We start from the raw sequence: 72,089 nt of genomic DNA, 5'->3' as shown, positions 1-72,089 counted from the left end.
ACTACATTTCAAATGTAATTTGTATAATTATTTATATATAATACATACACCACATTTCACATGCAATCCTAAATACTATCTATAAAGGCAAAATCGTGGGTTTTTTTCTTCCACCCTTTCTTTTTATTTCCAGTCGTGTCCCACAGCCCAGGGCTTTTCTGTTCCCATCTTTTGGATAAATTCTCTCCGTGTCCTGCTCATTTTTGGACTGCTCTTCCCACGGCACCGACTTTATTGGTGTCATTTTTGGCATTTCCTTGGACGGCTTACCCATGTGCTCGTGATTGAGTTTGTGTTCTTTCTATTTATGAGTCCAATAATCGGTTTGGGGCTCACAATCGGTTGTTACAATCTCGAACGAGGAGGGCCTAAGGCATTCGGTAAAGGCTATGGTATTTTTCGTGATTGAGTTTGTGTTCTTTCTTTCAAAGATTAATTTACTCTACTACTTTGAATTGAAAGTGATGTTTTGTCATAAACCTTGTGCAGGAGAATATGGAGAGCAAGCCAATTTAGTTGTTCGCTTCCTTGGACGGCTTACCCATGTGCGTCCGTCCAAAAACAATGCAACGTGTTTCCTGCCTTCATTTCTCTTACGCTAAATACTCTTCATGGTCATTTCTATGGCTATGATCAGTTTAGATACATCAACAGCTGTTTGAAATACATGCGTCGTGTCATTCATCAATTCAGTGATGTATATACTCTTCATGGTCATGGGCATGGCCATGATCATTATATATACATGGACAGCTGTTTGAAAATACAGCCCATACACACTTCATGGCCATGGCATGACTATGATCATTTTACCTACATGGACAGCTGTTTGAAATACAGACGTCATGTCATGCATCAATTCAGTCATGTACGTGTTATGAAAAATACACAATTTCCTAAAATCCTAAAATATACCTACGTTAAGATAACAAAATGCCATCATCCCAATAGGGTTTGTTATTGTGAGCTATGGTTTTCATGGTTGTGATGATCTTAGCAACCTCCAATTGAAATGGCTCTGATCAACTTAAATAATTCTAATATATAATAAATTTTATTGCTTAATCATGAAAATTTGGCAAGTGTGCTACACCCTTTTGAGTAAAGTTTGACGAGTAGATTAAATTTTTTTAAATGTAAAAATATAAAAGAAACACATTTTTAAATGGCTATGAAAACCTATTTACATTTCTGCTCAAGTAAAGTTTTAATTTTTTTAAGCAAATTCAATAGGTTTTAATAAGCACGCCGTCCACATTATTCGGGTGATCGAAAACATTCATCTATTAGACCTTGTTTATGTGATCAAAACCATTCATTTCTTGGACCTGCTCTTAGATAGGGTGCGGCCAGAATGTCTACTTCATAGGATGGTCCTAACCCTCCGATTGTTGGATTTTAAAAACCTCCACTGACATTACTGAAGGATGTTTAGAATACAAGTGTGGAACACTTAAAATATATATAAAAAAGTATTCGGGTGATAAGAACAATTCATTTGTTGGGACTAGACTTAGATAGGGGTTCATTTGTTGGGACTTGACTTAGATAGGGTGTGCAGAATGTCTTATTCGTAAGATATATGATCCTAACCTTCCGATTGATGGGCGTTTAAAATGGAAGATGCAAGTGTGAGAAACACTTAAAATTTATTAAAAAAATTATTCGGATGATCAGAACCATTCATTTGTTTGGCCTTTCATGGAACTGTATGGTTTTAATTTAGCTGAAGTGCTCCTGAAGAGCTCATGTTCAATTACTAATAGATTAAGACATGCACCAAAAACTTTAATCATACGTGCATTTTTACTAGTTCATATAAATATAATTAGGTAACACGTACTGATATATTATATTACTAATGCACTTAGGATTTTGGTTTCGATATTCGTTTCAGTTTCGGTATAGTTCCAGTGGGGATGGAAACAAAAACATTTCGGTCGTTTCTTGTCGGTTTCGGTGGAAATATAAAACCATGTTTATGCGCAGATTTGCTAATTTTTTTTTCTTTCTGTTTCAAATATTTGCACCATGCTTGAATTGATTTGTCTTTATGGGGTGCTTCAGTAGTTATAGAACCATCATCTTGCACTTTATTGGATTAGATTAACGTCTATTGATGTTTAAATTCAGAAGTTATATATTTCAATAAATGTTCTAATTGTGAATGTCTGATGCGTTTGCTTAAATTGTTTGTAATCGTACGCATACTGCTCCAATTGAACTGAACCCCTTTAACACTCCTAAAAGTTCAATGGATCTGATTGTGAATCCTAGGTGTTCATTAAACGGTTAAAACACAGATTGCAATTTCTAAGTTCTATGAATTTTGTGATTTTTTTTTAAGATGGGGGGGGGGGGGGGGGGGGGGCAAGTATGCCCTAACTTGAGCCTAGGATATACTTTAGTAATGATTGCCTTTCTTCTCCAGCACCATAAAAACAAAATGTTCTCAATGCACCATGTCTTCTCATTCTCAATGGGTCGATTGCACATATTACAAAAAAATGGGAATCAATACAAGTATAATATAGATTGAAAAAAAAATCATAAGCATGTTCTGCCCATGGTTTTAAATTTCGACTGAAATCCGAAATTTTGGGTTTCGGTGGAGATCGAAACCGAAATCATAAATAGTCGAAACTGTGATTTATTTCGACCGAAATTTCGAAATTTCAGTTCAAATTTCGTTTACTCCGAAATTTCGGCCGAAATTTTAGGGATTTCACCCAAAAATCTTGAAGTCAGTTAATTACTTAATATTTTCCCAAAATTTCGGCCGAAATTACCGAAATTTTGGCTGAAATTTCAAGTGCCATGAGAGATAGTACTAGACTAATAGATAAGTCTTTAGGATTTAGAAAATATGATGTAGGTACATACATTTATAATCTTAATTCCACTCCTTTATAATTCCAATCTTATTTTTGTTTCTAATTCTACTCATATTCTAAACAATGGTTCCATCATCGGTTTCTACCTGGACATTGGCTCCCCATGAAAGTGGAAGTACTTCGTGGAAGTTTACGAGAGTCCATGGAGATCTTGTAAAAATACAAGGATGCTTAAGGAAGTCCATGCAAACAATGGAAACTTGAGATGGAATGTCGAGAAATGCTAGAATAAGCCCAAATGCACACTTAGAAACCATGTGTTGTGCAGAGGGAGAGATGGTAGACCATCTTTTCATTCACGAGAGCTTCATGAGGAAGATATGGTTCTTCTTTCTTGATTTATTTGGAATCGATCATATGGTGGAGACTCGAGTCCCCATTGCTGGTTTGGAAGGAGAGATATAGAAGTATCTTCAAGAGACCCAGCAAAGGAGACCGTAGTATTAGAAAAAGATTGTATCTTGTGTGATGACTATGAGAAATCATTCTTCTGAAGTTCGGAGGCTATTTGATTGTTAGAGTATGCAGCGGCCACAAGATCGATAACAAAAGCAGAAAGTAAAAGAATAATTAAAGCCACAGACAAGAACACAGAGATTTTACGTGGTTCGGCAATATGCCTACTCCACGGGGCAGCAATGGAGACTTCTTCTTCACTAATCAGAGAGAAAATTACAGAGTACACACTCACCCTCTCAAATAGAAAACAACTCAAGAACAACCCTTTACAAGAGAAGAACCCGCCCCTTTGAAGAGAAAACTGTTCTACCTCTCTCACACAAGGATTTCTCACTATTTGCTCTCTCACAAAGTATTTAGCCAATAGCTTATTTTTAGAGTTATTGTATACGTGGGTTTTCAAACCTAGAAAAACTAGGCTTCACATCCTACGTGTGGCCCGCTCTCACTATTTTACAAACCGTAATAGATAGGCACAAAGGAAGAGAGTCGATGGAGAGTTGTTTCCGTTTAGGAAACTAACTCCTCAACAAAAGCCGTTCTCAACATTCTCCCACTTGAAGCCTAGTTTCTTCTAGAGTGTAAAAAACGCTCCCACTGAATCGCTGCCCAACGTCACCATTCATCAAGTGACAACAAGCGCGAGAGAAGTTCTGCACCACACAAACTTCTCTCTAATGACGGACTTCGTCAATATATCAGCAACATTGTCATTGGTGTGAATCTTTTGCATTGAGACATTTCCATCTTCCACAACGTCACGAACAAAGTGATATTGAACATCAATGTGCTTGGTAAGAGCGTGATAAACAGGATTTCTTGCCAAATGCAATGCGCTCTGACTGTCACAATGAATTGTCACCTTCTTTAACTTGACCTTAAGATCTTCAAGTAACCTCTTCAGCCATATAGCTTCTTTACATGCATGCGTAGCTGCCATATATTCAGCTTCTGTCGTAGACAAAGCAACTATAGACTGCAACCTTGACATCCAACCAACCGCGCCATTGGCTAAAGAAAACACGTAACCCGTGGTCGACCTTCTTCTATCAATGTCCCCTGCATAATCAGCATCTACATAACCAACCAAATCCAAACTTTGGCCACTATAGTAAATAGAAGCCTCAGAAGTACCCTTCAAGTAGCGAAGGATCCTCTTCACAGCAGTCCAATGATCTCTCCCCAGATTTGCCATATACTTACTAATTGCTCCCACTACTTGCACAATGTCTGGTCTGGTGCAAACCATGGCAAACATAAGACTCCCTACTGCAGACGCATTTGGTACTCGAGACATTTCTTCCTTCTCCGCTTCGGTGCCAGGACACTGCTTAGAAGATAATCTGCAACCAATAGGAATTGGAGTACTCACTGGTTTGACGTTCTGCATATTAAAGTGGCACAGAACCCTTTCAACATAACTCTTCTGAGTTATCCAGAGTTCCCTATTCTTTCTGTCTCTAAGTACTGTCATACCAAGTATCTGATTTACTGCCCCCAAGTCCTTCGTATCAAACTCCCTGGCCAACTGAGCTTTCAAAGTCACAACATTAGCTTTATTGGTTCCTGCAACTAACATGTCATCGATATAAAGTAACAAGATAATGAAACCACCATTATCCAACATACGAATATCAGCACAATGGTCAGCTTCACATATAACAAATCCGAAGCTCAAAATAAAGGAGTCAAATCGCTTGTACCAACACCTCGGCACCTGTTTTAAACCGTGTAGCGATTTGGTCAGCCGGATTCTTTTTACTTTCTTCAACAAAGCCTTCGGGTTGAGTCATATAAATTTCTTCATTAAGATTTTAATGCAAAAATGTTGTTTTAACATCTAACTGCTCTAATTCCAAATCAAGCACTGCCGCCATCCTCAAAACAATACGAATAGTAGTGAAACGAACAACTGGAGAAAAGATTTTGTTGAAGTCAATACCTGATTTATGAGCATACCCTTTCGCTACTAATCTGGCTTTGTATCTCTCGATGTTCCCATCAGCATCTTTCTTTAACTTGTACACCCATCTGCAACCTATAGCCTTCCTCCCCTTTGGAAGTTTAACTAACTCCCAAGTCTGGTTTTTATGTAGAGCCTCAATTTCCTCTTACATAGATATTCTCCACTAATCTGCATTTACAGACTCACAAGCTTCTTTAAAATACGAAGGTTCATGCTCCTCTGTAATGCAAGCATAAGCGGTAACATAATCATGTAGCCCTGTAGGAGCTTTGCGGTCTCTTGCAGAACGACCTTGGTCACCTTGAGTTTCAAGTTCTGGTACATCAACATCAACATGCTCATTATCACTATCCTCCTCCTCATCTTCCTCAATGTATGGTACATTTGGAAGATTGAGAAGATTTTCTAAAGACTCCATATCAAACATCTCTGTTATACGCGAGTTTGGCTGCACTTTCTGCAATGAATCTTCTCTGAAGACAACATCTCGGCTAACAATAATCTTGTACGCAGTAGGATCCCACAACCTGTACCCCTTTGTTCCTGATGCATAGCCAAGAAAAATACACTTTCTGGACCTTACGTCCAGTTTAGTTCTCTGGTCTTTAGGAATCTACACATAAGTATCACAACCAAAAGTACGTAGGAAAGAGTAATTAACAGGTGTTTCAGACCATACCTCTTCAAGAATTTTGCAATCACGTGCAGTGCTTGGAGAACGGTTCACCAAATAGCAGGCTGTGCAAACAGCCTCTGCCCAAAAACCATTGCTCTAGCCCAGCTGAACTCAACATATTCCTACCATGATCCATGAGTGTACGGTTCATGCGCTCTGCCACCCCATTTTGCTGTGGAGTACCTGGAACTGTAAACTGTCTGTCTATGTCGTGCTCACCACAAAAGTCCTTCGATTCATTATACTCAGTCACATTATCAGTTCTCAGACACTTAATTTTCTTCCCCTATTGGTTCTCAACCAAAGCCTTGAACTTTTTGAAACAAGAGGAAGTATCACTCTTCCTTTTGAGCATATACACCCACACCTTTCTAGAGAAATCATCAATAAATGAAACAAAATAATTTGCACCTCCAATGGATGCCACAGGAGACTCCCACGTATCAGAATGAATCAAATCCAACACATCTTTAGATTTATATGTAGAAGTGGAAAAACTAGCTCTATGGTGCTTACCAAACAAACAATCCTCACAAAAATCGAAACTTATAGATTTTAAACGAAAAAGTAAATTACGATCAGGGAGTACCTTTAGTCCACGCTCACTCATGTGACCCAATCGCCGGTGCCATGTCATAACAGACTCAGTCACGGCATTTGCAACAATAGCATCACCAACCACGGTATCCCCAATCAAACGGTACAAGCTTCCCTGTAGCTCTCCCTTTGCAACAATGAGTGCCCCCTTCACAATCTTCAATCGACCATTTTCTCCAGAAAATTTGTAACCATCTTTGTCAAATTTTCCCAATGAAAGCAATTTTTTTCGCAGAATCCTGACATCTCCAACTCCCACTATTTTACATGTGTTATTATCACCCATGTAAACAGTTCCTCCATCACACGACCAGAAAGTATAAAACCACTCCCTGCATGGTGTCATATGGAATGAAGCGCCAGAATCCAAAATCCACTCAGCAGAACTAATTTCTGGTGGAAAAACAGACAACACTTCACCATCTTCTGAAGCACTTTCCTTGGCTAAATTTTCATGGGAATTCTTTGAATTAGACTCATAATCATGCGAATCAGATTTGGGCTTATCTTGATTCCCTTTGCGAGATTTACAATTCTTTTGCAGATGACCCTTCTTCTGGCAATTCCAATACCGTAAATTTTTCCGCCGTTTCGATTTGGATCTTGAATTATGTTTTGTATCACCACCTCGCTCCATGGATCTTCCACTTACCATCATTGCATCACCCGAAGAGTCCGCTCCAGATTTTCTGCGACTCTCTTCGGATAGCAATGTAGAAACTACAATCTCCATCTTGAGGTTTTTCATATTACCGAAATTCATAATCAAGCTATCCCACGAACTTGGCAAAGTACATAACAAGAGACTAGCTCTCTCTTCCTCATCAATTTTAACATCAACAACAGTCAATCTACTAATGAGGGTGTTAAATTCATTAAGGTGTTCTTGCAATGAAGACCCATCTTTCATCCTTAGGTTGTATAATTGTCTATGAAGGAAAATCCTATTTGACATAGATTTCCCTTCGTACAGATTCTTCAATTTGTCCCATAAACCTTTTGCAGTGGTTTCATCTGACACATTGAACAATACCGAATCATCAAGTGCAAGAAGTAAATCGGCCAGTGCTAATTTATTTTTCTTTTGAAAAACTGCATCAGTCATATCAGTAGGCTTTTTTTCAATACTCTCAATCGCGACCGCACAACCCTCTTTGACCAAAACCGCGTTCATCTTCAATTTTCACAACGCGTAATTTGATCCGTTGAATTTCGGCACTTCAAATCTCGTCGAACTTGAACTAGCCATCTCAACCTGAGCAACCACGATCAACAATCAATCTTGTGTGAAGATCTGACAACCTGTATAGCTTTGATACCAGTTCTTAGAGTACGCAGCGGCCACAAGATCGATAACAAAAGCAGATAGTAAGAGAATAATTAAAGCCACAGACAATAACACACAGATTTTACGTGGTTCGGCAATATGCCTACTCCACGGTGCAGCAACGGAGACTTCTTCTTCACTAATCAAAGAGAAAATTATAGAGTACACACTCACCCTCTCAAATAGAAAACAACTCAAGAACAACCCTTTACAAGAGACGAACCCACCCCTTTGAAGAGAAAACTGTTCTACCTCTCTCTCACACAAGGATTTCTCACTATTTGCTCTCTCACAAAGTATTTAGCCAATAGCTTATTTTTAGAGTTATTGTGTACGTGGGTTTTCAAACCTAGATAAACTAAGCTTCACATCCTACGTGTGGCCCACTCTCACAGTTTTACAAACCGTAATAGATAGGCACAAAGTAAGAGAGTCGGTGGAGAGTTGTTTCCGTTTAGGAAACTAACTCCTCAACATTAGCCGTTCTCAACATCGATGTCTTCCATCTATTGAATGTGATTCACTTAAGTGCAATATGCTCCAATCACCAGCAGCTAGGAGGCTGCCTCCTAGCCCTATATTAGTTAAGCTGAATTTTTATGGTTCTAGCTTAGTCCAAGCTTTGCTGGTAGTGGTGGACTTATTCAAAATGATGAGAGCATTATCAGATGGGCCTGTTTGGTTCTGATAGGTATGACGGATTCTAAAGATGTAGATGTCCTAGCTTTCTTGAGAGGGAGTTGGCTTGTGGATTCCTCGCTCCTTAATTCCCTAGTGGTGTAAGGGCACTCGCTCACTTCATATAATGGGTGAATGTAGGGTCGAGGTATCATTGGATATTTTTTTATGCCGGAGGAGATTGTTGATATCACCTACTAAAACCCACCCAAACTTAACCTCGATTCAAGAAATCATAAAAAATTCCCTATAGATAGAAAATGTAAATACCCGAATTACCCTCCCTCTAAAACCCACCCAATCGGTGTAGCATACAAGGAATTGAATGCTCCATTGCTTGGCATTCATACTGGCCATGGCAAGCACAAGGATGCACATCCTGACTCTTGTCCACTATTTGTATTTATGCAGTTTTGATGCTTTACATGTGAACTCTGGAGCAATTTGCATGTATAAAATCAGGTATGCACATCCCGACTCATGTCCACTCTTTATATTTATGCACTTCTTTCAATGGATAGGTAATTTCTTGTAATTTTTATTTTTTGGAATGATAGAAAAATATTATATGAAATGAATCCTATAGAAAATTAGCCGACCCTGACTAGTTTGGGACAAAGGCTTTGTTGAGTCGAGTTGAGATACAGAAATATTATCAGAGAAGAGAACATCTTTTGATTAGTGTCAGTTCATGTGTTATAGCATAAAACATTTTCTCCGATTGATTCAGACACTTATAGTACTTGATCATGGTTTAGACCATTTCATATTTTCTTTGTTGAATACAACCTGATTCTGTTGCATGCCACTAATTCAGCGTCTCGAGAATGTTGACCCTAAGACTATGAAGTATAAAGAGAAGCTGAATCCCTGTGTGATTTCATTCTATATCAAGTTCAGGAAATAGTTATAGTGAAGTGTTATTTGCATATTATATGGCTTTGTTCCATCAAAACATCATTCTGTTATGGTTTATATATTTTTTCAGGCATATTTAGCTAATGGAGTTCCTCAGAATCACATGAAAATTGCATCCTTTAGGACCTTTGGTCAAAAGGTAATCAATTTGTTAATTTTACGTTCACGTATATTTTCCTAGTTTTATTATTGATTAAGTGCAGTTCCTCTAATTTTTCATTTCAAAATGCTCTTCAGCAGGCTGTATACAACGTGGGTGGATATTTCATAAATGCTTTTGTAATACAAAGCTAAATTTTAGGATGTTGTTTCCATCGTCCTGCTACGGTATGGTTCTTATATTAGATCCACTTTTGGAAAAAATATTATATTTGGGGCCCTTTTTTAGCACTTCTGATTAGCTGTCGATGGGCAGTTCAATTCATCACTTACTATCTTGTAAATATACTAGTAGTTGATGTTTTCTTTTGGATATGAAGTGCTTTTCTTTCCTTCAGGTTGTGCATGTACACACATTCATGCACTTCCTAAGATAATTATCATATTACCAGTATATCAGAACTCCAAAAGTGAGAAATTTCATTTTAACTCTTAAATATTTCGGATACAACATAGTGTTATTGGCTTATTCTACAACATTTTATAATATTCCCAGTGATGCTTTTTTTTTCCTAGGGTATCCGCCTGCGTAGATGCTTACCAAAGGGATCTTTGACAACTTTTTAATGAGAAAAGCTCTAAGATCATGCCAGACCATATCGAGCATTAACCATTGTCCTTCTCAAATGATATGGCGGGATTGGCACCATTAGACAATCTAGCTTCACTTATATAACATTCTACTACTTCTGCATTGATGTTTTAATTTGACCCGTCGGCGGTAAATGACCAGTGTATCTGTTTCCTTCTAGCTTGCAGTCATCAAGGAATTGAGCTACTGGAAGGACCATGTGGATGCCATTGATGGTGAGAAGCATGTGTTCAAATACTGTGGTTGATGGTGCTCTTGAAAGAAAGTGAAGACTACTTCATTTGAGCTCAAATTGAAGCTTGCCCTGGTGGGGGGAGTTTATGCAAGTTCAGTGGGGAGTATGAAACTTTTGAGAGAATCCTACCAACTGAAACTACCGAGATAATGGGGAGTATTGGTTGGGATGTCGAAGGCAATTGAAGACTAACTTGTTTCAAAACCTAATTTGTATGCCTAGCTTTGGCTTCTTGTAAGAATGATGCTGCTGTATTTTTCATATATTACGCTAGTGATAGATTTTAGTAAGGCATGTCTTGATGATCTTCTATGTATTAATTTCCTTGTCTTTGTAACGTGTTCAATGTTCAAATAAGAACTTAGTTTTGCGTGTTTATTTTGATTGGAAAAAGTGAGATTTATTGCAAAAGAACATATTTTATATTCATAATATCCTAACAAAAAGTATATAAAATATGCTATGATACAATTCCTCATTAAACATTAAAAACTAAAATCAGTGGTTTTGGAATCCAAGGTTGCATCCAAAGTTCACGATGAAAAAAGATTCCGAAGTTTCAAAATTAGGGGTGCAACCCGGGTCGGGTTGGAAGGATTCCGAAGTTTCAAAATTAGGGGTGCAACTCCAGTCGGGTTGGGTCAGGTGGAGGCCAACCCGTACCCGACCCTAGGAACCATTTACGCAACCTGACCCCGACCTGACCTGAGTTCCAAGATGATGAGGTTCAACCTGACCTGAGTTCAACCCGACTCAAACCAAGTTTTTAAGCTTACTAAAAAAACAAATGATAAAAAATGTCCGGTTTCAGTCGGGTCAGGTTGCCCAAGCCCTCAACCCAAACCCAACTCAAACTCATCCTGGGCTGGGAAAACTCAACCTGAACCCGACCTGAAGGATACCCAACCCGGCCCAACTTTTTTCAGGTTGAAGCCGACCCAAGTTGCACCCGTATTTAAGATGCATTAGTCATTATAATTCTCAACTAAATTTAGTAAATGATAATTAAAGAAATTCAACATTAAATACCAAAATGTAGTTTAAAACGGAGTTTTGCTAACTATGCTTTCACTCCATATCAGCCATCTTCCCCCCAAGTCATTTTCCTCATGCCACTAAACTGCAGCAATCTAACGTCTGGAGTTCTGTCTTTTAGGCTAAAAGCACTACTTTCCAATGGATTCCACTATGAAGTACAGCAACTGAACAGTGAGAATTGGAGAAGTAGAAAAAACATATCCTAATCCTTATCGTCCACATTGAGTCGGTCGCCAAAATTTGACTATTTCTCATTATATTAAGAATTACAGGAAACATGATCCGCATATCGTGTGATTCGAATCAAATACTCCGATTAGTCAAATACTCAAATTTTCCTGCCTCACTCACCTTGTAGAAGGAAAGGATTAGTCGAATTTAGTTGGATTTATAGTGGTTAACCTTATGCCACAAATGGCCCCATATGTGTATGTTGGTATAAGCCAAACAAGCTCATCTCTTATAACATTTTTCAAATAAGATTTATAAACTATGTGATTGGGAAACCCACAATATTAAGAATTGGAGAAAACCTACCCTAGCTACAAAAAACTATCCTTATCTTCCACGCCTAATTCCCATATGGTGTGATAGGAATCCCAATATTTTAAGCATTAAGAAAACCTATCTTCCACAAATCCTCATATAGTGCGAAGGGATTCCCAGTATATTTAAAATTAGAAAAAATCTGTCCTAAGTCCTAACCTAGAAAACCTAAATTTTCATATGCTGGGCAACAATTTTTGGGTCCTACAAGAAGGCAAAGTGGTGATGCATGTAAAATCAAGATCATGAATCTTGTACAACATTAGCCCATCCTAAACGGACAACTCATGGTTAAGATAAAGGATTACAAAAATTAATAGTTTAGCTGTACTTAGCTGAACCTCAAGGGGCCGTTTGCGGATTTTAGAATCTTGGATTTCCTCAAAATTGTCGATTTGATTGAGAGAAGAAAGTGACCAACCGTCATTTTCTGATTCCTCGCCCTTATTTCCGATAGCAAGAGAACAGGAGATCGTCCCATGTTTCCAGGATTTAGAAATCTCAGGATGGGGGAGAGATTTCTAAAACTTAGATTTCTTATGTAAAATCCAAGAAACGATGTCAGTACAGCATACAGGCTTGATCGTGAACCCTCTTTGACCCTGTTTTCAAACTAAAACCTGGATTCTAAAATCCGCATATCCAAACGGCCCCCAAATGAAGCTTGATGGATAAAGAGACTTGGATTATCCAATAAAGGTGTTCTCAACTGGCATTTGGTTAGACTAATAGATGGATCCACACATAACAAGCACGAAATTGAGAACAAGGAAAACAAAAGAGAAGGACACGTTTGGCTACCACGAATTTATTTTCATGATAAATTAGCTTCTTCATGTGGTGAGGGAGGCTGGGAATGGGACTCGGCGAGGAGAGGGCAAGAAAAGCCTGAAAAATCAGGAAACAAAAATCTCCACTCCAAATGTAATGGACTAACCACTCTCACAACACTTTGAGGCACTATTTTATCATGAAAAAACAAAATCCTGGCTGCTAGATAGCTAAAATCATTACACTCGAAACAGAAAAAAAAAACGAAAAGATAGAAAGACTTGCGATTGAATTAAGAAGCAGCCAAAATGACGATAATAAAATAGTAGAAATTGTGTTTGTTATAAATCTCTCGAATGAATTGGGAGACCTTGTTTTTTACAAGAATATTTGTTACAAGAGATTTTCTAGGGACTTTAGCAGAAGGGCATTTCGCGGCTGGCTGTTGCATGAGAGAGCAGCCACACAGGCTCAATTTTCACGAGATTTTGTCTTATTTGGTGTGTCGTCAGCAGGCCAACTAATCCGTCTAATTTAAACTACTAATCTACTAAACAACTTCATTTAATTCATGTAAGGTTCTGTTTTCATGTAAGAGCCAGTCACAAAATGCCCTTATGTGAAAGTCCCTAATAGATAGACATAATTTAAGAAGTTTCAACAACTCTTTGAAATTCAATAATCAAACAAAAGCTAAATCATCCCTCTCTCTCCATTACTTCATTGCAAGAAGTTGAGCTGATACCTCTTGCCTCTATAGTGCTTGCTTCATTATTTGTTGTTGCAACAGCAGGTCCTGAAGCTCCTGCTATTTTCTCTACCTGCACTATAGATAGAAACATCTTGGGGTTGTCTTCTTTTCAAGAGGAGAAGGTATGGTAGAAATAGGACAAATGTTTGTATCCCATCTTATAGATGCCATCTTTGGCAATTTGAAGGAATCGGCATTACAAGACATTAAATCAATATGGGGTTTTGGGGAGGAGCTGGACAAGTTAGAGAGCACAGTGACAATTATTGAAGGCGTGGTTGAAGATGCTGAGGAAAAGCAAGTTAGTTCTAAGGCTGTTCGAAAATGGCTTGGAAAGCTCAAGAATATCGCTTACGATGCTGATGACTTATTGGACGATGTTGGGACTTGCGTTGATGTGCCAAGTTCAAACAAGCAAGAGACAGAAGGTAGTCCACTCCATCTCCTCCTTTTTCAGTTCTAATAATCCAGTTCTATACAAACGTGGCATAGCACGTAAGATAAGGGAGATTAGAGAGAGGTTTGATGTGATAGCAAATGAAGGACGATACCTCAATCTGGAAAAGAGAGATGGAGGGAGGCCTCTCCAAAGAGAAACTAGCTCTTTGGTAAATGAATCTGATGTTATTGGTAGACAAGTCGAGAAAGAGAAAATAATACAATTGTTGGGATCAGATGATGATGAATTGTCTGTTCTTCCAATAGTTGGCATGGGTGGGCTTGGGAAGACTACTCTTGCTCAATTCGTCTACAACAATGAGAGGGTAAAGACGCATTTTGGGCTAGAGCCTGGGCTTGTGTGTCTGAAGATTTTAATGTATTGAGAATAACAAAGGCACTTGTTGAATCTGCAAGTGGAAGCAAGTGTGATCTCTCATACCTGGATGCCGCGCAACATCACCTCGAAGAGAAACTCAACGGTCAGAAATTTTTAATTGTTCTCGATGACGTGTGGGGTGAAAATCAAATTCATAGCTGGGACAGTCTACGAGCTCCTTTTGGAGTTGGAGCAAAAGGAAGTAAAATTATTGTAACTACACGAGATGAAGGGGTTGCAAGAATGATGGGCGCAATTCCTTTGCAACAGTTAAAGGGTTTATCAAATAATGATTGTTGGGAATTGTTTACTCGGAGTGCAGGAATTTCAAATGCCCATGCCAAATTGGAGGAAATTGGTAGGCAAATCATGAAGAAATGCAAACGCCTGCCTTTGGCAGTAAAGACATTGGGGGGGATTTTGTCTTCTAAAAGGAATGTGAGCGAGTGGGAAAGAATTTTGACAAGCGAAATATGGTAGGATGATGAAAATAAAATTTTGCCAGCTTTGAGATTGAGCTATCACCACCTACCAACTAATCAAAAGCAGTGTTTTGCCTATTGTGCCATATTTCCTAAAGATTGTTGGCTTCGGAAGGATGTGCTGGTCCGGCAATGGATGGCTGCGGGCTTCATTCAACCCAAAGATATAGGTGGGGAGATATTTGATGATTTATTGCTAAAGTCTTTCTTTCAATATTATACTCAATTGTCTGGGACTTCATTTTACGTGATGAATGATCTCATGCATGATCTAGCAGAATCTATCTCAGGTGATGAATATTTTAGAATGGAAGATGGTACGTCACGAACCATCCCTGAAATGGCGCGTCATTTTTCAAGGATTGGCGACAAAGAAGGTTCAATGTCTTTGGAGGCCTTGAACAAATTTAAGAGATTGCGCACTTTACTATTGATAGATCTAGCTTCCATTGACAAGCTGATTCTTAATGATGCAGTCATGGAGTTGAGATGCTTGTGTATATTGGATTTGAGTTGGTCAAAAATCTACAAGTTGCCAGATTCGATTGGCCATTTGAAACATCTACGCTACCTTGACCTCTCTCTCACGAAGATAGATGGGCTCCTGAATCAGTAAGTAGTCTGTGTAATTTGCAAGCCCTAAGTCTGAAACAATGCCAGGATCTTGAAGGCTTACCCGATTCGATTGGCCATTTAAAATATCTACGCTACCTTGACCTCTCTGGCACGAAGATAGATAGGCTACCTGAATCAATAACCAGTCTTTGTAATCTCCAAATGCTATATTTGAAATTTTGCTTTAATCTTAATGGGTTACCCAAAGGTATCACGAATCTAGTTAATCTACGACATATTGATGTAGATTCGAGCCCGAGTGGTTGGCAGTTGATGCATTCGATTTGTTTTCCAGGAATTGGAAAATTAACTTCTCTCCAAACATTGCCGGCATTCAAAGTGTGCAAAGAGAGTGGATGTCAGATTGGAGAGTTGAAGAACATGAGGAACATCAAAGGAGGAATTCGCATTTCGGGTCTCAAGAATGTGCAAAACATAGAGGCGGCAAAAGAAGCCAATTTAAAAGATAAAAAATACCTTGATGAGTTAGTGATGGAATGGAATCGATATGATAATTCAGAAGATGGAATGGTTAATGACGAGACGGTCTTGGAAGGCCTCCAACCCCATGCAAACCTCAAAAAATTACTCATAAATTTGTATGGTGGTGTCAGCTTCCCAAGTTGGATAGGGCATCTCTTTAATTTAACAAGCATTGCCTTTGAGTATTGTAGAAAATGCAAACGCCTCTTGCCTCCTGATAGCCATCTTCCCTATCTTCGTGAGCTTACCTTAAAGAATTGCCCCAAGCTCGAGGCATTTCCCGAAGCCAACCTTCTTCCTGCCCTCACAATGCTGCGTATAAGTGAATGTGAAAAATTGAGGGCCCTCCCGATGCTCCCATCTCTTTTTCAATTAGAACTAGAGTGGTGTGGTGAGAAGCTATTATGCTCGTCAGTGCCTAACCTCACCTCTCTTTCCATATTGACTATTAGAGGATTTGAAAGCCTAAGATCACTACCACATGGGTTGTTGAAACCCCTAACCACTCTTCAGAGGTTACAAATAAGCCAGTGTGATGATTTGAAGTGTTGGTCCACGGAAGACTGGTTGCAAGATCTACCCTCTCTCCAACATTTGGAGATCTATAGCTGTCGCAACCTAGAGTCCTTGGCAAATGGAGAAGGGGCCAAATGGAGAGGGGGGCTTCCCATCACACTCAAAACACTAGAAATCTCTTTCTGTTCTAATCTCAAGTTCATGCCCACTCAACTGGAAAATCTCACCTGTCTCAAAGAATTGAGAATCTCAAACTGCGATCAACTCTATTCCCTGTTTCCTGATGATGAGAATAATGATTATGGCCTCCCCACCACACTTGAAAAGTTGGAGATTTTATATTGTCATAAACTGGAGGAACAATGTAGAGAAGGCGGCCAAGATTGGCCCAAGATACAACACGTCCCCCACATTGTCATCCGTTAATCGTCATCCAGGCATAGGTACGATCTCACTCTCTATTTAAATATTCTACACCATTACATTGGTATTATTAAAATCTGTTGAGTTGGGTGTCTTGAATTAAACCCGGTTGGGTCCAAAATATTGGCCCGTTTATAAGGGCCGTTAAAAGCAAGTTTGGGCCTGCGTTATAAAAGGGGGTTTTTACTTTTTTGGGCTATTTTCGAGTCTTGTCTTTCAAAGAGGGTTTTAGAGCTCAAAAGAAGTGGAAAAGGGTATGCTAGGGTTTCTTGGGCTATTTTGGTGCGAGACACTGATCATCCCTTGTAATCTCTTAATCTTCTAGTGGGTTTTTCTTTCGACTCTGCCATGGAGTAGGCTTTGCCGAACTACATAAATCTTTGTGTCTTTGTGTGATTGCTTGTGTTTGTTCTTTCATTTTGCTTTGCCATTGAAATCACAAATTGCTATTTGAGGTTTTTCACAACAAAATATCCATAATTTTAAGAAAAATTAAAAGAATTGTACCAAGAAAGATCCTTCCGTATGAATATGTTGAAGCATTGATAGAGGCATCTGAGAAAAAAGATGTGGTTTTGATTTCAGGATTAGAATCAGTGCGAGAAGTGAGTGTATGGAATTCGCAAGTGGAAGAAGCTTCTATAATGCATATGAGATTAGAATCAGCCACAGGATTACATCTACGGTCAAGATTTAAGAGATTTAAAACCCACTACAAAAGATTTTCCTTCCTCATGCTTCTCAGGGCTGGGTATTATGCAAATCAAGGTTGAAGGGCGGGGCTGAATCAAAACAACAGTCATTTATCCCTAGGGAATGTGGTGAAGAAACTCTGTTTTGCGGCTAAGCTATTACTTCTTTTTCTAGATATTATCAGGGTGATAGTGGGTGCATTCATTCCTAAGAGATGTTTAGGTGGCCAAAGCATGTATCAATGAAATAGAGTTTCATTTGTATTGTGAAAACTTGATAACATTCAAATGGAATTGTGGCATTAAATCATGTAAATATTATTATATGAACCTGAACCTTCCATGAGCTGTGAACTCATGGTCTATATTTCCCATTGCTCATTGGTTACCACAACTTCCACGGACATTTCAATTGATATAGATGATATGGTGGAGGCTTGGGTCCTCATGGCTGGTTTGGAAGGAGAGAAATAGAAGTGTCTACAAGGGAAACAACAAAGGGAGCGTAGTATCTAGCAAATGATTTTATCTTCTGTGGTGACCGAGCTTTGCTGGTAGTGGTGGACTTATTCATAATGATGAGAGCATTATCAGATGGGCCTGTTCGGTTCTGATAGGTATGACGGATTCTAAAGATGCAGATGTCCTAGCTCTCTTGAGAAGGAGTTGGGTTATGGATTCCTCCCTCCTTAATTCCCTAGTAGTGTAAGGGCACTTGCTCACTTCATATATTGGGTGAATTTAGAGTCAGGGTATCATTGGATATTTTTTGATGCTATGGAGGAGATTGTGGATATGGTGGAGGGGAATGCGATGTCCTTTGCACACATCCTCTGTTCAGCTAATAATGATGCAGATCATGCGGCTCGAACTGAGGTTGAGATGCCATTGAGGAGATTGTTTGTGTCACCCACTAAAACCCACCCAGTAGGAACTAGGAAGCATGTTAATTAATGCAGCAGAATGCACCACATGAATATCTATGGATGAAAAACTAGGGTCATTGTTCCTTCAAACACTGACCTCGCACTATATAGCAATTGACATAATTAATCTAGATGAACCAGTAGTTTACACACTGCCTTCTGCTTGATCTTGATGGAATATCCTAAACCACTATTCAGTCTCCTGATTAAAAAAAAAAAGAACCAAGCAAACAATCTGGAAGGAGTGAAGTAATCACCTTTAAATATGCCCATGTTTTATTATTATTATTTAGTTGTTTATCAATTCCAACTTTGCCTCAAATCTACAGCTGCAATTGTATTCCCGTTCAAAATATAAAAGCTGCATTCTCCTCTGGGGAACCCATCACAGAATGAAAATTAACATATAAAAACAGGGAAAACCTGCATCAGACTCTGGGCAAAATCTCAGTTTTAATGTAAAGCCCCCCATCCCTAAACCCAAACCATAATTGGGATAATCTCATTCTTGAACAGTGCCATTTGATGCTGCACTGTCCATGGGTTCGGCTTCAGCGGACTCGTCTCTCACATCGCCTTTCTTACCTGCAATGGGGGTCAAATGCACCGATGAGATCTACAGGATAATCTTACCAGTAAATACAATAAAAGTTTTTATGGCAGGCAAACAGAAAGTAAAGGGTGCACACCTTTTTTCTTCTTTCCCCGCCTTTCTTCTTCGTCTTTGTGCCCAGAGCTAACCAAGCCTTGATTTCAGGGTCATCATCGATCGCCTTTGTAGGCTGCAACTCCTGCAAAGCATAGGATGTGATCCTGTCTGATCCGTTCGGCATTCACCAAACTGTGAACTTTATATGAGCAACAAGGTCTCCTGTAATCACCAGACTACAAGTTAATTAAAACCCGCCCACTTCCAAAACAAAATTCAAATGGCTAAATGTCACTCCACGTGGTTTACAACACCAGCACATACTAGATGCCACTTTGTAGACATATTCAACTGATGATACACATAAATTTCCAGACATTCACGCATATAACACGGAAAGCTACATCCCTCTTTGGATTGCAGGAATTTTTGGGAAAATTTTGAAAATGAAAAATATTTCAAAATTTTGTCACTTTTTTTTAATGGTAAATTTTGTCACCTTTTTTACATGTAAAAAAAACGATAACTTTTTCTTTGAATGATAAAGAAGTTTATTAGTTTGGAGAAGGGAGAAAATACAGAATGAGATCCTCACGGAGGCAGAAAATTGAAGAGGTCAAGAGACTCGCGTTGAACTCCTAATAAAAAACGATAACTTGAACCAAACCTATTCAATTTTTTTTAGAGGAACCTTCAATTTATGATAATATCCCTCTAAATTAACTATAATCACATCATTTCCCTATAAATCATGAAAAGAAGAAAAAAATTCCATCAGAAATGTTTTTCTTGCAATCCAAACAGGGCCTAAAATACAATTTTCATTTAACGGAGCATAAAAAACATTGTTTAACAGACCAATAAACAAATAAAGCATCGGACTCGAAGTGAACTGAACACTTACCGGGCTTTTCATGCAGAACTGGATATGGTTGCTAGAGATCGTGATTCATACATTCAACTAGTCCCAGCTGGGCACGCTTCTCTTCCAGCGCCCTGTTAAAAAACACACAAGATTATTATTGTCGAGAAATTTTCAAGAATTATTAAGACACTTAAATATTTACTCAAATAAAAATGGTAAGGAGCTGACAAACCTTGCGGTAAATGGCATAATCGGAAATTTCTGACTTATTTCACTGAAGATGAACCTTGATGACATCATTTTCAAGTGATAATTTTTGTCGACGGCTCTTCTATAGATGGTTGTCTGCCTCTCATCCAACAGCTTAGGCTGCATTTTAAAGCATGTAGCAGTTGAAATTCCACAGCAATAGACTCCAACATGGAATTTGACAGTTTCAATTGAGGAAATATCGGTTAAGGAATTTGTCCTCACCTTGCCTTCGCCTGTGCTGGTAACTATATCAATGGCATAGACTTCATTCTCCTCGAATTCTACATCATCAACTTTGGTCTCGGGGTTGGTTACGCTCAGTATGACCTTGTTCCCATCAATAACAAACTGTTTAAGCTGATGGCTGTGGACACCTTCAACAATTTTTCAATCGTAGGCAGCAGCAACTTTTTGAATAGCTTCTGTTACATATAGGGTTTGTGAGTAAATGTAACTAATTATAAAACTTAAAAAAAAATAACACAGGAAGAGAGTATGATGTATTCTTTTTTTGAAATTATAATAGATATCTAACAGATGCTCAGAGCCACAGACTCTGGAATCAAATCAAGATAAAACACCAGCCAAGACACAAACAAGTACAAAAGACTAAGTTATGAAATGAAGTGGTGTTTCCAACATAAATATTTGAGTTATGTTTCTACCACAAATCAAATGGATATATCTAACAGATGCTAAGAAAGGAATGAGAAATGTAATTTATTAAAGTAACTTGGCGCTTAACAATCCAAAGCACATATTGCTAGGATACGTCTTTTTTAAAGTTTTACGACAGAGATCTATTTTTCTATGCACTCATCATATTACGCAATCATCGTTGATTTTTCAGCACTCATTCTTTGGACCGTTCTGTGACGAAAACAATGGGTTCTTCACTTTTTTAAACATAGTTTAAGGCAATAAATGACTTCAATGTGAGAAGCATTCAAGAACACTACCAAAAGGGCTACCAGTAACATTGAACTTAGGTCTACAGCAAGAATGGGGCATCGGTCGAAAGTAACTTTCATTTGGAACTTAACTAAATATGGACAGGCAAAGCCCTGGACTTCAATTTTTGAAGTAATATAGAAGGAGTCCCAACATTCATCTCTGATGTAAACAAACTTCAATCAGAAAATTTAACACCGGTCTTCAATAAATAAACCAGTGAAGCCCTGACCTTCAATTTTTTAAACAAATCAATCAAAATCTTTCACTAGCAAATTAACCAAAAATGTAATCCTCGAACTACACAGATTTCTTCCCATGTCTACAGTTTATCTAGTCTCAAGCAAAGACAAAAATGCATAGAACTAGTTCTAAACAAAGTGACACATAATGCTGAGCTCGTTGGCTAAGTTTGTAGACTAACTCTACAACTATTACTTTGTGCTCAAGTGCCAATCAGTAGGCAATAATAGCTTTCTTGATACCATTAAAAAAAAGCTTTCACAAATAGCAACTTAATACCTTCCATAATGAAGAAGAAATACAAGCACAAAACATTTAAAAGAGTAAAACAACTATAGAGAAGTCTCTGTCATAAAAAAAATTATGGCAAATCGGGTAGAGGGGGTCGGGTTTCCAAAGACCCTACCCTACCAGAGAAACTACACCGGGTCGGTTGAGTTTTTTTATGGGAAAACCAAAGATTCATAAAACTGACCCTACCTGGGATAGTTTCTCCTGTGGTTAGGTTGAGTCGGTTTTTTCACCAACACTCATTTTACCTTGAAAATACCTAACATGAATGATGTGCCATTAAGCAATAGCGTAAGCAAAGATTCAAATAACAGCTTCGGATTTGGAAATGCTTCTCTTGTGAAGAGATATTTGATAGGGGTGTCAAAGGATCCACTTCGGGTTGGATCCACCCATGTTACAGTCACGATCCATTCAAATTCCTTATCGGTCTGGTCGGAGTCGGATTGTTCTTCAGATCCTACCTTCCACGTCATGATCACGATCCATTTTAATTCGGACCGTCCATCGGAGTGTCCTATTATGTTCCTCTAAGCTAAGTAAACAATTAATTTTTTTAAAAGGAGATAGAATGGCAGTCCACTATTAGTGTCTCTATCCATTTTCTTCAACTAAATTAAAAATTTATCTATGTTTAATCTATGTGTGTAATAATGCTTGCAAACAATAAAACTAATCAAAATTACATACACAAATATAATGTATAACTATTATCAAAGAATATAATGCATAAAGAACAAAACCCCTCTCTCTTTTCCTTCGTGAAAGTATGAAATGAAACGACTGAAATGAGTGAAATCCCATTCCCATCCGATTCATTAAGTGATAAGAGAGATTTTGAGCAAAATACCCTTCATAGAATGGTTAGCATTAACAAAATTTGGAGGGTATTTTTGTAAACCATTTCGGATCGTGACTATCCAATGGGCATCTGTGGTGTGCCCATACACAATTCAAAAAATTTTGGATCCCAGATTTGATGATCCGAAATATGCCCATGGATCCTATTCATATGTTTAGATCCCGTTCATTAATGTTCGGATTCGGACGATTCATCGGACAGTCTGGATCCATTGACGCCCCTAATATTTGATACAACTAGGGCCCGTTTGGATGCTGGGAAGATTTTGATTTGGATTTCTCACATTTGCATTGCTTTTTGTGTTGTGATTTGGGTCCAGATCAAATCCTTGAATTTCCAAATTAGTTAATAAGAGTGAAAAAAAATCAAATTTCCAAATATACTGTGGAAATAAGTAATTGGAAATCCACAGATCTGGCAGTTTCCTTCACCCTCTTTGCTCCTCAACCACTTCCCGGCAATAGGAAGTTCCCCCTTTCCTCTCTGTCTTCCCAACATGAGTTGGCAGATCTATTCATTCTGTATTCAAAACTCAATTCCAAATCCAAATACAGAATATGAGGCAACCAAACAGGCCCCTAACGGTTTTCACTTTGTGGGATTTGAATGAATGAAGGAGATTAAAGGAGGAAATTGAGGGGCGTCAAACGCCAGGTGAGTTGTGTAATAAGAGAGGAGTATTAGGGCTTTATCTTTTATGTTTCAACGAAGAACTGGGAAAAAAAATTTATGTTACAAGGCTCCGGTCGTTTTTTGCGTTTGTATTCTTTAAACCCAACCTGACTCAAGTTTGGGTCGGTTCTTTTTTCTTTTTTTTTTGAAGAGGTAACGAATTATATTGCAAAATCAAGAGCAATACAGAGGGACAGGGCGTCCCCAGGAGAAGCGAAGGCCATTAGTAGTTCTCCGCCTATGAGTCAGCACCGGATGGATTGTGGAGACTAAATCCCTGACCTCATCAATCTTAGACACAAGCCGCCATGGACCACAGCTCTTCGTCATAGCCCAATCCACAGTATCGGAGGAGTCCCCTTTGACAATGAGTGGCCCAAACCCATGATCAACATATTTCTGTGGCCCAAAAGGGAGGGCTGACACCTCCGCCTCATTCACATCACAGGCACCAATAGGCCCAGAGAAGGTCATGCGAGTAACACCATTATGGTCTCGAATCACACCACCAATACCCGCCCTACCCGGATTGCCCCTTGAGCTCCCATCGAAGTTGAATTTAAACGAGCCCTCCGGTGGGGGATTCCAAGTAGGAGATAACCGGGTAACGGACCTTTTTTCCGCAAATACTGCAAGCCAATTCCGGAGGAGGTCCCCAGGTAAATACGGAATACTGCCTTTGGTCATACACCATTTTATGATAGTTAGCTTAATGTCTAAGATGATATTGAACCAGACGTGAGGGGGAGTATTAAAGTATAAAAGATTAAATAAAACCTTCTCCAACAACTTAAGCTTTTGGAGTAACCGGTAAGTTTCACATACCAGTTACTCCAAAAGCTTAAGCTGTTGGAGAAGGCGTTATTTATTCTTTTATACTTTAACACTCCCCCTCACGTGTGGCCCCTCTATCTTTGGGTTGGCCTACATGTGGCACATGTGGCCTCACTTTTGGGTTTGGCCATTGCATGTGGATTTTGCTATCAAGGAGATTTGAACCCAAGCGTTTGCTCTGATACCAAGTGAAACTACCTGTTACTCCAAAAGCTTAACCCAACCCAAGACCCATGATTTCTAAACCCGACCCAGGATATTTATGGGTCGGGTCAATGCGGGTCAGGTAAATCCCGACCCATGTTGCAACCTTAATAAAAACTAACCTTTATATCTTACTGTGACATAAGGAACTTTTAAATTAATTGCAATATGTGAAAGGTCAATAGAGCAAGAGATAAGAATTCAGGGAAACCTGGTAAATGAAAAAGTGTTGATCCATTTATGATCAAGAGTTGAAGCTTATAGGACAGGGAACAGTCACCCATGGTCATTTTCAGCCATCATTGCATCAAAAAGAAAGAAACAGATGTAAATTACAAGATGGTTAACTTAAGTAATCTACTTACACTCAAATCCACTAAGATGTCATCCTTCATTACAAGCATAGTGACAAAAACCGTTTTAAGAATTTCTTGACTGGAAATTCTTAAGAAAGTGGAAATATAAAGAAAGTGCCAATAAACCCATTTTATTTAAATGCTGAGGAAGTATCATTTTATGAAAACATCATTTTGAGAATCTCAAAGATATGTCATGGTGGGGACAAGCAACTCAATGCGTAAATGTTGGTTGCTGAGAAACAGACTAGTCGTCCATCAATAGAGTAGCCTACAGTATAGGGTGAACATTCTTTTTTGAATGGTATAGGGTGAACATTCTATAGTTGCCTAGCGTACTTCATGCTGAAATTAAGCATAATTTCTCTTGCAATAGTAGTAAAACGCCTATACGAGCAATGGCAAAAGATTTCTTAAATGCACCATATGAATTTATCCTTTCTATGGCCGCGAAGTAAGATAAGACTGTTAGCTCATCAGCACAAACCCAGAGTGAACATCAGTGGGAGCAGGTACCCTGAATTGACATTAGGAACATAAAACTAATCTCACCATCGAGAGAGCTCAAGGATTCGAACTTTAAAGTATAGTTTCAAAACTCCCTTGTGTGCACGTCGATTTCTTATGCTGCATCCGTGTTTTGCCCTATAAAGTCAATAAAAACTCCTTTGATTCACGAATTATGACCGAGTCAACTGAGTACCCAGCCGCGTCAACCGATTACTCGACCGCATTGTGCTGAGTTGACTAGGATTTTGTTCAACGGCATTCGGCGCCGCATCCACGTTTTTAAAACACTGCTTTAAAGAACATACATTTTAAGATAGTTTGCAGCTGACAAACTTCGACATTTTATTACTTGAACAAAACACAAAAGAAAAACTTGGGCATTTTTAGGGCTATTTGAGGCTCCACTCGCTACAGTACGAGATTAGCAACCCGTACGAAAGATTGAAGAACTAGTACAGATCTAAGAATCACAAAACTTTAAACAAAAAATAATAATTAGTAAGGTGATCTCTTCTAGCGACATATTTTACCTACCAAAAACTTTAAACCAACAATGTATTTTCATGCTAAAGTTATATTGGGTTTGGAGGAATGAGCAAGCAAAGGAGTGAGGCCTCCCATACAACATCTCAAATTTTAATGAAACCTTACCAATCCACCAAATTTTTGTCACGGTGGTTAACCTTTAACCATGCTTAGACCTAGAGTTAATTGTTGAGTGTTTTCTGTTATCGCTGCGAAGGGGAGAGAATAAAAAGTTTTTGTTCTATTACTTTTTCCAGTGTCAGCTCCAAAGAAGGAAAAGTCTTTGCTTTCAATCGATGATGAAAACAAAGAAAAAGCCGCAACAGCAATACCATCCGCCAACTCTCTGTTTTCACATGTGTACCCTTGTGCATGTCTTTTGTTTAAAATTAAATCATTTTCAGGGAAGGACAAACAAAACAGGGTGGAAATGCTGGAACAGAGCCATAAAAAAGAAACTAATTATATAGGCCCGATCTTCTTATTTGTCCCCATTTGTTCTCTAATCAGGGAGCCTGAGATCAAGCAAATAGGACTTGAAGAGAGAAGAAAAGAACGTAGCCAGGGAGAGCTGCTGAATAAAAAACTGTTTTTAAAAAGCATTCTAGGTTGTGGAGTGTTTGAGCAGCTGAATAAAAAACGTACGACCACAGCGTTTTTGAGTTATGGCCTGCTACTTAAACCTTCACCCCTCGCTCTTATTAAATCTCGTCAAACCCGTTTAAGCTCTAGTCTGTGAAATTGACAAGAAGAGCCTCCCTCCCCTTTGCATCAAGGTATCCCCCTCTCTCCGTGTCCTCTTTTCTTCTTTTCTGTCATTTTTCTGCTATTACAGACACCCTCTCATCCCCTTTCGTTTCTCTGTTTCACTTCTCTTTCCCCACCTTTCCCATCTCAGCTTACGGCTATAAGCCTTATACAACCCTACTCTTTCTCATATTTCCTCTTGTTCTCTTCTCATATCTTCTTGGCTGAGGTCAGATCTTACTATTTGTTACATTTACTTACCCAAACTTTTCCCAGATCTTACTATTTTCACCTTCCCGTACACTCCACACCCTAGCCACCCTTAGATATTGTTTGAGCTATATGTTGTTTTGTTTCATAGAGCTATTTTTTGCAATACATTACTTGAGACTTGTTTTACTTCCATTAGCTAGCTGTTTTGATTATAGATTTGATGTATCATGTATGAAATCTGCATGGGGTGAGTTACTATTTGATGAATGAATTTCCATGATTATGATTTCCTACGAAATTCTAGCTATAATTGAATCTTAAGAGATGTTTAATTTGATTTTGGGAATACATGTTTCTGTTTTGTTGAATTAGGAAATTCTTATTGCTCCTAAATTCCTAAAAGTTCTATTGCGAACACTAGATTTGCACTAGTGATCCCTTGGCTATTCACCATTTCTTTCTTAGTTTTATTCTATCCAGACACCTATCATACCCAAACACCTGTAGAGGCCGAATGCATTGTGTTCGATACGATGTGAAACTAATACTCGTATCAGATACATCATGGACACTTCTGTTGGTCAAATAACTATCAACTTTCAAATAGATATCAGTCTCTTCAAATTAAGTATCATGTTTTTTTTTTTTTTTTTTGGTTAGTGTCACATATTTGTACAGTAGCTATAATTTCTATCATGTGGATCTTACAGATAATCCGATTATGTGGATCCTACAGATCATCCATACCCAACAGCCCCCCAACATAACATACACACACAAAAATAAAATCTAGTTATGTTTTTTGGTGTTTTATTTACAGATAGCTCATGGCATTGATACCCTTATCCCTTTCCCAAGAAAGGGTCTACATGACCCTTAGGAATTTCTTTTAATTGAAGTGACTTCTTTTATTTTAAATGTTATAGGTTGGACATAAAAGGGATTAGTTTATTTTACAATATGGGTTTAAGTGAAGGGTAGTTTAATAATTTAATCTCGTTATGGAGACGAACCATGGAAGCTAGGCTATTGAGTTTTATTTTGTTTAAGATGAGATGATAGTTTACTACTTTTGCTTCAATCCGTTTAAGCAAAGGGTAGGTTAGTAAGTTAATCTCATCATGGAGACGAGGGGTTTAAATTGGGGAGAGGAGACGATCGGTTTAAATTGGGGAGAAGACCCATGGAAGCTAGGCTTTTGAGCTTTATTTTCCTTAAGAGAATAAAACCCAGGAAGTCGGTTACTACTTTTGCTTCCACCTCCGAGACATGGACTTGGGTGGAGCTCCTACTAGATTTCGACTATTTTTTCCTTCAAATGATTTTCTCTCGTCACTCTATTCTTGGATTGCCTCTTACTATTTTTGTTTGGATTAATATCGCTTAATGTCATATTCTTCCCAGGATCTTTGCTTTGAGTAATTTTAGAATTGTTTCCATGATATGGAAGTCCTGTATTAGATTATTTAAAATACTTTTTTAATGATATTAGATTATTTAAAATGAAATTGTTTGGATTAGTTCCAACATTCATCTTGTACTAATATAGTATGTGAAACCCTTCTCGGGACTGCATCAATGATGCATTGATGGTGACTTCAATTTCATTTGCTTTTTTTGTCAATTGTTACTTCACTTGTTCCTGGACCTTCCTTTTAAAGGTTCTCATTTCATTTAGTTCAACCACCAGCCTTATCCCATTCTATGCCGATTGAACAAGTTTTTGGTTGGTGTTGAGTGGTCATCTTAGTACCCTTGATCATTGTAGACTGCCCATGAGCCTACTTCCAAATTCTGACATCGCCCTGTTGTGTTGGACTTCGCAGTGGGCTCATGGGGCCTATTGTCTTTTGAGCTAGCTTGGCTCAAGGAGCTAAAGGTGGCTGAAAGGTTGAGAGTGGCAGATGTTTGCGGACGTTAATAGGACCCTGCCATTTGTGGAAGGCAAAAAAGGGCGGAAACATGGACACACAATGTCTGTCCATTTTCCGCTCCACCTTTGATTGGGTTAGGATGATCCTATAGGGCTGATTTTTGGTACACACCTTATCCATGGAAGAGCCTTCCAAATGAACGCTTTGGATCCCCCAAAAAATGTGGGCCCACATGTGTTTTTGAGCTCGAGCTTAGGAACACTTTCCTCATATATATATATATATATATATATGAGGAAATGGTTTGTGAGTAGCTGCTGAGATAAGCTTATCTGAGTAGAGCTCAACAACCATAAGGGGGGCACATTTTTGGTGGGATCCGAAGCATTCATTTGGAAGGCCCATCCATGGATAGGGTGTGTACCAAAAATCAGATCAATATGATCATCCTAACCCAATCAAAGGTGGAGGGGAAAATGGACAGACACTGTGTCCATGTTTCTGCCCATTTTTCCCTCCACAAATGGCAGGGTTAGGATGATCCTATAGGGCTGATTTTTGGTACACACCCTATCCATGGAAGGGCCTTCCAAATGAATGCTTTGGAAACCCCCCCCCCCCCCCAAAAAAAAAAAAAAAAAAAATGTGGCCTCCCCTATGGTTTGTGAGCTCTGCTCAAATAAGCTTATCTGACCAGCTGCTCACAAACCATTTCCTCATTATATATATATATATATATATATATATATATATATATATATATATATATATATATATATATATATAACTGTTAAATGTAATATACCCTTAGATGGGTATAATTGTCCAAAGATATATAATATATATAGTGGTTCGTATGGGAGAGATTGCTTAACGCAACTCTCAACCATACGACCTATTCTCCCCTCCATCCTCCATCGTCTCTCTCCCTCTCTCTCTTTCTCTCTCTATTCTCCCTTTCATTTATCTCTCACACCATCATGTAGCTCTCTAACATGGTATCAGAGCCGATGGTGTGAGAGATCTCCTTCTTGCCTCTTTTTTTTTCTTTTTTTTTGGGTTTTTGATTTCAGCCCTAACCGTTTAGGGTTTCCAACCCAAACTTTGCACAAATCTCCCATACCCCATCCTCTTGATTTTCGCCCAACTCTTTCTCCCAATTTTTTTCATTTTTCGTCTTATTCACAAAACCCTAGTTTTTTGTCCTATTAAAAAATCAGCACCTTCGGTCCCCTTTTTCCATACCCTAAACCCATCTTTTCTTGTCTTTCTTCCTCGATTGTGATTCCAATTCTTCGATACCTTTTACCCATGATCTAAATCATTCTTTTTCCTTTATTGTGAAACTTGTGCTTCGTATCGTGGTGGTTTACTTGAGGATGGTTGGCTACATGTATTATAGCCTCTCCTTAGTCGTTTTATCTTGTGGATGTTGTGGTGGTTATTGTGGGTGGTGATCTTCTTACGTTTGTTGGCTGATGAGGTGTTACTTCGTGGTGGTTGTTGTTAGTGCTGCCATGATTTTGCAGTAGGTTGTTGAGTGCCTTGTGGAATTTTCTGTTTTATTTTTCAGTGGTGATTGTGGTATTCTTGGTAGTTGTTCATGGAGTCTGTGGAGCCATCTGCCCGGCAACTTTCTACCCTCAAGGTTGATGAGGGCCGTTCTTCGTTGTCTCCTGCTCAGTCTAGCTATTCCTATGTTGAGCCTCCTCTTCAGATGACTTCAATAAAATTGGATGGCACAAATTATCCCCCGTGGAAGATGGCAGTTTATACTTATTTACTTGGCCGTAGAAAAATCAGTTTTCTTGAGCGCTCTCCTCCGCGTAACACTGATCTGACATATGATCAGTGGCGTGGGGATGATGCTGTGGTTCGCTCATTTCTATGGGGCTGTATGGATTCCCATATCGCTACATCCATGATGTATCTACAGTCCTCGAAGGAAATCTGGGGGCATGTGGCTACGATGTATTCATGGGTGGATAATTTGACTCGTATTCTGTGATCGGTTTTCATATTGGTTTAGTCTTGAGCGTGGAGACAAATCTGTAGGATCCCACTACAGTGATTATCTTGCCCTCTGTCAGGAGCTTGACTTGTTGTTGCCATTTACTGTTGATCCTGAGGTTCTCAAAAAGCGTCAGGAAGAGATGAGGGTAATTCGGTTTCTTGATTCTTTGAGCCCTGACTATCTCCAGATCTATCAGTAGATTGTTAGTTCTGGTTCGCTTCCCACACTCGCAGAGGCCTTCTCCCGTGTCCAGCGTATGCGAGTACCTCAATCTGGTGAACCTCTTGTTGATGGATCTGCTCATGTCTCATATGGTGGGGGTGATCGTGGCCGGGGTGGTGGTCGCGTTGGACGCGGCCGTGATGGTGGTTGGCGGGGTCGTGGCCGTGGTCGTGGTGGTGGTCGTGAGTCATGGGGAGGCAGAGATGGTGGTGGACGAGGCCGTGAGGGTCGTCATTGCACACACTGTCGTTTGGATGGTCATACTGTTGACTATTGCTAAGACTTGCATCCTGAGCTTCGTTTACACAGGCCTGTGAATGCTTCTGCTGCTGCTTCTAATTGTATTTCTTCTTCTGTGGCTCCATTTACATCTTAGTCCCTGACTATCCCTCGTGCTGAATATGATGAGCTTCTCCGTATTAGGGACAAGGGAAAAGAGCCAGCTGCCACGTTTGCACATAAAGGTAGTCCCTCCTGTTTTCTCTCTGGTACTTCTTCTGTGACATGGCTCATTGATTCAGGAGCATCCGGTAACCCTACAATTCTTTCCTCTTTCCTGTCTATTCCTTCTATGGGACCTCGTACTGTTACATTGGCAGATGGGACTACATACCCTGTTTCTGGCATGGGTGCAGTCTCCGTCTCGATGGGACTTCAATTGTCTTCTGTTCTTTATGTTCCGTCCTTTCCTGTTAACTTATTATGTGTTCACCAATTAACAAAATCACTGAATTGTACTGTTTTCTTTTTTTCTTCCTATTGTATTTTTCAGGACATGAAGACTGAGACGAGGATTGGAGTGGGCCATGAGATTGATGGTCTTTATTACCTTCACCAGGCTGGTGCTGGTGTAGCTCTTCGTTCCTCTGTGGATGTCGTGTGAGTGAGGGAAACACCATCGTGTGTCCTTCCCTTCTCGAGTTAGTAGTAGAGTGTCTCATCCATTTGAACTTATTCATTCTGATGTTTGGGGTCTCGCAAGAACTACTTCATTCAATGGATATCGATATTTTATTATTTTTGTTGATGATTATTCGAGGGCCACAGGGTTGTTTTTCCTTAAAGATAGATCTCAAGTGTTTAATGCATTTCATCATTTTTACTTTGAGGTAACCAACCAGTTTCACTGTTCTATTAATTGCTTACGTACTGATAATGCTAAGGAATATTTATATGTATCTAATGGTTTTCATGATTTTCTGTCCTCTCGTGGTATTATTCATCAGTCATCCTGTGCACACACTTCACAACAGAATGGTGTGGCTGAAAGAAAATTTCGGTATTTGCTGGATATGACTCTTACACTTATGTTTCAGATAAAGGTTCCCAAAGTTCATTGGGGCGATGCTGCTCTCAAAGCATGCTTCCTCGGTAACCGTCTTCCTTCTTCAGTTTTATCTGGGAAAACACCTTTTTCGATTTTGTATCCTCTACGTGATCCATTTCCATTAGTACCACGTGTCTTTGGCTGTACCTGCTTTGTCCATCACCTGTCTCCAGGGCTTGGCAAGTTGGACCCTAGGGCAGAAAAGTGCCTTTTCTTGGGTTACTCACGTACCAAAAAAGGTTATAGTCCTCGTCTTAGGAAGACATGTCTCTGCACATGTCACGTTCTTTGAGGACCAGCCTTACTTCTCTATCTCAGGTTCATTACTTCATGTTGATATCTCTAGGATGGATCCCTACCATGATGGGTCAACCTGTGCTAGTGCCTATCATGATGGATCCTGCTACACCAGCCTCTGTGGCTGCCACTGAACCTCAAAATGATACCACTGTTACTTCTAAGGATTCTGAACTGAAGACTTATACTCAGGGACCTCGCCAGGTTGTTCATTCTATGATTAAAGATGCATCATCTTCGCCTACTGATCCTCTTCCACAGTCGGATTATCTGCCCTCAGGTGTTTGTCCTACACCTCATGATTCACCATTGCCTCTCGTACTAGATCTCATACTGTTGCTCATCCTATATCGAATTTTGTCTCTTATGACCATCTCTTACCTTCCTTTCGGTCCTTTGTGTCTAGCATGTCTTCGATTACTTTGCCTAAGTCTGTTGCAGATGCCCTACGTCATCCGGGATGGCGAGCTGCTATGGATGCTGAGATGGGTGCTCTTCAATAAAATAAAACGTGTTGGTTGGTTCCCCTCCCTTCTGGTGCCTAACCGGTTGGTTGTCGTTGGGTGTTTGCCATTAAGTACCTTCCAGATGGGTCTGTTGAGCGTCTCAAAGCCCACCTTGTTGCTAAGGGGTACACTCAAACATTTGGTGTTGATTATCAGGAGACGTTCTCGCCGGTTGCTAAGATTCCATCGGTTCGTGTGTTGATCTCGTTGGTTGTTAATCGTGGTTGGCCTCTCCATCAATTAGATGTCAAGAATGCCTTTTTCACGGCGATCTGACTGAGGAAGTCTATATGGAGCAACCTCCTGGGTATGTTGCTTAGGGGGAGATGTGCTCATCAGTATGCCGTCTTCAGAAGGAAATTTATGGACTCAAACAATCACCCAGGGCTTGGTTTGGACGATTTAGTGCTGCGGTTCTTTGTTTTTGGGTTGAAGCAATGTGCTGTTGATCATTCTGTGTTTAGTCACAAATCTAGTCTTGGATATATTCTCCTCATTGTATATGTTGACGATATTGTAATTATAGGAGATTGCAAGTCTGGCATACATAATCTGAAGTCTTTTCTCCATGGAGAATTTTCTGTGAAAGATCTAGGTCAACTCAGATATTTCCTTGGTGTTGAGGTTGCTCGCTCTCGTCATGGTCTCTCCTTGTCCCAAAGGAAATATGTGTCGGACATCTTAGAGGAGACAGGCTCAATGGGCGTAAAACCTGCTGCTATTCCTATGGATCCAAATGTTAAACTTCTTCCTAATCAAGGAGAGTTAGTGGATGATCCTGGTCGATATAGAAGATTGGTTGGGAAACTAATCTATTTGATTGTCATCCGTCAAGACATATCATTTGCAGTTGGTATGGTTAGTCGCTTTATGAGTGCTCCACATAGTTCCCACTGGGCGGCTGTCATCCAGATCGTCAAATATTTGAAAAGTATACCAGGTAAAGGTCTATGCTTCAGAAAACATGGACATGAAAAGGTAGAAGGATTCAGTGATGCAGATTGGGCAGGATCTCCCGCTGACAAGAGATCAACGACGGGGCACTGCACGCTTGTCGAAGGTAATTTGGTATCGTGGAGAAGTAAAAAGCAAGATGTCGTGTCTAAGTCAAGTGCAGAGGCCTAGTATAGAGCTATGTCATATACCAGTGGAGAGCTCATATGGCTTCGCTCATTCTTATCAGAGATTGGGTTCACATCACAGTTGTATTGTGACAATAGAGCAACAATCCATATTGCAATGAATCCAGTATTCCATGAGCAAACCAAGCATATTGAAGTTGATTGTCACTTTGTTCGTCATTGGATTCAAAGTGGTGAGATTTGCACATTGTTTACTCGATCTGCAGATCAACTTGCAGATATGTTTACCAAACCATTAGGATGTGCAAAATTGAAAGATTCTTATAATAAGCTTGGAATGTATGATATATACATTCCAGCTTGAGGGGGAGTGTTAAATGTAATATACCCTTAGAGGGGTATGCTTGTCCAAAGATATATAATATATATAGTGGTTCGTATGGGAGTTAACCCAACTCTCAACCATATGACCTATTCTCCAGTTCATCCTCCATCGTCTCTCTCTCTCTCTCTCTATTCTCCCTTTCATTTATCTCTCACACTATCATGTAGCTCTCTAACATATACATATACATATATACATATATGTATATATATGATATATGCATATCATATATACATATAAATACATATAAATATATATATATATATATATATATATATATATATATATATATTCACCCGTATATTTCAACGATAACTCATATACATTAGGCGGAACTTGCATACATGTGTGTAGCAAAGGGAAACAAAAACTAGCAGGGCCCATATTATTGGGTGATATAAAGTCTAAACCATTCAAAAGTTGGGCCCTGGTGTAGATAGACTGTGCCTCAAAAAATCTTTTCCACAGGATGATCCTTACCCTCCAATTTGTGAAGGTTTCTATACCGTGCCACCCATTTGAACCTCCGCAGATCGGGTTTGGATCATCCTATGTAGAGGATTTTTGGGGCACGAGATATTTCCAAGCTTCAAATCCTTTGCAATCTAGATCTCACTCCACCCAATCATACGTCCCTCTCTGTCTCTCTCTCCTCTTGTTCTTATGTTGTGAAGAATACACTCATGAGCAATGAGATGTACATCAATGATATGCCTCCTCACAACGACCACACACACACACACACACAAACACGTACACAGATCCTCCATATTATATTTAGGGTGATGATTTTTTTACTCCCCCCCCATTTGAACCTCCACAGATCGGGTTTGGATCATCCTATGTAGAGGATTTTTGGGGCACGAGATATTTCCAATCTTCAAATCCTTTGCAATCTAGATCTCACTCCACCCAATCATACGTCTCTCTCTCTCTCTCTCTCTCTCTCTCTCTCTCCTCTTGTTCTTATGCTATGGAAGAATACACTCATGAGCAATGAGATCTACATCAATGATATGCCTCTTCACAACACACACACACACACACACACAGATCCTCCATATTATATTTAGCGTGATGATTTTTTCACTCCCCCCCAAGGATGCTCATGACGAATACACTCATGAGCAATGAGATCTACATCAATGATATGCCTCTTCACAACGAACACACACACAGACACAAGACACACACAGATGCTCCATATTATATTTAGGGTGATGATTTTTTCACTCCCCCCCAAGGATGATGCATCCACAATTCACGTTGAAAGGGGGCCGCATCATCCTACCGGGGGGGGGGGGGGGGGGAATCATCTCCTTATATATATATATATATATATATATATATATATATATATATATATATATATATATATAAGAAGAGAGAGAGAGAGAGAGAGAGAGAGAGAGAGAGAGGAGAGTGTTGGTGCGCTTAAGTGGTTATAACGCCTCCCATTGGTTCGCTTAAGCGGGACCCAAACATTTAAACGAATGGGAGGCGTTATAACCACTTAAGCGCACCAAAAAAATGGTGCGCACCAACACTTTTCTCATATATATATATATATATATATAAATGATTTTTTATATGAGGAACTTGCAAACATGCGAGTAGAAAAAAATAAATTTGGGGCCCACGTTGTTGGGCGACATAGATAGGCCGTGCCCCAAAAAATATTTTCCATAGGATGATCCAACTTCAATCTTTGGAGGTTTAAAATGGATGGCATGGTATAGTAAGGAACCTTCACAAATAAGAGGGTAAAGATGATCCTATGGGAAAGATTTTTTGGGGCAAAGCCTATCTACACCGTGGTCCAACTTTTGAATGGTTTAATTCACCCAATAATGTGGGCCCCACTATTTTTTATTTTTTTTGCTACTCACATGTATTCGAGTTCACGGTATAAAAATTTATCCATCTATATACACTATACATGCATGTGTGCGACGTGTGTGTGTGTGCGCGTGTGCGTGCGTGTATTCTAGTGCTCTTGGGCCTTGTTACCTCATGCAACCTAAACCATTCAACAATAAATGTGCTGGCAACCTAGAGCCACCCAGTCAGAAAGCCATTGCCTAACTCTCCACCAATCTGATGATTGTAATTTCTTGACTAGTCCACAGTATTGTCAGCGGGCATGGTTACCTTATGCAGCCTAAACCATTCAACCATAAATGTGCTGGCAACGTAGAGCCACCAGTCAGAAAGCCATTTCCCCAACACTCCACCTATCTGATAATTGTAATTGTTTGACCAGTCCACAATATTGTAAGATAAAAATAAAAGTGGACAGTGGTATACTGTTTTATGATATATGGCATACATTTTCCATTCTTATACTCCAAGCCATTTTATACTGATGCACATCATTTTTTATTGCATTGCTATTAGTGGTACTTTACAAAAAAAAAACATGAAGGACTTGAAATAACTAATTCTTCCTACTTGTACTGTGGATTAATCCTGTGCAATACTGATTTATTTGGAAAATGTAATGATTGCAGCGACCTGGAGTAGAGTTCCCACAACGTTCAGCAGATACAGCTCCAATATTTACTCCTCCCATAACTCATCCAACAGAAAGACATACTCAAGCAGGTTATGGAATGCCCAGTAATATTTCTAGAAGACTTGATGACGCAATGGCATCTAAGATGGAAAGTTTAAGGTAGGATTTTGATTTCAGCTATGTGCACTGTATTGTTGTATTGTGTTCCCTTCAGTTTTTTTTTTTTTTTTTTAAGTTGGGGGTTATATTCTGGCTTTTGTATTGAAATATATGTTTCTCTGCTGCCAACACTGTCTTTTCAGTTTATTGTGTTGTGTTATCTTTTCAGTTTATCAGGCCTGGATAACATTCGGAGTGTCATGGAACTTCTAACTGACATGTTACAATCTGTGAACCCAAATGATCGTGAGGTGCATCTTACTGCATTTTTATTTTGTACTAGAACATTGTATAATGTTAATATGGTGTGTGTGATCAAGGAAATTATTTTCTGATGAAGCATTCATGTCAGATATTTTCAGTACTTCCACTGTATAGTTTTTTTTTTGTTGGAATGGTTACTTCCACTGTATAGTTGTTTCTAATATACCCATGAACTGTACTTTTAATTATCTTCCATATGGATAATGATGCTGCAAGCCCATCTACAACTTCCTAACAGGCAGTGCTATTTTCATATTTTCATAATGTAAAAATATTAATTGTTAGTTTTGCATGCATTGAATTTGACCAAAATACCTAAGTGCTTGTTTGACCAAAATACCCTTATGTGCTTGTTTTAACACGTTTAACACTCCCCTCAAGCCGGAGTGTATATATCATACAATCCGAGCTTGTTACAAGCATCTTTTAACTTTGCAGGTCCTAAGGATCTAGTAAATACATCTACAATCGAGTGAACATCGTACTTATTTCGCTTCTCTGAATCCTCTGGCAGATGAAATGACAGTCAACTTCAATGTGCTTGGTCCTTTCATGAAAGACAGGATTAGTGGCAATATGAATTGCAGACTTGTTATCACAATACAATCGAGCTGGGCTTGAAGATGAGAGACCAATCTCTGATAGAAAGGAACGTAACCAGATCAGTTCTCCACTAGTATAAGACATAGCCCTGTATTCTGCTTCTGCACTTGATTTGGATACAATGTCTTGCTTCTTACTCCTCCATGATACCATATTATCTCCAACAAAGGTGCAACAACCAGTCGTGGATCTCGGTTCTCCTGTAGCTGGAGATCCTGCCCAATCGGCATCAGTGAATCCCTCTACCCTTTCATGACCATTCTTCTTGAAACACAATCCTCTTCTCAAGTACCTTATGATCTGTATTACTGCTACCCAATGGGAAGTCCGAGGAGAATTCATAAATTGACTGACTACCCCTACAGCAAAAGAAATGTCAGGATGAGTAGTGTAGACACCCCATTTTGCTCTGCTTTAATCAATAAAGAAGTTAGTGCTTTCTTATCGGTTTTTCAGTATTTTCCCTTTCTGTGTCCGTCTCTTATGTTTTCTCGATCTTTTCAGTCATTTCCGCCGTGTTTTGTATTTTTCCGCCGGGTGTTGAGAATGGTTATTCACAGGAATCTAAATAAGAGAGAACTTTGGGATAATTTGCTTCAGGCAGAGTTAATCGAATGGGCCCGTGCAGTGTTTTGGGGAAGAAATGAGTTTTGGCTTACTTGGATCCAATACTTGAGGTTGCTCGTGGGGGAGAAACTCCATTTTATGTATCCTAATGAATCTATGGTTCGGATCATATGGGGTTAATTTCTGTGCGCATCCCGTTGTGGCCTCGCAAATAAATGATTCAAATTGCTTGTAGAAATGATTTAGTGGTGCAGTATCAAATCATATCCCATTTATATTGTGGTCCATCCAATGGACAGATTGGATCATCCTATGGGAATGGTTTTGAAGGGCACAACCTGTTTACATTGCAGTCCAACAAATGGACAGATAGGATCATTCTAGAGAAGGGGCTAGGGCTGTGCAATTAAAATCACATCGCGGCCCATTATTTGGACGGTTATGATCAACCCATAGAAATGATTTGCAGGGTGTAACCAATGCGCTTTGCTGCCCATCAATTGGACAACTTGGATCCACCCATAGAATTGATCTAAGGGGGCGCAACCCAATTTATATTGTACCCATCAATCAACGATTCAGATTATCATATGGGAGTGATTTAAAGATGGTGTAACCTATTCTCATTGTGGCCCAAGAAATAAACAGCCTGGATTGTCTCATGGAAGTGATGTTGGGTAGGGAAACCCATTTGACCATTTCAGCCCATCAAATTGACAGCTTAGATCATACCATGGAAGTTATTTTGGGGGTGTACCTAAACTAAATTGTCTCCCATCGAATGGACGGTCAGGATCATTCTATGAAATTGATTTTTTTTGGATGACCCATTTACATTGTAAGGGGCAGTTTATGCAGCCTACATTGTAAAGTAATCTGAACCATTCATCTAGTGGGTAATCTTTCTCTCTTAGAACCCAAACGTCCCTAACATTTGGTTACTTTTTTGAAGATCTCATATTTTGGTAGCAAGTGGGACCCACCCATAATCGGTTGGTTGGTGCTTTCTATTTGAAATTTAGAAAGCAGCCAACGTGGTGCATTCTTTCCTCTTTAAAGCATCTATTACAATATAGCAATGAAACCATGTGTGTCTAAGAGCATTGATTCGGTTGGTTGAAATGGGGTAAGTATAAAAAGGAGTTGCTTTTTATGGTCAAGGTAGCTTCCAAAGTTTTTTTTTTGAATTGGACTGTTTTAAGAATGAAAATAGCATTTTCTAAATCTATACATGCAAGATAAGTGGGCCCCACTTTGGGGTTTAGAAAGGTGTTAAAGCAAAGCAAGAAACTACAAAATTTTTACAGCTATACTTATGTGGAATTGTTTTTGAGCCAATAATAAAAAGCACTGTTATGGAAATTTTCATCACTTTTGGCATATTGCTACAAGAAGTCCACGTTCTTTTATATACAAGGAAGCATGACACGTGGGACCCATTTGAAATAGAAGATGCTAAGATTGTTTTAAAAAAAAAAAGTAGCTAACGTTTTGGTTATGAATTAAAAATAGTATGTAGCAGGGAAGAGATGGCATATTTTCAAAATTATTGCTTTTGCTTAGTTGTTTAAATAAAGAGTGCTTTTTGGCTATGGGCTTTTTCTTTTGGATAAGTGGTATTGCATTACATGAAGTTATTTAAGCTTTGAGTTCAATTTCGGCCTCACATATATTTTGGCCGAAATCTCTCTCTCGCTCCTCCACTACTGATTTTGGGTGGTGCAACTCTTGCTCCTCATCTCATATGGTTTTTTAGCCCTCCTCCTTCTCGTGGACAGTTTTGGAACTCTCCCTCTCCCTTGTCTAATTAAATTGGACAATTGCATTCATCTCTTAGCAACCCTCTCTCTCTCTCTCTCTCTCTCTCTCTTACAGCCCCCTCATAATTCTCTACCTATATACCTTTCACATCTCTTTAAACTCTACGCTTTCTCATCTCTATCTCTCACAAATCTCTCTCATATATCTCTCCGACTCCCTCAGCCATCTTTCTGCGGGTCTTCGCACATGATTCGCAACTTCATCAAAGGGGTTTTCTAGAGCGTATAAAATGGTGCGACAAAGTGTATACCTCGGATTTACGCACCCTAGAGACAAGGAGCGCAATCAACGGTAGGTTACTCTATTTTTATAATATCAAAGGTAGAAAAACATGCTTATGACCGTTTCTTTTTTGTTTTCTTCATGATTTTCGTAAGAGCTACTATGCATGATCTAATATGATTTTGGTGGGTCAGTTTATTTGATTATCGATTTTGGTAAAAAAAATGAATCGTTATATGAGAAAATTGGGTGTTTAACCGATTAGGATATCTAGTGGCTTTTGAATCCTTTTACAAAGTGAGTGTTTTAAAACTAAGGGTTTTTCGCGAAGCGATATTTTCTGAGTCTTAATGAGGTTAAAAGAACACCAAAAATCTAAAACTTCAAGTAGATTTCATTTGTTTTGATGACTCAAAAATTCGTTTAAAAAATACCCGGAAATAAAATTTTGATGGTTCTAAAAATTGTTCATATGACAAAACAATTTGAAACTGATTGAAATTTCGTCCTCAGAAGAGTTTTAATGTTTGAATATCATACAAAAATTTTCAAAAGATTTGGAGTTTATTTATTATTTTTAGTGGAATTGTTTTGGTAAAATCACTGATTTTCACATATATGAAGGACATATCACTAAACAAACTCCTTAAAAGCAGAAATTTGGTAGCAAGATGAACTCACCAGTCGGAATCATATTTTGAATTTATTGGGAATTTTGGGCATATTTTAATATTTTGTATTGATTTTTAATTGCTCTGACCAGAACATTAATATATCTGTTAAAAATAGAAAATTATCGAGATAATGTTTGAAAGTTTTCTCATAATTTTCTATTCGTCCGAGAATGTTCTAGTAAAAGTTTAGTTGGATGTAGAATTCGTTTGCTATATGTTTTAGTGTAATGTCATCAATCTGACCCGAAAATGGAAAATCAATTAAAAATCAAATTTTAATCTCTAAAATCATGAAAAATTCAAGAAGAATATATTTTGAAGAACAGATCATATCCTAAAGTTTCTGGAACAGATAATTTAATTAGCTATAGGATGCTTTATAAAATCATTAATCTGATCCAATTGTGATAAATTCATTTAAAAATCAAAATTAATTCAAAGCACCTTGAAAATCTTTAGAGAACTCAAACTTTTTATCATGTATTCCATCGTTAAGCCATCTGAAACAGAAATCTTAGGGGTCATAGCTAGATATCCTTTGTAAAATGGTCATGCTAGGATAGTTAGATGCCAAGATTGCATTCATAATCGTATTCTAATTGCGATCAATTCTTGATGATTTGAGCATTTAAATTATAGTACGTTATTGGCTCCGAGGTCCATTATTCACGGAAATCTTGAGAAATATGACAGGCAATAACATACTATAACTTACGTGCTAAATTATTCAAGGGTGGAAAGCACGATTCCCTTCTATGGATGCAACTCAAGGCGAAAACTTGCCAATATTAGAGCCATCGGTATTCCTTAGATTTTAGGATTCGGAAGCCTTTAAGGAACTGAAAATTATTAACTTCAACAAATTGAATCAATTTACCCCATGTCTTTTGGAACCGTTGGATTGCGGTCTCCATCGTGAGAACCTTTAGAGCCCCCTTTAGGAACACTTGTGTCATGTTGTGTTCTAGGTTTTAGGGTGTCCTAGAGTTAGGAAGTTCAGCCTCATCACGACTGATTGCTATTATTAGCAATTGAGTCATACATCTAGTTACACTAGTTACCCATTTTTCCTATAGGAGAAGCCTAGTTACCTAGGATGAAGGTTCACCTGCATTAGTCTAAGGGATGTCTTGCACTTAGATAGGACCATATAACATCTTAGATGAAGTCTTAGGATAATAAAAGCTACTCAACTTGAACTAAATAATCTCTCTTAAACTGTTGAAACAGTTCATCCAATCTAGATCGGTGTCCTAGATGAGTTAAGCATAAGTAGCTTAGTTTAGGCGCACCGAACTACGTTGACTCTGATTCCAGTGAGGCTTGGGTACGTAGGCAGCTTGATAGCATACCAATCACGAGTCGGCCCCACACACAAATGGTGGGGTTTTGTATATTGGTTTTTTGTAAATTCTTAATTAAAATATATAGGATTTCCCTCAAATTAGCATTTTAGGAGTATATTCACATAGATTGAATCCAAACAAATTAAGAAAATCAAGATACACATTAGGGAATACATTTAAATTAGATCTTATGATGCATGTCACATAGTTCACACATTAATAAAAAGTTAAATGAGCCATTTAAAAGAAATTCAAGAGAGTTAACTTTTGGAATTGAAGACTGGATTATCGGGCAAGAATGGTGCTTGTGGTAGTAATTCCCCATACCTTCCATTCTCGTAATCAGGTAGCGAATCTAGATTTTTGGTTATTTACGGGTCCTAGATTCCTCATCTAGGTGGCGACTCTATCATTCTCTTTTGCGTGAAGTTTGGATTGCTTTAGTGATCCCAAGTTCACGGAAAGGACGAATTAAATCAACAATAAACGGCACACTCCAACCGCGTGGGTACGAGAGACCAAGAGAGAGGGAGGCGGCTCGCGGGCCATTCCCCTCTCACGGGATCGGGTCCCACAAGTAGCTGTCAAATAAATCAATTTTCCAACTAACCTCTCGTATCCATGGATTGAAATTTCGATTTCGGCATAAATTTCGGACATAGCCGAAACTGAAATTGCAGCCGAAATCCTAAAATTTCAGCCGAAATCCAGTAAAGTCACACGAAATGTTGGTTTTTTGGGCCGAAATTTCGGTAAAGCAAAATTTCCCCGAAATTGACCAAATTCTCGAAATTTCGGTAATTTGGTACATTTCGGCAATTTCGGATTTCGGCCGTTTTGGATTTCGATCGAAATTTAAAACTGAAATTTCGGATTTCGGTCGAAATTTAAAACCATGCTTGTATCGTCCTGGATCATCTAACAAGTTCCCTTCTTCTAGAATGAGTTTAACATTTGGATCCATAGGTGTGGATGTTAGCTTTCCCTCGTAGAACTTTTCTCCTCTAAAATATCCAAGGTATACATTCTTTGTGATAAGGACAATCCATACTTAGAACGAGCCACTTCACTGCCAAGGAAATATCTGAAAAGTCCCGGATCTTTGGTGAAAAACTCTTGAAGAAAAATTTTCAATCTTCGTATCCCAACTTTGTCATCTCCTGTGATTACAATATCATCCACATATACTATCAAGATGTAGCCAGCAGTGGACTGATAGCTGAAGACGGAGTGATCAACGGCACACTGTTTCATACCAAATCTGATAACTGCAGATTGAACCTCCCAAACCATGCTCTCGGAGATTGCTTGAGACCATAGATTGCTTTCTGTAGATGACATACTCATGAACACATCTCCTCCATGAGCAACATACCCGGGAGGTTGCTCCATATACACTTCCTCACCGAGATCACCATGAAGAAATGAATTTTTAACATCTAGTTGATATAGTGGCCAGCCACAATTAACGACAATAGAAATCAAAACTCGAACAGACGATATCTTGGCCACAAGTGAGAATGTCTCCTGATAATAACCCCAAATGTCTGAGTGTAACCTTTAGCCACAAGTCGAGCTTTGAGCCTTTCAATGGTTCCATTAGGAGGTACTTAAGTGCAAAGACCCATCGACACCCAACAATCTTTGCACCAGACGATAGAGAAACCGGTCACCACATATTATTTTAATACAAAGCAGCCATTTCGGTATCCATAGCCACACGCCAACCAGGTGAGCAAGAGCATCTGAAATAGACTTAGGCAAAGAAATGGAAGATACATTAGAAACAAATGAACGAAAGGAAGGTGATAGATGCTCATATGAAACAAACTGAGAAATGGGATGTGCAGTAGTAGTATGTGACCTAGTGCGAGAGCCAATAGGCGAATCAGATATAGGAAAGGAAGTACCTGACGTAGGATCTTCCGACTGAGAGTGAGGATCAGCTGTATGAGATGATGGCTGAGAAGTAGATAGAACAATCTGTCGTGGTCCTCGAGTATAAACTTTCGCCTTAGGTTCTATGCGATCCTCGGATGTCTCTCTATCACCCACCACTAGAGAATGAACTGTAGAGGGCTCTACAGGCCCGTCTGCAGCAGAAATAGTAGAGTAGGCACCTCAAAAGAAGTACAAGGTGTGTCTGGAAAATAAGGGCTATCCTCAAAGAAGGTGACATTTGCAGAAACATAAGTTTTCCGCAGTCGAGGAATATAACACTTGTATCCCTTTTGGGTACGAGAGACACCCAAAAAGATACATTTTTTAGCCCGAGGATCTAGCTTATCAAGACCACGTCCAAATCTATGAACGAAACATTCACATCCAAAGACACGCGGAAGTAATGGAAAGGGATAACCTAACGGGTATAATATAGAGAAAGGCGTCTGGCCAGATAACACTGTAGAAGGGAGTCGATTTCCTATGAAGCAACCCATAAGAACTGCATCTCCCCAATAGATCTTTGGCACGCGCATCTTAAACATGATAGTGCGAGTAATATCCAAGAAATATCGAATCTTCCTCTCCGCGACACCATTTTGCTGTGAAGTATATGCACAAGATGATTGATGGATTATACCACGTGAATCAAGAAATTGATGAAAACCATTATTGTTTGAAAAATATTCTCTAGCATTATCTGTACGTAAGAAAGAAATAAAACATTTAAATTGATTAACAATTTCAAAGTAAAAGTTGCGAAATGCATTAAAGACTTCAACGATCCATCATGAGGAATAACCATGTAACTCGTGAAAATCATCCATAAGTATAACAAAGTATCTAAATCCAAATAAAGAGACAGCACGTGAAGGACCCCATACATCAGAGTGATTAAGCTCATAAGGTCGTGACGCACAACGAATACCACGTGAAGGAAAAGCCACACGATGGTGCTTTCCCAACTCACAAGACTCACAAGAAAAAGACTCAACATGTTTAGTAATAAAATGAGATTTCCTAAGACTATCAGCATGAGGATGGCCCAAACAATAGTGCCATTGATAAGCATCAACAGAGGTGTGTAGCGCAGCACCAACAAGAGTAGAATCGAGATAGTACAAGCCACCCATCTCACGACCTAAACCAATCCTCGTCCCAGTCTTCAGATCCTGAAAAACACAATACGACGGAAAGAAAGAAACTGAACAGTTCAGAGTTCAATTGACGCACAAACAATAAACTAACATGAAATGAAGGAACATACAGGATAGAAGATAAGCAAAAATCTTTAGAAATGGAAACTACACCAACCCTTGAATAAGTTGATGTAGTACCATATGCTAAATAACAATATGAGGCGTACTAGATGATGCTGACTGGAAAGAAGTAGTTTGAAATTACTAGTCATGTGATGGGATGCCCTTGAATCAATAAGCCACGATCTAGAAGCATTGCTAGAGAGGAAACAAGACGAGCTACCTGGCTGGGCAAATGTGGCAGTGGGCCGCTTGCCTCGATCACGTAGGTGTACAAGTTCCTCATACTCAGCTTGATCAAACATCAGAGAGTCTCGCTGGACCAAAGGAGCAGGAGCAGAAGCATGTGAAAGAATAGGAACAACAGATCCAGTAACAAAGTCAGGGGGTGGCTATCAGATGCAGCAACAAAAGCGATGGTAGACCGATATGGGCGAAGCTTCATATGTAAATCATAACAATAATCGATAGTGTGACCCTCCATACGACAGTGCGTACAATATCAAGACCCATGACCACGGCCACCCCCTGAATCACGACCATGACCACGTGCACCTCCATCACGACCACGGCCATAAGAGCCTCCATCATGTCCACGGCTAGGTCTAGTAAAAACACGGCCACAATCTCCACCAGTAGATGTGGCAAGGGCGGATCCATCCAAGGGTTGGTCTCTGGATGGAACAACCCTCATACGCTGTACTTAGAAAGAGACGGAAGAGACCCAGAACTATAAATCTGCTGTCGCATCTAAAGATACTCAGGCCCAACAGAATCAAGATAGCGAACCACACATAATTTTTCTTGAGGCTCAGCAAGAACGATATGATCGACAATGAAAGACATAAGCATATCTAGCTGCTGGCACAATGCAATGTATGAACTGTAATGATCGAGTGTGGACATGCCACCACGCTGAAATTTAAACCAGTCTGATAATAGATCACACATCCGGGTGATGTTATCTGCTCCAGAATACAAAATCGCAGCCTGGTCCCAGACTTCCTTAGAGGAGTCAAGATACATCATATTAGCAGCGATCTGTAAGTCCATACAACTCCATAAGAAGGATTTGATAACTGCATCCTCTTGTTCCCATCTCGTATAAACAGAATCTCTCTTGGATGAAGGAGACTGCTCAAGAAAATGAACCTTTCCCTGACCCAGAAGATATACACAAACAACCCTCTTCCAAGCCGGGTAATTATGTCCATTAAGTTTGATAGATGTCATCTGGAGAGGAGCTTCTACGAGGGCCTCCACATGAGAATAGCGAGTGGAGAGAACCGTAGATGAAGTAGGGACCTCATCAACTTTAATGGATCTGAGTTGCTGTGAAGATAAATCAATTAAATCCATAGCACCAACAAAGAACAAGCAATCTCCAATACACGGCAAAAACACCACGTCGAACCCAAAGAGCAATCAACTAACGACTAGAATGTCATAACACATTCAATAACCACAAATAACATACTGGGTCAATCACCAACCCAAGAAAAACAACACCACAACCACCAAGGTTGACTTTAATGGATCCGAGTTGTTGTGAAGATAAATTAATTGGATCCATAGCACCAACAAAGAACAAGCAATCTCCAATACACGGAAAAACACCACGACGAACCCAAAGAGCAATCAACTAACGACTAGGGTTGCTGGGCGTACTGATAGAGAGAGGAGTTCCATCAACTAGGGCACTAGGCGTGACTTGATAGGATACGAAGGAGCTGAAAGAGAGAGAGACAGCTTTGAAGCCTACTCTTGCTTGACTGGACGTTGCCCTGTTAGCTTGGTACCTGGCTCTGTAATTGCCTCTGTTTGCTTGCTTGGCCCCGTTAATTGCCCTGTGCAAGCAAATAGAGAGCCCCCGCCCGTTTGAGTCAATGTCATAACACATTCAATAACCACAAATAACATACTGGGTCAATCACCAACCTAAGAAAAATAACACCACAACCACCAAGTTCACAGAAATAGAATCAACACCACAATTAGTGAACAACCCACAATCACTATTAATAATCAACCTATCCATCAACAATCATCCAATAACAAGTAGCCAACAACCACCACTCACAATAGTCGACAATCACCCCAAACTGCTCCACCAACGACCATTACTAACAACAACAACAAATAAATCACCAACAACCACAAAACCACTCCAAATACAATTCAATACACATCAACAATACCAACCAACACTTAGAATCACCAATAAGAAATCACCAACAACTAATAATCACCACAACGAATATCCAATAACATTAGCAATAAGAACCAAACACTTGGAACCACCATCAAAAGGAAGTAAGCAAGAAGAGTAGAATCTAGATCATGAATAGATGCAAATAGATTGCTGATTTGAAAAGAAAATATGGTTAGCATATGATGGAATCACTAACTTAGGTGATAGGCTTCACAAAAGATCACATATAGAAGCTTGGACTAGGGTTGGAAGAAAAAAACTAGGGTTAGGGTTTATGGTTAGAATAGGACAAAATGGGTCCAAAGGTGTGTGTGTGTGGAGGGGGGGGGGGTGCGAAAATTTTTCCTAGGGTTAGGCTAGGGTTAAATATGGGTGGAGAGAAGCGGCTAGGAGAGAATAAAAAGCCACAAAATGGCTTAGGTTTGTGCGGTTAGGAAGGTTAGGGAAGGATTTTGAGGTGTTTTGATGATAGAAAATAAGGTTTAAGAATGGAAGTTTGAAATTTGGAGGTCACTTCTAGTGGTGGTGGTTATCGGATGGAAAGGATTTGGGTTTGGGAATTGAGTTTGGGGAATGAGTTTGGGGATTGGAGTTGAAAGAAAGAAAAGAGAACAAAAAAAAGATGAAGAAGAAAGAGAAAAGATCCGTAGCACCTTTTTAATGAGGGATGAACACTTCAACCTTTAGCTCTGATACCATGTTAGATGATTACATGATTAAAAGAGATCAAGGCTTGAAGAGAAGGAGAAAGAGAGACAATGAAAAGAGAGAAGCGTGCATGAGTTAGGGCTCTCTCCACACAAAAATTATTATATATATATATATTTTTTGATAATTGACCAATATATTCATACCAACAAAATTACAATGGGGACCAGTAGTCCCACTAGATTTACATAGTTGGCCCAAAAAAGCTCATTACCCCTTACATTACCCAATAGCCTCAATTTAATCGAATCCAGCAAAAAGTGCCAAATTTGGGGGACCCTGAGTCATGATCGTGACCTGCCACGTCACACCAATTTCTCCACTAGCAAATTCGATTTTCAAAAATCCCGCTCAAAGGCCCAGAGCTATTGTGCGCCCCTAATCGTGCACGATAGCCAACCACCCAATATCATCATCCGATCTCCGGCGACCTCCACCTCGAACCACCACCAAACACCGACGGCTCCTCATTAAAAATATATCAAATTCTTCTACCATCTTCTCCAAAACCTACTTCCACTAACCCAAAAATCATTCCATCCAAAAGTATACTCCTAGCCCTAACCCTAAGCCGTAACCCTAAAGACTATACTACTCCCCCACCTCCTTCCCCAATCAACCCTAACCCTAACAACCCTAAAACTCCCCTCCTTTTTCTCCTCCTTCAAACCTTAACCCTACAAGGTTCATTGCCGCTATCCACAACCTCCCTCGACTCCCTATTTAACCTCCTCCTTTTCCCCTGAATCGAACACCATTTTCCTTACATCGGCCCCTTCCAAAGCCTCCAACAACTCCCCCATCCATTTTCTCTATCAACCCTAAATAGATCCGGCCCTTTCACCATTAAATCCGGCCTTCTCGAGCCCAGCTCCGACCATTCCGCCCTATATATGGCCCCCGGCTTTCCATGACCCCCGGATCCGATAATCCACGGCCTCACAGCGCCTGTAGCTGGCCTTCCACGACTCCAGGTCTAGCACCACACGGCCTTTCACGGCCACCGGAAACCTTCACGGTTTTCCCCGGCTCAAGATCCAGCTTCACGGCCTCCATGGCTTTGGATCCGGCCTCCACGGCTCCCAATCCAGCCTCCACGGCCCCAGATCCAGCCTCCACAGCCCTAAATCTAACCATCACGGAAAAACCATGTTCCAGATCTGGCCTCCACGGTTCCCGATTCAGCCTCCGCGACTATCTTTTGCCAACCACGGGAGAGACGGTAAAAAGTGGGTTACCAATGGGGAGAGAGAGGAAACGAGCGAGAGAGGGAGAGAGAGAGAGAGAGAGGGAGAGCGAGTGAGAGAGAGAGAGAGAGAGGGAGAGAGAGCGAGACGAGAGAGAGGAAGATGTGGGAGAGAGAGAGGGGACGAGAGAGAGAAACCGCCTCCCTCCCTAGGCCGACGCCCTAGGGAGGGCGCTTTTTTTATCGCCCTCTAAAAAATTATTATATATATGTGTTGTGTAAATTGACCAAGATACCCTTAAGTGCTTGTTTTAACTCGTTTAACACATGTGAATAAGGATTGCTGTCTTTTGTATCCAAGTTTCTGTTTTCATGGAGTTTCTTCATATTAATAAAAGATGTTGTTCGTGGTTATTTAATTTTGAGTTGGGAATCGATCTGCAGCATAAAAGAAGAGTATTGAATGGAAGAATTGCAAGAGTATCATGCCCTCTCACTGTTACTGATATTAAAAAATAGGCTAATCATTCAAATACCAATATCTTCCTATAATTATTTCCATAATCAGGTGTAAAAAGGAGAGGAAATTATAAAAAATAAAGCCTAATTTGCCCTTAATAATTGGAAAACTCACCCTAGAATGGAACATAGATTTATGCAAGGGACCATATTAATAGAAGTTGTTGTTAGTGTTTATTTCATTTTGAGTTGGGAATTGATCCTCAGTATAAAATAAAGAGTTCTGAATGGAAGAATTGAATAAGTATCATGCCCTCTCACAATTACTTCTATTAAATATTTTAACAACTTCCCCTTCTAATCAGGTTAAAAAGGATAAGAAAAATATAAAAAGAAAAATTCTAATTCACCCTTAATACTGCTAAAACTCATCCTAGAGTGGGACATAGATATGTATCATGCCCGACTTGTCTATAATGGATTTTGATAATTGTTGCTTTGTGCTTTAGTTAAGGCATCCTCCAACTGATCAACATGTTTTACAAATATACTAAATATTTCATTGATTTTTTTCTCCCTAAGGAGGCAACAATGTATATCTATATGTAAACTCATCATTGCTGCAATGACCCACCAGTGTATCGTATGTGATACTATCTAGAACTGAGTTATCATAAAACAGCTTAAATAGTAGATGTTTTGCTGCTCTAGTCTGAGCTTGTCTGCTTAATCCATTTATAAGCACACTACATGTAACAATGTCTGGAAGGATTTTTCTTAAATGGAGAGATATAAATCGTCTAACACACACAAATTGAGTAAATTATTTTTTTCGATAGCCTTCCATATTCATATATTATCTTTAACATTCCTGTATTCAATTTACGGTTTCTTGCTTTCCTTTTTTTTCTCAATCAATTGATACATAGAGATTACACTAGCAACGTGCTTTGCCTAAAAGGCAGGTGATAATAACCGTATTCTCTACATTAGACAGAGAAATAGATAACTCAGAAAACAGATGAAAGTCTCGGCTACATAAAAAACCAAACATCATTACCATCCTAATCATTCCCTAAATCAGATCTTAACACCTAAACAAATCTCTGAACAACAAAACTAAAATCATGAAATAGTGTAATATTGATAAAAAAACTATAGATAACAGAGAGAACACAGAAATAAACTACTATAGTGTAATATGGATTGTAATCTAAAAAGAAAGGAGATATTAACCTTCTAATGGACTGAGCCGAGTGAGCTTGGCAAATCAGACAGGTTGCATTATCTTTAAGTCAAGAATCAACACATGCGACATGGAAGTTGTGGCTGCAATTAGGCAGCAATCGAAGAGATTCCCGATATTTGAATTCACCCAAGCGTATGGCACACTCTAGTGTGTCTATATGCATCTTCATCACGCCATATTCAAAGGTAGGAAAACTATCTATCGCAGTGCCGGTCAAGCCCTCGGCTCTGTGGAGCTCCCTGGTTCCTTCCGTTGCTATTCTCTTCGTAGTACCATTTTATCAGAAAATATACCAGAATGCAAATCACGATGAAAATTTGGCAAGGACACCGATCGCCGGCCATGTAATCAAATGCATACCATCGTCGGGGTCGGGATGGGGCTGATACAAGGTATGATCCGTTGCCATCAACGAGAGTATCCCAACGTTGGAATTTTTCAATCAGTAGAGGATGTTTGAAAGAGGCTATGAAACTGGCTACTAGACTGTTAATTCATGTGTATTTGAAATCACCAAATCAAAGAAGAGAGATTATGTCATTCTCACTCCTTTATTATTGCTAGGGACCATGGCAGAAGGAATTTTGCAGCCCCTCTGTTGCATGATAGTGCAACCACATTGGCTCACTTTTCAATAGATTTTGTCCTTTCCATGGGGTGGCTGCTACTAGACTTCTAATTCAAGTTTGTTTGAAACCAACAAACAAAGAATAGAGAGTATGTCATTCTCACTTCTTTACTTTTGCTAGGGACCATGGCAGAAGGCATTTTGCAGCCCCTCTGTTGCATGATAGTGCAGCCACATAGGTTCACTTTTCAATAGATGTTCTCTTATTCATGGGGTGGCTGCATTCTCATCTCAAATCCCAAGAATTGTAGTCTATCTTTGGTGCTAAGCTTGTTTTGTATTGCTTTCGATGTTGTGATGGCATATCTAGGAACGTGACCCATAAATCAGATCGTTTTTTATCAGGGGGGTTAGGTTGGCATCTCTGAAAGTGTTCCAACCACTCTTTACAGAGTGTAAGCCGTCAGGTTTTGGTTTCTAGATGGCCTTTGAAGGTCCATCATAGGTAAATATTGCCTTTTGGAGAAGAGCTTTCTCTTCAGTGAGGGAGGACTTGTCCCGGATCGGGTTCCATTCTCCATTACTGTGTATTTGATCGAGAGTTGTTGAAGATCTAAGGGAGGTATCTGCACATGATCTGGAGACAATTTTGCAGTGTTCCTTTTGGGTGCCGATAATCATTTTGGACTCAGAATCAGTTCTAAAAACTGTATTCTTACGTTTATTAATCATGTTGAACTCAGAATCAGTTCTAAAAACTGTATTCTTACGTTTATTAAAAGAGGAGAGGGCAGGGCCATGCAAAATACATAGGGCCAGTATTTGAGGCGTCCCATTAGCTTTGAAAATGCCACAATCAGCTTTTTTTTTAACTGTCCATCAAAATTCAGCTTGAAGCTAGTAAAATAGTATCATGTAACTTGACTACCGTATCTATAATAAGCATCAAAGCCACATCTTAGACATTCTCCGGTCATCATTATACTGAACTTAATACAAACCATTTGATAACTACAATTAATTTCTATGGCATGCATCATCACATCATTGTTATGCAATTAAAATTTGCACTCAATTACTGTCCATGAACTCAAAAAACACAAGAATCTCCAACCTTCAACTTATTGTCAATAACAATCTTCTCATGATCGACTTTCTGAGCATTACATTGTCAACAAAGTCATTGTCACCCCGTACTCCTCTGTCGCCTCCCTCTGCTTCTATCCAATCTGGGGCATCAGGTACCAGTTTCCCCCAATGCACAAGGTTATCCCCATGGTCCTCAGCAATATCCCGTAAAACAGGGACAGAGGCCCTACAGCAGTTATGTTGTCCCTTGGGCTCAACCCCAACATCAAGCTCAACCTCAATATCAACCTCAATATCAGCCTCACCCTCAACCTCAATATCAGCCCCAACCCCAATTCCCCCAGTACTCATCTAGCTTACCACCCCGCCATGGGTAGCCCATGTGAATCCCATCTATAGTCCATTGCCTTCGCCTTCTCCCTCATTTCAATCATCTAATGCGAACACTGCTGCCTCTCACACACCCATGCATGCCACTAGACCGTTGCAGCAGTTCAATTCTTTTAGCTCAAGAGGAAATAACGTTCCGAGTTCCAACAACGCATGGAGAAACACAGGGGAGCCCCAAACCTGCCCATGTGGACCCTTCAGCTGCACATAGTTGGGATTCAAACAGTTTGTTTGAAGATCTGATTGATTTGAGAAATGCAGATGGCAGGCTTAAGACAAGTTCCTCCCACACTGGCTTGGGAGGAATGCCTGACCAAAGCATGGTGAGTGGAAGGAAGTGAAGTCCCTCAATGTATATGTAATGCTGTGTCCGCATGAAGTTCTGGGTGAACTCTCATGTGAATGTATTGAAAATTTTGTCAGTTTGAAATGTAATTGGGAGGTGCTATCCTACATCATATACATACAGTTATCATAAAAATGTACTTATATTTGCGTGCTCCCATTCTGATGGTAAGAAATCTATCATGTCTTTACCAAGTTGACTTAAATTAATCTCTACTTCGTGACATATGATTTGCCATGTTTTAGAAATGTTTACAGTTTGTCATTCACCATCACACTAGCCTGTAATTGAGCTCTCACCAGTGGTTTCCACAAGAACATATGCCGCCTTTGAATTGATGAAATCTACTCGCATCTCTCCCCACAATTTCTCGTCCTTCGATCTCTGATATAAACCTGGTTATTGTATGGCCATTGGCACACACCCGGAGATTCTTAACAATCACTATCCTAGTCCCGGCGGTGTTCTGATAAGCCCAAGTCCGATCGCAAGCTTCTCACTGTGCCCAAGAAGAATCTCTTCCTTCAGATGCTCATCCTTTTTGCATCACCATGCTTGTGTTGGGCACATTCCCCATTGCTTCTCATTCTCATAATGAGACCCTCCAAGTAGTTACAGGTCTCTTTGTAGAGAGGGTGAGATCTATCTCCTTATTCAAAAGCATGAACTCTTCTATTAATTTCAATCCATGTACAGGCATTCTCTTTCCTTATTCCTCTATCCAACATCAGCCTTGTAACCTTTGCGACACCTTCCAATTCTTTAATCAAACCATTAAAATTAGACATCAACATATAAGCTCCTGCTTGAGGCTTCAATTCAAGTACTTTGTCCTCAACCCTCTTTGTTAGCTCTACATTCATATGGAAACAACAAGAGCTGAGAAAAGCTGTCAACAGTTTGGCGTCGGGCTCGACCGGCATTCCGTTGATAAATTCATGGGCTTCTCCACCATGCAAGTATAATGCTCCATTGTGGGTTTAATAGAGTATGTGTGGATCATGGAGTTGAAGATTTTCCACTCTTCCTGTACAAGGCCATAGTGACTACATGCATAAAGGGTACCTAAAAATGTTATTTTGTTAGGGACAAACCCTTTCAATTCCATTTGATCAAATGTTCTCAAAGCCTCCCTTGCAAGGGCATGTTTTCCATAACCCACTATAAGAGAAGTCCAAGAAATTATATTCTTGATTGGCATCTTATCAAAACATTGGCTTGCATCCTCCATGCATCCACTTTTAGCATACATGTCAATGATAGCATTCCCAACCGGAACATACAACTAAAAACCATGGTTAGTTACCAAACCATGGATTTGTTTACCATTAACCAAGGCCGCCAGATCGGCACACCCTGAAAGAATAGTAACCCTCATCGTAAGATCCACCCTTTCTCCCTCTAATCGCATATTTTTAAAAGAAAAACTAAGCTTTTCCGCCATTTCTGTTTTGTGCAAGGCCTGAAATCAAAGAATTCCATGATGCTACATCTCTCCAGGTCGTGCTGTAGAAAAATCTGTATCGGAAGCTAGGCCACATCGACATAATCCGGCTATCATTCTGTTCATTAAGACCACATCTTTTTCTGGCATCTCATGGAAAATCCGACGAGCTTCTTCGATATAAGTGCACTTTGAGTACATGTCAACCACTGATGTCATTAGGACCATATTTCTATTGAACCCATATTTCAAAATTATACTATTGAGGTTCCTTCCAACAATTTAAAGGGAAATAATATGATTATTGTTAATCTAGAGGCCCCACTAAGTAAAAATGAAATATGGTTCGTTCAACTCACTATTTGCACGTGTAAAAACTGTAGGAACTTTGAGACAGTTAAAAAAATAGTTGATTTCTTAGACCCTGTTTGTTTGAGATTATGACAACCAACTGTGAGTGCCAAACCGATTATTGGACTCAAAATTGTGCTTCAATATGAGTCCAACAATCAGTTTGGCACTCACAATCAGTTGTCATAATCTTAAAAATTATACACGTAGGGCACGTCATAACGTGATCTCAAGGTTTGAAGGTATCCTATTTCGGCCCTCTCAGATCCCTCCGAAGATGATATTATTGGTTTTAATGTAGTGATAATTAGGTGGATTTTTTATAATTATGCAAGTTAGGCCCAGACTTGGGGCCATTAAGGTCCTGTTAGGTTGGGATTATGGATAATGGACTATCCACTATAACCGATTTTACAATCAATTATGCTTAAATGTGTGTTCGGTTTGCTCATCTAACAATTGCTTATGATCCATAATCCGATTATGCTATTATGATGAAATATACTAACAGCTATAATCACCAAATTCGGTGCTTGTAAACCGATTGGCGCATTTTGGAGGCGGAAATTTCCCAAATTCTGACCCCACCATTACCCCAATCAAAATCCCTTCTTGAAAACACTCTTCCCCTAGCAACGGAACCCTAACTCCATCTCTTTCACTCCACAAACTCTAATCTTGTGAAACCCTAACTCCACCTCTTTCACTCCACAAACCCTAGATCTTGTGAAACCGTAACTCCATCTCTTTCAATCCAAAAACCCTAGACCTTGTGAAACCCTAACTCCATCTCTTTGTCTCATCAAAACCTAGACCCTGTGAAACCCTAACTCCATCTCTCTCGGATTCCTCCATTGAAGAATCGGAATGATAAACATCGAGCTCCATCTCTCGACAAACCCTACCTCCATTAATCTTCTCTTTTCTCCATTTTCTCTGTATTTTCAGAGTATTATTTTTCTATAATCCTAGCGGCATAGCATAATACAATTATTACATGAGAGATTATTTTTATAATAGCTGATTGTCATAATTGGTTGCAACAATTGCAATCGGTTGGTCCATAATCCCAACCGAACAAGGCCTAAGATTGGCAATTTCAAAGCTAATGAGCCGCCTCAAATACTGACCCTATATATTTTGCATCGGCCCGCCCTCTCCTCTTTTAATAAACGTAAGAATACAGTTTTTAGAACTGATTCTGAGTCCAAAATGATTAATAAACGTAAGAATACAGTTTTTAGAACTGATTCCGAGTCCAAAATGATAAATAAATGTAAGAATACAGTTTTTAGAACTGATTCTGAGTCCAAAATGATTATCGGCACCCAAAAGGAACACTGTGCAAAATTGTCTCCAGATCATGTTCAGACACCTCCCTTAGATCTTCAACAACCCTCGATCAGATACACAGGAATGGAGAATGGAACCCGATCCTGGACAAGTCCTCCCTCACTGAAGAGAAAGCTTTTCTCCAAAAGGCAATATTTACCTATGATGGACCTTCAAAAGCCATCTGGAAACCATAAACTGACAGCCTACACTTTGTAAAGAGTGGTTGGAACACTTTCAGAGATGCCCGCCTAACTTCCCATGGTAAAAAACGATCTGGTTTATGGATCACGTTCCTAGATATGCCATCACAACATGGAAAGCAATACAAAACAAGATTAGCACCAAAGATAGACTACAATTCTTGGGCACCTCACTGGACTCAAAACGCACCATATGCAAAGATGATCAGGAAAGTGTTGATCACCTTTTCTTCAGATGCAGTTTCACTGCCTAGATCTGGAGATCGGTTCTCTTGAGGGCCAAGTATTTTAGAAAGCCCAAAAAGAGCCTTATGGAAGAAGAGAGTTGGCTCAATCAAACACCATGGGAGAAGGACAAGCATCCACAGCTCTTAAGTTTGGCTTCTCGACGGCAATTCAAAAAAATTTGGAATGAACGAAATCTCAGAATCTTCGAAAATGCCTCTCACCATAAGCAGTACATTCTTGGGACATCCACATGGAAATCAAGCTAAAAAAGCTGAATCTCAAGGACAACGCGGACAAGATAAATCTGAATTCCTCTATGAAGTTCGGCTACAGATTCATTCCCATCAAAACTAACAAGCAATTCTTCACTTGGCAGAAACCTGATCCTGGAGAATATAAAATAAACACTAATGGGTCTTTGGACGATGAGGAAGGTGGCATTGGCAGCATTGTGAGAGATAGAAAGGGAATGGTTCAGGCTATGTTCTCTGAAAGTGTAACTCGAAAAGAAATCTATGCTCTGGAGCTACTTGCGATAAAGAAAGGGATTGATCTTGCTATAAATCATGGACTGTGCAAGGTATGGATCGAATTGGACTCAAAATTTGCAGTGGATATAATCAATGCCCCGTGGAAATAAGTCATGTTTGTTGATCAAATCTCAAGCTCCTTGAGTCGCTTCCTTTCTTGGTGAGTAACCAACTCTTGGAGGGAAGGAAATAAGGCTTTCTTTATCTTTGTAATCCTTTCTCTATTTATTATATCTGGTTCGAGGTCCTGCCTAACCCCAGTTTAGTCATTAAAAAAAAAGGAAATGGTTGGTGGTCATTTTCGGGCATTGCCTATTTGTCGTTTCCCAATGGGTTTAGGGTTTTGGCCAACCTAAAACTTTCTCCTTTTTTTTTTTTAGCATTCCATGGTTGTCTTAGCCTTGCAAAATTCCCCTTAAACCAAAAAAACAAGGAATTCATGTCAAAGCAAATCAGTGTTCGTCAGATAAATAGTCCCACATTAAAATAAGAGAAAATGCATTTAAACAAAGGGATTTGCTAGGTACCATCGCAGAAGGCATTTCGTGATTAGGCCGTTGCATGTGAAAGCAGCCACATCAGAGGAATTAAACGAATAAGACAAAATATGAGCCTGTGTAGTTGCTCTCACATGCAACACCCCAGGCGCAAAATGCCTTCTGTGATGGTCCATAGCAAATCCCTTTGTTTAAATGCATTTTCAAAAGCTTTGAATGCAATAGACGATATCATTTGATTTTCCAAGAAACCATAGAATCTTCTTTTGCTTTGAATGCCCAAAGCCCATAAGTAGGGCTGCAACTCGAGCCAGGTTTTACCCGACCCGCATCGACCCGACCCGAAAATAGCCTGGGTTGGGTTCAGGTTTCATGGGTTTCGGGTCGAGCCGGGTTGAGCATTCAAAAGCCCGCATGAATCTCGGGTCGAGCCGAGTTTGAAGGGGCCCGACCCGACCCAAGTTACATAAGTTATAGTATGTACATTTTTTCTATTGTTAGTTAAAAGTTAAAAGTGAAAACCCACGCACCCACTGTTATTGTATGTGAGTGTAATTTCTGCTTCTATGAGTTGAGTTGATTCAAGTGTTTGATTCAGCATTGTTTGATTGTAATTACAACATTGTTTGATTACGGCATTGTTTGATTCAAGTGTAATGTGAGTGTAATTACATCATTTTTTGATTCAAGTGTAATGTGAGTGTAATTTCTGCTTCTATGAGTTGAGTTGCCTTGCCAAACAAGAACTTTCCTTAAAAAATTGCGTCAACGTGAAAAAACCCGACCCGACCCGACCCGGCCCGAGATTTATCATGGGTAGGGCCGGGTTTGGGAATCGTGGGTTTTCCAAAAAAAAACTCGACTCGACCCGACCCGAGTTGCAGCCCTACCCATAAGGCCATAACTACCATTTACTTACTGAGGAATGATAGATGCGAGGGCTCTCTTTAGGCAAGGGCTAAAGAAGGATCCTTGAATACATCATTAAGTGCAACCAAATTCAGTTTCTCAACCGACTTTAAAAGTGACGTGGACCTATTCAGGGCCCCTTCTCCAGCCCTTGCATAAAGAGAGCCCTTGCATCGGTCATTCCTCTTACTTATAACTTCTTGTTGAAAGAAAAGGTAAAGTTTTTGGGCAGTGATAAATTCACCTGCTTCTATGACGACTTCATCTCATATTTTTCAAAATGGGTGGTCCACGTATGGTGTGAATGGAATCTTGTAGGGCTGCAACTCAGGTCGGGCGGGTCGGGTTTTGAAGAACCCAACCCTACCTGAGAAATATCTCGGGTCGGGTGGGGTCAGATTTTTTCCGGAAAACCCACAATTCCCAAACCCGGCCCTACCCATGATAAATCTCGGGTCGGCTCAGGTTTTTTAACGTTGACGCAATTTTTTAAGGAAAACTCTTGTTTGGCAAGGCAACTCAACTCATGGAAGTAGAAAAACCCAAGCATGGCAAACTCTTTAGTGCATTAACTAATAACTAGTCCAAAGAGAATAAATTGATACATTACCAAATGCAAATTATTACACTCATATGAGATAAACAACAAACTATTTAGTGCATTAACTATTTAGTTGAAACTTGAAACCCTAGAAGCTAAAGGGGGGAAATGAACAAAAGATGTAAACAGTCCCTGTGATTGCGTGCGTGCGTGAGTTTTACTTTTAAGCTTTCACTTTTAAAGTAACAAAGTTTTAGAAAAAAATAAAAATACATACTATAACTTAAGTAACTCGGGTCGGGTCGGGCCCCTTCAAACCCGGCTCGACCTGAGATTCATGCGGGCTTTTGGATCGTAGACCCGGCTCGACCCGAAACCCGAGAAACATGATCCCAACCCAAGCTATTTTCGGGTCGGGTCGATGCGGGTAGGGTAAAACCCGACCCAAGTTGCAGCCCTAGAATCTTGGTCCTGAAGTAGGAACAGGGGAACCTATCCTTATTTTACCACACGGTGGTTTTTGTGTTGTCATTTTTTGAACTATCTGATCCCCCCATTTTACACCAATTATATTTGAAGGTTAATATCATCCTATTTAAAAGATTGTTGGGATATTGTCTAATCTACCTCAAGGATCAACAAATGAATGTCTTAGGTCATACAAATAGGTGGGCCCTACTATATTTTCTTCGCACCCTTGCAAAAATAAGATGAGAGCAAAGGGGGCTTCCATTGGCTGTACCTCACCGATCTTCTTCTATTACAAAAGTTTTTCTCTGTTAATTTTTGGGTCTTTCAAAAGGATATATGTATGTAAAATCGAGACTGTTGATCTTTGATGCGATCGACATGATAGTTGAAACATCCCATGCACAAAGTAAAGAATTTTCAAGGTGGAAAAATAAATAAGACATCATAGACCAAGGGCTGAGATTATTAGATTATTCAATTGATTTGGCTGAGATTATTAGATTATTCAATTGATTTGGCCAGTCTTAGGTCGTTGCCCGGACCTTACTTTCCATGCTCAAGTCTATTGATAAAGTTGATGCGTCCATGTCCCTCGGTGCTCACTTTTGATAAAAGTTTATGCTTCTTGTTAGAGAATATCAGATCTGATTGGATAAGATTGGATTGTGGTGGATTAGGCAAGTCAGTTGAATTAGGATTACATCTTAGATTAGGTTTATCTCCTTCCATGTTTATCTGTAAGTGATTATTTAAGCACAAGTTACTGATTAATGAAAGTATTCTAGATTAGCAGAAATCCAAATTCTACATGGTATCAGAGCAGTTCTGTCGGACCTAGCCTGAGCACAACCTCGGCTATTTCATTATCCGGAGGAGGGCCGATTAGCCGCCGTCCGCCGGGCACTACACCCATCATCCTATCTGCAAACCCTGACTTCTTGTCTTCTTGCGTAGCTTTCTCAAACATCTAATAAAACAGCTACAAATCCAAATCATTTATGCTTCCCTTCCCTGTTGAAGTACAATATTCAACCAGATCTCCAACCCGTCAACGGTGTAACCTTCGTCTACATACAGGGAGATATCAAATTGAAATTTGGATCTCACATTCTAAATCATTGGCCAATGCGGACTGGTCACCTGCGATGTCAAATCTGATTGCCACAAACAGTTTTTTTTTCCCTTCTTGGGTGTTTTTCTGCTCGGTATGCAATCTAATCCTCGTCCTAACCTAATCAAAGTTGGAGGGGAAAATGGACAGACACTGTTTCTGCCCATTTTTTCCCTCCACAAATGGCATGGTTAGGATGATCCTAAAGGGCTGATTTTTGGTACACACCCTATCCATGGAAGGGCCTTCCAAATGAATGCTTTGGATCCCCCCAAAATGTGGCCCCCACTATGGTTTGTGCAGCCATGCACAGATAACTTATCCGTGCAGCTGCACATACTTCATTTCCTCATTTTAAATATTGATTTGTCTTTTTAACAATTTGAGTTTACATGATTGTTTTAAATGATTACTTACAACATTTACAATTATCCAAATACCACAGTAGATTTACAAATTTTTTTTAAGTACATTAACTGAGTACTACTTTTACATGCTATGGGTTTCATATTTTTGCTATTTTGGTCCTAAATTGACTTTTAAAATTATCTTATTGGGTAAATGTTAGGGGGCATATTAGCATTATTTATGTACTAAAACTTAATTGGAAAATCAATAAGATTGACAAAAGGGCCATGTTTGGAGTCAAACCTTATCTGATTGCTGAGTTTGAGAGCTGTTAGGCTTACTTCAATTAGAGAAGTGTACAAAGCGAGTAGAGTCATTATCGTAGTATGGGATTGCAATATATTATTTTGTTCCATTATTCAGGTTGAATAAATAGTGAGAGCTAAGGAGTGTCATTATCAAAATATAGAAATGCAGGATATTACTTCACCCTATTATTCAGGAGTTTCATGAACGTTGAGAGCTATGATACCAATATAGTTGAGAGCTATGATACTAATATACAGTAGAAAGCAAGAAGATTTTAAGTTTTTTATTTTTATTTGGCATAATAGCAGTAACTCCAAAAAAAATTATACAAAGCTTGTATTAGAATCAACTTACTTGGTATTGGCAATTATCTATCTTTATCACCTTATTTTAATTTGTTGACAACTTATTTTATTTAGTTGCAAAATGGAAAATTTGTAGAAAATCAGTTTCCTTTATTTATACAAAATTTTATTGTAAAATACCTTAGTTCATGCACGTGCAATGCACATGCATTTTTACTAGTACCATTAAGAAAGAGAATGAGTGGTTGTTGGGTCTCTCGTATTTTGCAAAAAGGGCCAAAAGAGAAGGATAAAATTAGCATACTCTATTCTATTTAAAAAACCCTGATTCATTCATCTTTAGCCATATTAACCTCTCCTCCAGATTTGATAAGCACACCCCTTCCAGTCTCATATGTCCCCAAATTTCCAATTTGATCATATCTTTCACTCCCTCCTTTTGTCCTTAGACACCCCGTTTTTCATTTTTTGCCAAATAGCACCCATGCTTAAAGGAAAGGTTGCAGCATCACCCATTTCTCTATTTTCTCATTTCCTAAGCCTTGCATGGGAATGGTACGATCCCTCCGTGACCCCAGAATGAAAGGGGTGATCTCGTAGTTCTTGGTCTGTGAAGATGCGTTGTTAGGTGCTTTATTTTCCCATTGAGGCCGAACCTAAACCTGTGCTCGAGAGATAGCTATCCATACACTGATAAGGGATATATGGAATGGAAAATATCGGAACAAAAAGAATGGAGAAGGAATAAAAATCTCACCGCTCATCCATTTGTAATACGTGAATGGGAGAAAAATTCGGATCAAACCTCTTAGATCTATTTACTTCACCCCCATGTTTTAATCACACCACCCATTTATTCCCATTTCATACTCTCATTGATAACCCTCCCCAAATTTGATATATGCACTCTTCTCCATGCCATGTCCTAAGATTCAAAGTTTTGTATTATCGTTGCAGCATTATTCTCAGCCGCAAATCGTCGCTTCTCTTCATTTTTTTTTCTTTCACCTATTCAGGTTAGGTACCCCTCTGTGGTGCGTGCCTGAAATAGGAGCTCTTCTCAGTTGAGGGGCCTCTCTCCTTGAGGTTCATGCCTGAGAGAGCAATTTATCTCTTGTTCGGTATTCAAAATCGACCCATGATATCCGCCCATCGAGGCTTCCTTTTGCCCATTGAGGCTTCGCTCCATAGTGACCCACTTTTATGAGGTTCGGTATTCCAAAACCGGCCCATGATAATTCTCCCATCGTGACCTGAGTTTGATTCAACCAAGGCTCTTCGCAGCACATCAACAAAGCGGAACCTTCTTCGACAAACATGTGTTATTATCATTGGCGACTTCGGTCATCATCATCAAGGGATCTTCGTCATCCACTTTTGGCAGTGTGCATTGCATTTTGATTAAATTTGCAATTTGGGGAATTCAACTGTATTGGGGAATTTCATTGTAATCAAACGTATGTTGATTTTCAATCCACATACGTTTGAGGGGGCATGTTAAAGAATATCATATCTGATTGGATATGATTGGATTGTGGTGGATTAGGCAAATCAGTTGGATTAGGATTACATCTTAGATTAGGTTTATCTCCTTCCATGTTTATCTGTAAGTGCTTATTTAAGCACAAGTTACTGATTAATGAAAGTATTCTAGATTAGCAGAAATCTAAATTCTACACTTCTTGTCTCTCAGTACACTCGCTTCATTATTTTCTCCATTGGTTCGTTCTTGGGATTTTCTTCTTTTGGTATGGCAGAAATAGCACAAATATTTGTATCCCCTATTCTTGATGCATTGTATTGGCCGTGAGTATATGTTAGTAGAGGGAATACACCTGCTCCCCACTTAGTAATTAATATTTTTCAATATATTATACAAAATAGGCATATTACATATTAGAGATCCAAATGTATATATGTTTGAGTTTTCGTGAAAATACACATACCCAAGTAAAAAAAGTATAATGGATCTGACCAATATGGATTATATCTAAACCATTCATTTGTTAGCCCTTGTGTAGATAGGCCTTGTCTCAAAAAATTTCACTCTAGTTGTTCAATTTATGTTGGTTTTTATTTTTGAACTTTCTAAACTGCCCATTTTACGCCAAATATATTGATGGTTTATGACCATCCTATGAAAAAGATTTTTGGGACATGGTCTATCTATTGCAAGATTAATAAAAGAATTTCTTAGATTAACTAGTAGGTAGGCCTTACTATACATTTTTTTAGCACGTGTTTTTCTCCACAAAAATACATAATTTAAATCTCTTACTACAGAAGGACTCTTCGGAAGACCCATCTAATTCTCCCCACTAGGCAAATATTTGTCTCCTCCGTATTGACTACTTATACCACTAATCTACTGTTGGGTATATAATATAACCCTATTATGTTCTAATATAAGCCCAATAAGATAATGGACCGGTGTAGTGGTCCTACATGGGCTAGAGTCCATTAACCAGTCATTAACCCTAGTGTATCTCTATATATAGGGGCTGGAGGCAACAAACTTGGGATTACAAATTAGATACCTTGGGTGTAATGCTTTAAGCAACTTCTTGCTTGACCTAATTCCTCTAACAATCTTGAAGCATTAACGAACCTAATTTTTAATCGTTTTTTGTCGTGGGTTTTTCTTCACAAAATCCATCATTTTGATTAGGGCGTTTTGGATCCACAGAAGTTTGGGCGTGGTTACTCTCCAATCAAATTTAACGTCTGGATTCTTTTAATTGAGCGTGGGTTTTATCCCTTTCAGAAGTAGAATTGGCCGTGGAAATACACCTTGGAGTCCTTACTCCCTCTCTCATCTAATTTATATAACCCCTCTTTTGGGTTGTCGGTGGAATTGATTTCTTTATTTTAATTTTGAGCAAGCTGAGAGAGAGAACACGCGGTTCCGCCATTGAAGCTTTCTTTGCAAGCTTTAAACGCTTTCCGCCATTGAAGTTTTCTTCGTATGCCGCAACTCACGTTGGAACCATAGCCGGTTATCAACTACCGTTGGAACCTCTGCAACTTTCTGCCAGATTTCTTTTCACACACAAAAAAAAAGACAGAAATAGCAACGATTTAGGCAGAAATAGAAAAAAGAAAAGAAAAGAAACTGATTGCTATTCTTAAACTTTGTTTTTTTAAGGAAGGATTGCTTTTGTTGGAAACAAAAGATCTCTTTCAACGGAAGCAAAAGAATCCATTGAAGCTTTCCTTGCAAGCTTTCCTCCACCTTTGAGAATCGATTTTTTTTAAGAAGATGGTGATGTGGCTTCTCGTTTAAAACAGACCCTTGTTGCTACCATCCGAACAGACAGGGACATTTGTTACAGTCCCATCAAACAGTGACGTTTGTATCTCTTTGGGCCAAACCTACTGTTTTGGTGTTGGTCTTAGATTCTAGATTTTTTTTTTGGGAATTTAACTCGAGGCAGTAGATCACTCGGAGTAGATCTTGGATACGTTTCTCGGATTAGGTTTTTCGGTTTTCGTAATTCTCCACTCAGGTGCACTCTTTCCAATTTTTACTTTTCTCTAATTATACAATAGACAAGAATGTTATGCCTTTTGAGATGGTCAAACTTCAATCCTTTGGTGGGTCTAAGTTTAATTCATGGAAGCGAAAGACTTAATTCGGTCTAAAATACATGAATTGTTTTTACACCGTTTTGAGTACCTTTGCTGAGATGGATGAAGAAGTTGATGAATCTTAATGGCTTAAAGATAAGGATTTCTGCAAAGTCTCTGTTGAATTGTCTTTCCGGCCGTCTTGCAGAAACCTATAGCAAATATAACACTGCTAAAGAAATATGGGACAACTTAGATGCTCAATTCAAGGAGGAGGAATTGTCGAAGGCCCATCTTGTGGACAAATTCATGGATTTTAAGTTTCAAGAGGACAAGGAAATCACTCCTCAAGTTACTGATCTAGAGAATTTGAGATCTAAGTTGCATAATGAAAAAATATTTGTCAATTGATTCATTTCTTGTGGGTGCAATTATATACAAGTTACCAGATGCATGTCACTCTTTCAAAACCGAGATGTATCAGAAAAAGGTGCAAGTGGGACTGGATGATCTCAAAACGATTCATTCGAATCGAAGATGAGAATCGCGCTAGGAATAACTTGGAGATAGTTAGACAGCAACAGTCTGCTGCTAAAGCGGTAATAAATCCTAAGAAATTTCCTCGGAAATCCAAGTCACCTAAAAGTGAACATCCCAAGTTGGAGGCCAAAAAAACTATCTTTCAGAAAAAGAAGGGTAAGTACCACAACTGTGGGAAATGGGGTCACTTTGCTGCAGAGTGTAAACAACCTAAGAAGGCTAAATCTGACACACCACAAAAAGAAGCTCATATGATGGTGGGTAGTGTTGAGCCTAAGAGTTTTGTTGCCATGTTAGACTAGTGGTTAGATACAGGAACCACCTGCCATGTTTGCAACTCGAAGAAACTACTTACAAATGATGTTGGTGTGAAAGAGACCGTTACAGTGGCTAGTGGAGCCGAGGCAGAGGTGACTCACACTGGAACTGCGAACCTGGTCCTTTCTTCAGGTAAAATACTAACTTTAAAAAATGTTAAAGTAGTTCCTGCTAGTCAAAAGAATTTAATTTCTATTAGTCTTTTAGACCATGCTTGCATGTGTTCATCTTTTTTGGGTGGTGGAGTAACTTTAACCGTTAATTCTTATTATTTTGGCTGTGCTTTCTTAATCGATGATATGTATAGATTGAGTTTAGCAAATGAAACTGTTAGTCAGGTTAGTTCCACTTTGATTGATCCTAAATTGTTACACACTAGATTGGGACATGTGAACTATTATAGGAAAATGGTCAAACTTGCTAAAACTTATAATATACCTTTAGATACATCAATTAGATTTAACAGATGTGAAGTGTGTGCACAAACCAAGATCACTAGAAAGCCTTTTTGTTCAGTTTCTAAGAGCACACAACTTCTTGAGTTAATACATTCTGACCTCTGTGACTTTAAAAGTTTCACTACTAGAGGTGATCAGATGTATTTAATCACTTTTATAGACGATTTTTTCCAGATATTGTCATATTTATCTCCTAAAATCGAAAGATGAAGCTTTTGATAAATTTAAAGTTTTCGAGAATCGTGTTGAAAATCAATTGAACTTGAAAATTAAGCAATTTAGAAGTGATAGAGGAGGAGAATACACTTTGACAGAGTTCAAGAAATTCTATGCCTCTCAGGGCATAATACTTGAAACTACTGCTCCTTACTCGCCTCAATCTAATGGCATAGCTTAACATAAGAACATGACGTTAACTGAAATCTTAAACTCTATGTTATTGACAGCTGGCATGCCTAATAGCTATTGGGGAGAAGCAGATTTAACTGCAAATCACATCCTGAATAGAATACCACACTCTAAGTTGACCTCTACTCCTCATAAGTTATGGCATAAACATCCTTGTAAATATGACACTCTTAAGACTTTGGGTTGTATTGCTTATGTGAGGATACAAGACCCTAGGAGACCTAAGGTAGGACTTAGAACCAACACTTGTATTTATTTAGGTGGTGCAGAAGATAGTGCTGCTGATCGATTTTTTGATCTATCTACCAATATGGTTATAGAATCTAGAGATGCAGAATTCTTTGAGAATAAATTTCTCAGAGATCATGGTTTGACCATACCTGGCGATATTGAGATGGTTACAGAATCGCACGTAGAGTTTGAACAGAATATTTCTGACACCCGTCCTACAATGATTTCTAAATCAGAACCTTTAAGAGTTTCTACATGAGATAGAGTACCCAAGAACTTTAGTGAGGACTTTGTGACCTACCATGTAGAGAATGATCCATCAACCAATAAGGAAGTGATGAGATCTAGGGACTCTTTGTTATGGGTAGAAGTCATTAATGATGAAATGAGCTCTCTATTACAAAATCAAACTTGACAGCTTGTCGATTTGCCAAAAGGGACTAAGACTGTAGGCTCTAAGTGGATTTTGAAGAAGAAACTTAATCCTGACGGTTCCATAGCTTGGTGTAAAGCACGTTTAGTAGCTAAGGGCTATACTCAATTAAGTGGGATAGATTACTTTGATGTCTACTCACCGGTCTGTCATTTGTCCACGATAAGAATTCTTTTTGCTTTGGCATCTATTGATCAATATGTTGTGCATCAAATGGATGTTAAAACGGTTTTCCTTAATGGAGACCTCACAGAGAAAATCTACATGAACCAACCTGAAGGGTTTGTTATGAAAGGTTTTGAGCACAAAGTTTGTAAGTTAAACAAATATTTGTATGGTCTTAAACAAGCACCTAAAATGTGGCATCAAAAATTTGACAAGGTAGTAAAGAGCTTTGGTTTTCAGACCAGTTACTCAGATAAATGTCTTTACTTCCGTTCTGTGTCGAATACAGTTGCAATTATTTGCTTGTATGTAGACGACATGTTGATTCCTGGTTCTGATTTCTCTGTAGTGAGTGACGTGAAATCAATGTTGGTTAAAGAATTCGACATGAAAGATTTTGGTGTGGTAGACATCATTCTTGGTATGAAAGTAAGTTTTGAAAGGTAAGGGATCACTCTTAGCCAAGCCCATTATATTGAGAAACTACTTTCTACATAGAGATACAATGAGTGTCAATCGATTGAGACACCATTTGATTATACCAAGAAGCTGATCTCTAATGAAGGAGACAGTGTGAATCAGTTAGATTATTCTAAACTGATTGGTAGTCTCATGTATGCTATGAGTTGCACTAGGCCAGACATAGCCTGTACAGTTGACATGCTGAGTCGTTTCACTAGTAATCCTGGCCATGAGCACTGGGATGCCCTTACGAGGCTGATGAGATACCTTAAGGGTACTCAAGGTTATGCTCTATGTTATAATGGCCATCCTCCTATCCTGAAAGGATATTCTGATGCATCATGGGGCTCAGAATTAGGAGACAGTAAATCTATCAGTGGTTATGTATTTACACTGGGTGGAGCCGCTGTTGCATGGAAGTTAAAGAGACGGACTTGTATTGCTCTGTCATCTATGGAATCAGAACTTTATGCTTTAGCTTCTGCAGGAGATGAAGCAGAGTGGACAAGAGATCTGATCCTGGACATTCCATTGACCCGTTTAAAGATTAACTCTTTAAGTTTGTTCTGTGATAATCAAGCTACAATTATAATTGTGAAAAACTCACTCTTTAATGGTAAGAGGAGACATGTCAGGTTGAAACATGCCACGCTGAATTATCTTATAGAACAAGGTATTATCACTTTGGTTGATGTGAGATCGAAGGATAATATGGCCAATGCTCTTACGAAGGAACTGAATAAAGATTGAATATTCAAAACTGTGGGCGAGATGGGGTTAAAGACTGTGTAGACCTGTCTTAACCTACATCCATGTTATTTTGATTTTTTTTAATCTCCCTATCGTGGCCAAGATAAGCATTTGATATGTTTCAATGATGTCTACAGTTGTGTTTATGTCATTCCACATCTGATGACATGTACTTCTTGGGAAATGTTGTTTCATTCCAAACTTAATGATACAGCTTAACTCAATTTGGATATGATGCCTGTAACAGTCCAAATGGAAATAGGGAATGGTTCTTTGTAAAAGAAATTGTTTAGGTCTTATTCTTGATTGAAGCTTGACATTGATGCTTATTGATATTGATATTTGTTTTTCAGCCATTATGAAATTGTACTAAGTTCTTTTGGTAGAAGTAGATACTTTTAGTAAAGTACACAAATGATTGGATTCATTTTTTTAATGAAATTCATATTTGGTAATTTACAGGAATTGGCGAAAATGGAGGAGATTGCCTCAATTTGGATCTTGATGAGGATGAGTTACTTGATGAGTGAATCCTTATAGAGGAGTTGGAACTATTATTTTCTTTTCAGTTGATTAAATAGTTCACCTACATGTGAAACTGCTTATGTCTGAGTTTAGATTATTTCTAAAACTCTTGGTTATTCTTTAAAGTATTCTTGTTTTCAGTTGGATTATAGATCTTTATTGACATGGTGATATGGATGATTCAATAATTTTGTTTGGACATCACATTAACTATCTATTGGATTGTGCTATATGTAGAATATATGAGGAGATTGTTGGGTATATAATATAACCCTATTATGTTCTAATATAAGCCCAATAAGATAATGGACCGGTGTAGTGGACCTACATGGGCTAGAGTCCAGGAACCAGTCATTAACCCTAGTGTATCTCTATATATAGGGGCTAGAGGCAACAAACTTGGTATTCGAAATTAGATACCTTGGGTGTAATGCTTCAAGCAACTTCTTGCTTAACCTAATTCCTCTAACATCTACAAGATAACTACCTATATCCAAACAGAGCATAAACCTAGAGTGAATGGAATTTCTAAAATTTGACTAATCCACATGAATTAGGGAAAACCTATCTTTTCTTTTGAGTGCGGTGAGTCGGCCTGACAAATTTGACTAGTCCCCATATTGTGTGAATGAAATCGCTATACCAAAATAGGGATAGGAAAAACCTATCCTCATTTTCCGTGTGATTTTTTGAATTACCTGAACTGTCCATTCTACACCAAATATATTGGAGGGTTAAGATCATCTTGTGAAGAAGATTTTTCGGATAGTGTCTAATCCACACAGTTGAATGTATTGGATATACAAAAAGGTGGTGGACCTTACTATACTTTTTTTTTTTGCATGTATTTCCAAGAAAATGCATGTTAAAATAATCTATTACATAAGTTTTGGGGTCGTGATAAATTCACCCCTTCTATGATGAATGCACCCCGTATTTTTCAAAATGTGAATCCCTCTTTAGATCGGAGGGTTAGAACCATCCTATGTGAATGTGCACAAATACATTGTGGCCCATCAAATGGGCGGTTTGGATCAACCTATAGTGTGGACTGTACAGTCCATTTTTGAAAAATACGGGGTGAATCCATCTTAAAATGTGGTGAATTTATCACTAGTTTTTCTGTGAAACAAGTGATGACCAATCACTGTCAAGGTAGACTAATTTTTGGGTCCTTGAAATGGATATTTACTTAAAATCGAGACCGTTGATCTTTTATACCATTATGATGTGATCAACATGATCGTTGCCCCCACATGTCATGCTTTTAAATAATGTAAAGACTTTTGTAGGTGGAACAATAAGTGAGGCATATAGATGAAACATATGTTTCGTTCTGGGGATTTTCTTGTTTCCTAGAGGAGAAAATATGGGAAATAGCACAAATATTTGTATCCCGTCTTCTTGATGCAGTGAATGGCAATTTGACGGAATCGGCAATACAAGAAATTAAATCAATATGGGGAGTCAGCTCATAAAATTGGACTAATTTTAATTAGGAAAAACATATCCTTTCTTTCCACACGGTGAGTCGGTTGACAAATTTGACTGGTCCACGTACAGTGTGAATGGAATCTTGGTCCTCAGATAGGGACAGGACAACCTATCCTTATTTACCACATGGTAGTTTTTT

The 72,089-nt window shown here is 39.1% G+C and overlaps 2 protein-coding genes, 1 long non-coding RNA gene and 2 pseudogenes across 3 annotated transcripts; 2 read left to right on the top strand and 3 right to left on the bottom strand.

Moving 5' to 3' along the window:
- Positions 1-13,731: 13,731 nt before the first annotated feature.
- On the top strand, positions 13,732-18,007 carry LOC143879067 (putative disease resistance protein RGA3). The gene is made up of 6 exons (XM_077381261.1): positions 13,732-14,035; positions 14,079-14,371; positions 14,443-14,862; positions 15,022-15,418; positions 15,730-16,963; positions 17,529-18,007. The coding sequence occupies exons 1-5, from the start codon at positions 13,732-13,734 to the stop codon at positions 16,944-16,946; spliced, it is 2,631 nt and encodes an 876-aa protein (XP_077237376.1). The 3' UTR covers positions 16,947-16,963; positions 17,529-18,007.
- An 807-nt stretch (positions 18,008-18,814) lies between these two features.
- On the bottom strand, positions 18,815-24,033 carry LOC143879066 (uncharacterized; annotated as a pseudogene).
- Positions 24,034-26,009: 1,976 nt separating this feature from the next.
- LOC143878632 (uncharacterized) lies at positions 26,010-37,543 on the top strand. The gene is made up of 3 exons (XR_013251050.1): positions 26,010-26,551; positions 36,953-37,116; positions 37,286-37,543. It is a non-coding gene; the product is annotated as an uncharacterized LOC143878632 (long non-coding RNA).
- Positions 37,544-43,588: 6,045 nt separating this feature from the next.
- LOC143879065 (uncharacterized) lies at positions 43,589-46,404 on the bottom strand. The gene is made up of 5 exons (XM_077381260.1): positions 46,312-46,404; positions 45,921-46,205; positions 45,357-45,726; positions 44,342-44,706; positions 43,589-44,140 (listed from the first exon to the last, which is right to left on the bottom strand). Exons 1-5 carry the CDS (start codon positions 46,402-46,404, stop codon positions 43,589-43,591), a joined length of 1,665 nt encoding a protein of 554 aa, XP_077237375.1.
- A 7,911-nt stretch (positions 46,405-54,315) lies between these two features.
- On the bottom strand, positions 54,316-55,746 carry LOC143879064 (pentatricopeptide repeat-containing protein At2g22070 pseudogene; annotated as a pseudogene).
- Positions 55,747-72,089: the final 16,343 nt, after the last annotated feature.

This window comes from Tasmannia lanceolata, unplaced genomic scaffold, assembly GCF_043159265.1.
Source record: "Tasmannia lanceolata isolate RefF3 unplaced genomic scaffold, GAP_Taslan_0.1 ptg000006l, whole genome shotgun sequence".
NCBI lineage: Eukaryota > Viridiplantae > Streptophyta > Magnoliopsida > Canellales > Winteraceae > Tasmannia > Tasmannia lanceolata.
Note: the sequence above shows the minus strand (reverse complement) of the source record. Positions and strands in the feature narration are given on the sequence as shown.

Coding starts and splice junctions, on each gene's coding strand:
- LOC143879065 (XM_077381260.1), bottom strand. CDS start 46,404: ATGATGGAGGCTCTTATGGCCGTGGTCGTGATGGAGGTGCACGTGGTC. Junction 46,206..46,311: donor TGGTCATGGGTCTTGATATT/GTACGCACTGTC, acceptor TGCATCTGATAG/CCACCCCCTGACTTTGTTAC. Junction 45,727..45,920: donor TTTCCAGTCAGCATCATCTA/GTACGCCTCATA, acceptor TGTGTTTTTCAG/GATCTGAAGACTGGGACGAG.
- LOC143879067 (XM_077381261.1), top strand. CDS start 13,732: ATGGTAGAAATAGGACAAATGTTTGTATCCCATCTTATAGATGCCATC. Junction 14,036..14,078: donor AAACAAGCAAGAGACAGAAG/GTAGTCCACTCC, acceptor CTAATAATCCAG/TTCTATACAAACGTGGCATA. Junction 14,863..15,021: donor TTTTGTCTTCTAAAAGGAAT/GTGAGCGAGTGG, acceptor TGGCTTCGGAAG/GATGTGCTGGTCCGGCAATG.